This window comes from Coturnix japonica, chromosome 10 (assembly GCF_054131305.1).
Source record: "Coturnix japonica strain WE chromosome 10, WE-NBRP24, whole genome shotgun sequence".
NCBI classification, from domain to species: Eukaryota; Metazoa; Chordata; class Aves; order Galliformes; family Phasianidae; genus Coturnix; species Coturnix japonica.
Genome location: NC_140672.1, coordinates 10,303,001 through 10,373,125, shown reverse-complemented (window position 1 = coordinate 10,373,125; position 70,125 = coordinate 10,303,001). Strand labels below are relative to the sequence as shown.

Genomic DNA, 70,125 nt, shown 5'->3' with positions numbered 1-70,125 from the left:
CCAAAGCATTCCATTGCTTTTTATCATCATTTTATTTAGCAGAAGGAGAGTTACAGGAGCAATTTCTTTTACTGCTTCAGTAACATGCAGTGTCAATGCTGTTGTCTCCAAGGATTTATGACTGAAGGAGAGATCATTCAGTGTGTGTTTTGCCTCTGGGATGACTAATGACCAGGCTGTGAGCAACCTGATCTAGCTGTGAATGTCCCTTTTTATTGCAGGGGAGCTGGGCTAGATGGCCTTTAAGGGTCTCTTCCAATTCTAAGGAACTCGTGCCTGAAGTGCAGAAGTGGATGAATTATACCACTTCTTCATATCCTCCCCATGATTACAGAGGAAATACAACAAAACAACATGCATGGTCTTAATGTTGTCATTTGCTTGAATACGAAGACGTCTCTTTTTTATGGTTGAGATTTTTGTTGATATGGGTCAGGAGGAACTCACACTTTTTAGCTTTCTCAATAGGCGATCGTGGGAATCCTGGTCTCCATCATCTGGTACCACCGTGGATTCATCTACATCAGGCACGAGTGAAAGAATTAAAACACAAAACAACCACCAAGGTGAACTCTTCCAAAAGGGGGAAAGTTCTAGTTCTTGCAAGCCACCGAGGTAACCAATAGAGGGACCCTGATCCCCCTCGTGCCATCGGGATGCTCTGGCACGGGATGTGCCTCAAACTCAAAGCTCCTTCCCACCTCCCAAGGAAAAGCAAAGCAACTCAAGCATCTCCAGCAAAGCTGCCCAGCAGACAGCAGGGAATGCAAACAGCTTCTGGCTGCTCCCCTGCACTCCTGTCCTAAGTAAGTGACCCCTCGAGGACTGGATGGGAAATCAGTGCATGACACACGTGAGTGTGCACAGCATTGTGCAAAGCAGTGGGGATCCATGTGTGTGTGTGTGTGTATTTGTGCATGGATGGTGTTGTACACACATTTGTGTCCATGAGTGTACAAACCAGTGGTGTTGCTCAGGTGTGTGTAGGTCTGTGGGTATGTGTGCAAGGACGAGCATGCACATATATGTACGTGCACAGGGGTGTGCAGAGTGTTGGAGCTGCACAAGGACATTGTGGTACCGGTGTGTGCGTGCACTTTGGGAGTGAAAGGAAGGGGTTACACATGTGTGAGTGTGTGTGCGCACAGGGCTGCACTAAGGGATGTGGTTGTGTGAGTGTGTGTGAGCACATAGATAGTGCGTGGATGCGGTGGCACAAATGTGTGCTTGCACAGGGCTGTGCTGAGGAGTTGGGCTGCACACAGGTGCACACAAAGGGATGTTTGAACCCTTTGCCCCTAAGAACAGTTTTCCAGTGTCCCTCGTCCAAGAATTCTTTGAACAGCCTGCAGCTGACTCTCCTGAAGCTCAGGGTCCTGACTTTGCTTTTTGCCAGGCCCGCATTCCTTGAGATGAGGAACTCTAGGAGGGCATGGTCACTACAGCCCTGACCACCTCCAGTCTTAACCCCTGCTGTGCAGCATGTCCAGTAATGCTTCCCTTCTGCTTGGTGTGCTTAATGCTTGGCCCACAAAGTTATTCCCAGTGCACTCCAGCAGTCTCTCAGACAGCTTGCAGCCAGCCATGCTGATTTCCCAGTCTGACTGGAATCCCCCATCAAGTTGATAGTCAGCGCGGTGCTTCTGGTAGCTGCAGTAAGCAGGGCCCATCAACAGGCTCCCTTGACCAGGCGGCCTGGAGCAGACCCTCACCTCCAGAAGCCCATTATTGGTTCAGTCCCGAATTTTACCCGCAAGTTCTCAACGTGATCATGGCTGTTCTTAGTCCTTTGCAGTCAGCTTCTTCAGAGAGAGGGCAAATCCCTTGCCCCCCAGAACTGTATAGTAACAATCACGTCTGCTTTATGTCAGGTTAGGGGTTTTTTGTTTGTTTGTTTTTGTTGTTGTTGTTTTTTGTTTGTTTGTTTTCCATTTTCTAGGTAGAAAATTTAATTTCTGAGCCAGGAGAAGAAGAAGTGCAACATGTAACAATCTTCCTGGCACTGTGCAGTTTGCATGAGTAGCCAAGTGCTCCTCAGGTAACGTGTGCTGCAGAGCTGACCTTGGTGGCAGGGGTTGGGTCTTCATTTTCTACCTGTCACGTGGGAACATAAGAAGACTCTTCAGAGCAGGAGCTGCAGAGCAAGATGAACGGCATGAGAAGGTAAGGCTAGGAACCAAGGACACCTCCAGAAAGAACAGAAAAACTAAGTCATTTAAGATGCATGATGGCCGTGTGATACTGTCCGTGACTGGAGGAGAAGCACATGGCTAGGAATGACTGATGGCTCTGGTGGGATGAGTGCCTACGTGCGCTGTGAAGGAGAGTTTGTGGGATGTTCTGTGGACATGTGAAGGCTGTGGGAAAGTTAAGAGAGAAAACGTGTGAATGCACAAAAGTGATATTAGAACCTGGAATAAAGCATTTGGATCACTCACATCTGAGTCCGTGCCAGATTGTTGCACTATCAGAACCTGAGGCCTGGGATTTTCCTTTAGTAGTGCCAACTGCCTGTTGTAAATGAGAAAAGATATTACTAAACATAGCTTCCCTCCTTGTAGGTTTGATATTTCTGTCTTTGCATTCCTTTAGCACCCAGGGTATTGATGCAGCTGCACAAATCCGCTGTATTGTCTTCCTGTTTTGCATGGAAGAATGGTAAAATAGCAATCTTTGGGTGAAATTTTGTTCAAGCGTTTTACTTTCTGTGCCCCTAGGAAGCAATGGCTTGGAAATGGCAGTGCCGCCTGGGAACCCACACAGCAACCCAGTATCTCATTGTCTGGGTCTGTGAAAAACCACAATGATGACAAAAGATGTTTCAATTCTGTCTGTGCTGTCAGTGCAGCCCTGAGGAGCGGTGTGGGCACGGCATGGCAGGGAGAAGGGATTTCCCTTCCGATGGGAAAGTACCTGTTCATGTGTTGGTATGTAACCGCTCCATGCCCTGCCCCACGTGCTTCTGAATGGGCAGCTCAACTTTTGTGTCACTCAGCCACCTGTGGCAGAGGTCAGGATTAGTGCCTTTCAAGGAGCTGAGAAGCATTTCTTGCTCAAGTCCTGCTTCCAAGCTTAACCACCTACAATGAAGTAGATGTCGTTTTTCTGGTGTCCTTCAATTCCGTGTCCGCATTTTCCCAAAAGCAAAAGAATTTGGAGGTAACCAGCTGCAGTGAAGTGAGTGATTTCAGTGCCTATTTCTGATGGTGGCAATGACTGCAGAGGTCACACTGAATTGACGGTGCCTGTCTCCATTCTGACAAAGGCTGTAGTTGCAGCTGACTTCCCGAGGCTGCCATACGTGGTGGTGACACAGCCTTGGGCTTGTGCGTTTGCATGACTCCCACCTTTCCTTTCTGTGTCTTGCAGGTCAGCTGGTGCTGGAAGCGGCCGGTATCTGAGTAGGAATGAAGGTGAGTGCAGGAGCAGCTGCTGAGGGGAGGAAGGAAGTCCATGCTAATGAGCTCTGTAGCATCTGCGGGTCCGGTACCAGAATAGGCAGCAGTGATGCAGGGGGCTCCCCAGCAGGAAGCTGGCTGATCCAAATGCTTGCTGAGAGTTTGGAAGCCCAAACCCTTATGGTCTCTGTAAGGGTGGCTAATAAAAAGATATTAACCAAGATGGTGGTAAATAACCTAAGGTTATTAGCAAAGGGAAACTCACCAATATCGATACCTTGACCAGAAAGCTGAGGCAGCCTCAACTAGGGAGCAATCTCTAAGAGATGCTGTCTCAGTGGTGGTCAGCGTTTAAATGAGGTCTCAGAGGAGGTTGAGTCGAGGTCCACCCCTTCTGGGAGCACAGCTAGATTACTCTCACCTGTGCTCCCGCAGCTGACCCAACACTTGCCTCAGCTGATTAATCAGAGGTTCAAGCTGTGATTTCCCATACAATCTCTAAGCTGAAGGCAGCCTCTCCTTGATCTGATGGTGGTGTGCCTGAGTGAGGGAGTGATCCAAGCTGGATGCAGAAGAGTCATCTTGATTTCTCTCCTATTTTACTTCAGATGACACCTATTGGGTGTTGGTTTCTTAAAATTTGAATCTAGGAGGTGGCCTCTCCCTTTGCTTCTGGTGAAAGCTGCAGCAGGAGTAGAAGACAAAGAGGTTTTCTTGGTGGCAGCAACACCAATTATTTGATTCAAATGTAGAACTGTGATGAAAATGCTGAAGAACAGATCTGCCTCAAAGACATGCTTGATCATATAAGGAATGAGCATGTGATCCAAGACAGTCAGCGTGGCTTTAGCAGGGGAAGGCCATGCCTAACCAATCTGGTGCTCTTCTATGATGGAGTGACGGCATTTGTGGACAAAAGGAAGGTAACAGATTTCATTGACCTGGACTTGAGCAAGATCTTTGACATGGCCCTCCACCACATCCTTATCTCTAAACTGGAGGGATGTGGATTTGACAGGTGGACCACCTGGTGGATAAGGGATTGGTTGAAAGGCCACAGACAGAGGGTGGTGATTCATGGTTCGATGTCCAGGTGAAGGCTGATAACAAGTGGTGTCATCCAGGAGTCTGTCTTGGGACCAGTGCTTTTTAACATGGTTATCAGTGACACCGATGATGCAATGGAGTGCACCCTCTGCTGTTTGCTGAGTGGTGGGGCTGGTGCAGTGGAAGGAAGGGATGCCATTCAGAGGGAGCTCAACCGAGAGGTTGGCCTAGGTGAATCTAATGAGGTTGAACACAGCAAAGTGCAAGGTTTTGCACTTGGGCTGGAGGAATCCCAGGCATCTGTACAGCCTGGGAGGAGCAGTCCTTAAGAGAAGCCCCGCAGAGAAGGACCTGGGGGTCCTGGTGGATGAAAAACAGAACGTGAGCCATCAGCGTGCTCTTGCAGCTCAGAGAGCAAATGGTCCCCTGGGCTCCATCAGAAGAGGGGATGGCCAGCAGGGACAGGGAGGCGATTGATCTTCATGATCCTTGAGGTCCCTTCCAACCCGGGCCATTCTATGATTCTGTGATTACACTCACTGACAGAAATAACGGCAGCTGTACAGAAGCTGGATATATTTTGGGACAGTTCTTGTAACCAGCTGATTTTAAGACCTTGCCCAAGTCGTGAGTCTTAATTGCATGTCAGAAGAAAGCTGGGAAAGTGGTTATTGCTCATTCTTTCTCATTTGCTGATTCTTTCTTTAGTGTTCCTTTTCCAAAGGAGATTCTGGTGATGGAAGCAGTTGAAGAAAGAACCAAAGCAGCTCTTGCCAAGAGTGCTTGAAGTCCCTGTGGAGAGAAGCAAAGAACTTGGGCTTCCTCTGGGATGCTCCCCACCATGTCTCAGGAAGGAGACCAACTGCTGTTCCACTTTCTGCTCTGTGTGGAAAGGTACGTCTGGGTTTCTTCTGCTTGTTTTTTCTTTCTTTTTCTGGCTTTGAAGGAGAATGGGTGGAGCAAGGGGAGACCCACTGGTCATTTGTTACCTCAAGAACAGGATGGATTTTACATTCACTGTGAAAAACCTGGGCTAGTAGCATGGGCATGTTTCAGGCTGGACTCTTCTTTTGCTGCTTGGTTTCCTTTTGGCTACAGGGAGACAGCTGTCTAAAGGTGTGTTTTCAAACCCACTCTCCAAAACCATGTTTCATTGTTGCAGGTGGTTCAGTGTGCTCTTGCAGGGTAGATGCTGTAGTTTGCTGTAGAATCTGAATGGTTTCTGTTCCTAGGGAAGGACTGGGAGGAGGTAGTGAGAAGAGAATTCAATGCCTGAGGTGTATCTTAGTGAGAAGTGTTGTCATGAGATGATGAAAGTCTTGAGTTGTCAAAGGCCAGTGAGGCTCAGACTCCTTAACCTGCTGGAGCAGGGTGGAAGCAAGGAGTGGGCACTGCCGTCCCACAAGCGGCACTTGGTTCTGGTCTGCCAGGTCTGTGCTGGCCTGGATTTCTTCTGAGAAGTTTGTTGGAGCTGCTTGGAGTAGTGAAGGGTGGGGAGGAAGTGCTTCTCCAGAGCTATGGCTCTGCATGATCATCTTGGATGGTTTTAACCATGATATCTGAAGACATAGTTTCCGTCAGAATGATCCCAGCATTGTGCAAGTGTCTCAGATGTCTGAGAGCACCCGCCTCCTCCAGCTGAGCCATAGGAAAGCTCACTGTGTCCAGTAATTACAGCTTCTGCAGATTGAATATGCTTCCAAGTGTTTTCCTTAGTGATCAATCATGTCCCAGCACTGTGATATTTCATCTCTGGCACAGTCTGGAGCATCTCTGCAATCCTTGGGTGCTGGAGGGCACGTGGTGAGTGCATGGACAGTGTGGCACAAACGTGTGTGTGTGCTGAGGAGTTGGGTTGCACACAGGTGCACACAAAGGGGTGTTTGTGGAAGGTGTAGGCACGTAGGTGTTCCCAGGGATGGTTTGCACACGTCTGTGAATGCAAAGGAGGGCACACGATGCAGAGTGTGCATGGGGGTGTGCAAAGCAGGCAGGGTGACACATGGGTGTGCGTGTGCACATGGATAGGGGAAGGTTGGGGTTACAGGTTGACCTGTGCTGAGGTGAGTGGGGACTCACGGTGTTGCTCAGTGGTAGATTGGTTCACACTGAGTGCTAACAGGAAACTCGCACACCCTTTTTGTTTCAGCTGTGCCAGTGCTGTGATCCCTTGCTGCTGGGATGGGGTGTTGGAAGGATAGTGTGCATGCCAAGCTCCCATCTCTTGCATGAATCAAGTGTAGAGCAAAAGGGATGTTTGGGCCAGGTGACTGTAAGAAGGCTGGCTGCTTTGGATGGTGGTAGCTGATGGAAACAGGTGCTCTGGGGACCGTTCAGCTTTTAACAGAAGACAGGGGTCCTGCTGCAAGAACGACTAGGTTCTCAAATGGCTTCAGACGTGCACACCGAGTACATCCCCGCAGACATTTACCGGTAGTCGGCTCTTGCAGAAGAAGATTCAAGCAGCAGAACCTTTTGCTCAGCTACAGCACACAAATGCTACAAAAGCAGGAACAACCCGCAAGCTCTGGGTCTGTTTGTCTTGCAAAGGCATGCACTAACTGCGTTTGATGGTACCCCCCCATCCTTGATTTCCTTCCCTGCTTCTTGTCTGATGGCACTGCTGAGCCAGGAACAAGCTGCCCAGTGTGGCAGAGCATGGTGCAGAGCTGTGCTGGGACCTCCTCCCCTTCATCTGCTGCAGATCAGTGCCCCACACGTGCCATTGGGATGCTCTGGCACGGGATGTGCCTTCAACCCAAAGCTCCTTCCCACCTCCCAAGGAAAAACAAAGTAACCCAAGCATCTCCAGCAAAGCTGCCCAGCAGACAGCAGGGAATGCAAACAGCTTCTGGCTGCTCCCCTGCACTCCTGTCCTAAGTAATAGACCCTACGAGGACTGGCTGGGAAATCAGTGCATGACACACGTGAGTGTGCACAGGATTGTGCAAAGCAGTGGGGTTCCACGAGTTTGTGTGTGTGTGTATCTCTGCTGTTATGAAAGCATGGGAAGACTTACTGAGTCCCAGATAATTACTTATCCTTAAATGATTTTTCCTGGCCAAATTTAGAGCCTCTCACAGGTAATCGAGACCAACAGGCTGTTGTTGCACAATCAACAGGCACAATCTAGATGATCAGCTGAGGAAAATAAAGCATCATGCCAAGGGTACTAGATAAGTGAGCAGCTTGAGATCTGCACATTTATGTGATACTCATGGTGTTAGACAATATTTGCCTAGAGAGGTCACATTGAATGAAAGCAAAATATAAGATGAATGAAAATATACACAGGAGAAGAAGCCTCTGAGGCTTCTGAAGTGTTATGATCAGAAGACATAAACTCTGTTAAAGCAAACATTTCTCTCTATTTTTTGTGTTATTCCAGGCAGGCCTTGATTACCGCCTGAACACATGCTGTGGAAGCCCAGCTTATGCAGCACCAGAGCTAATCCAGGGCAAAGTGTCTATTGGCTCAGAGGGATGTAGAGCGGTGTTTGTTTTCCCCTCTTTCCCTTCCCTCTCCACAGAGCATTTAAAGGCAGTGGAGCTCAGGTAGGCTCTCTTGGTTTCCCTTCTGAATTCTGCTAGGTTGCATTGCTTGGTAGCTCTCAGAAGCTGTCAGTGGCCACAGACTAGAAAAGTGCAATTGGTCTCAGTTCACACAGCTGGCTGGTTTGTCTCAGGCTAATCCTGAACTGCCTCAAGCGACTGCTTTGGGGCTCTACAGAACAGCAACTTCAGAGATCTCTTTCTATTACTAAGTGTTTGAAAGAGCAATTTGCTCTGTTCATTATCCATCATTTCTGTGCAGTCTGTTTTGTCAGACTTGTCTTTAGCTTCCAAGTTGTATGTGAAGACTTGTTTGCACTGTAATGCACAATGTACTAAAAATTGAGAGATGTAAATGCAAAGAGTTTTTCCAGCTTTGATTTCATGTCTGGAATTTTGGAACCCACTACTTGCAGTTGTTAATCTGTCCAAACTGGTCTGGTTTGGAATGCCCTCATCCTTCTTGAATCGCTGTTAAAGGCGGAGCAATTCCTACAAGTGCCATGGCCCCACTGTTGTTCTAATTCTTGTTTCTTTGTTTTCCACACACTGCTTTTCAAGCCTCCTTTTTCTTTACAGTCCAAGTGAGAATTGCACTGTGAGGTGTCTGAACCTTGTTGTGCCTCTACATAAATAGAACAGCAGCAAAGCCAGACAGGTGACTGTGCTGACAGCTCTCGTAGCCAGTAACACGTAACTGTGCTAAATCCCTTGTGACGGCTTTGATTTCATTTTTGCCAGTGAGATCCTTGTAAAAGGAACTGCAGCAGTGTGATGAGCTAAGGTGAAGATGCTGGTTTTAGTAGTGCTCTAAGCTGAGTGGAAGGGCAATTGAATGAGGGTTATATGCTTTCTCTGGGACAATAAGGTTTTATTTCCTGAGGGAAAGAGCCAGCTTTTCATGGGCTATATGTGGGCTTTGGCAAGGGCAGACAATCCAGTCTGTCAGGAAGCCATTTGAGGTGCTTCAGGTTTGTAAGCTTGTCTTTTTGTTTTTCAGGCGGATATTTGGAGCATGGGTGTAGTGCTGTATGCTCTGCTGTGTGGGTTTTCCCTTTGGATGATGACAATATGATGGCACTCTACAGGAGGATACCAGTGGGTATCAGTGGTGCTAGAATACACTGAGAAGGGAAATAGCAGAGCTTGACAAGAGGCCTTGCTTTTCGGATGGCAGAACATGCTGAGCTGTGGGTAGAAAGGCCTGTCTGCTGAATATTGTCCCTGTTTTTGCTGCTTTGTATACCAGTATTTTGTGGATTTGGTTCTACGCTTGGTTGGCCTATGTGGCACTGTAGCCTAATTCTGTACCATGATAGCATACAGAATTTAAGGAGAAGTATTTTCTTGCCAATGGGCTGGATTTTTTGTATCTGGTTCTTCAACTGGCTGCTCCCTATACTATCTGTAGTAAAAATATAGACACATCATTTGATTTCCCTGAAATGAATGTTCCTAAATGCCAGCTCTTCTCATGTCTACAAAGATCAAAGTTCTGCATTTGCTATTAGAATTTCCTCTTCCAGAATCAGGAGGTAATGTAGGACCCCACAGATTGCCTTCAGAATCCAACAGTTAGTTCTGTTTCCTTTCGGAGTGCATAACAACCTGAGCACATGAATTGAATGACGTGGCTTTTTAGTCTGGTACAAACTCTGCTGTACACTGAAACTTGGTCCATTTGTAAGCAGGACTTTGTCCATTTCTGCAGGACAGCAGAAAACCCTTCGTGCTAATCATGATGCCAAGAAGCAGAATGCGGCAAATGGCAGATGATCCAACTGCTTCAGGTGTTCATTTCCTTAAAACTGAGAATAGTTTTGGACTGAGAGTTTGTAAGCAGAACGGAGCTCTTAAAGCTGTCAGAGATTATTTCTGCACTGTTCAATTCTATCTGCATAACATACATAGGATCTCAGAACTGCATTGCTTGAACTTGTTGAAGTGATCTAGGATGAGAAAGTTTTAGAACTCAATCAGAATGCACTATAACATGGATAATCCTGTAGGTATTAAGGTACAAGCTTGCTATTTCTGCACTGAATTTGTTTTTATTTTACATGGCCGTGATCTGAAAGTTGCTTGAAACGCAGGCACCTAGGCACTGTTGTGTAACTGAATTTCACACGTGATAGGTCCTGAAATATCCTGGAATCTAAAACTCTGACTTGTTTTAAGTCTGCTGCTTGAGTCTAATCAGGGTCATAGTGTCTGTGTGCAGTGGAGTGTGTGGGGAGATTGTTGCTGCAGATCCTGGGAAGTTGCTGTGTATTTGCAGACAATGGCTGCTGTTGGTCACTGGGTGCCACTGTTGCTCTGAAGAACAGCTGTGCTGTGCATGCAGCACAGCATGCTGTGCACGCCATGGAACTAGGAATCAAGAAGAGATAGAAGCGTCACTTCTGCTCTAGTAAAAGGTCTCATCTGCTGACAGGCTTTTGTACTTGAATTCAGAACTCAGGACCTGTTGCCACAGAGGGACTAGTTGCTGAAGTTGGACGACTCTTTCTGTTTACTCCTTGTAATATGTAGCCATAACACTGTTTAAAAAAGAATCTGAAATCATGGCTAATTATTGACTGCTGCACAGCAGAACACTACCACGGTGAGATTGGGCTGTGAGATGACTTGAAAGCTGTTTCCTCAGTATAGGTCTTATTCGTGCAGCTGGGACACCTTGATGAAGACTGTGTAACAGCTTTCTGTGTTTCACAACAAGAGAAGAGAGAGTAGATCAGCATTAACATCAGAGGTAATAAACGTATGTCAGTAATTCTCTGTATTTAAGCCCACTCCTACAGTAAATAACCTTACTGTATTAACAGACTCTAACACTCACTTATTCTCAAACATGAAATATTTCACACCTTTCAGAGGTAAGTTACCACTGCAGAACTTCATAGTCTACCTAATAACTGCATTTCTGAAGTTCACATTTATTCCTTTTTTCTCCTTTAATTGTGTTTTCTCAGCCTTTTTGTTATTTTTTTACCATGCTGAAATCCTTTTGAATCTCTGGAAGTCCAGGCAGACTCAAAACAGAAACTGATGGATGAACAGCAGATGTCACATGCTGGCTTAACTCCCTGCTTTGAAATGATTCACTGATAGGTGGAAAATATCAACACATCAGGTAGGACAACCAAGCAAATTTGGAATTACAGTTCACAAATACTTCAGGAAATAAATTAATTCCAGTAACTTTAGAAAATAAATGAGAAAAGCTGAACTGAGTGCTGCTAGAGATGCTGTATAAATGTCAATAATGACATTCCAAGCTGTAGAAGAGATTTAAAACATGATGGGTACTCTGGCTTTAACCTGAATCTGAAAGTTGTCTCTTGAAATTGAGTTGTCTTTCTGTTAAATAGAAAGTGGTAGAATTTGAAGGATTGTTAAGATTTCCATATAAACTTAGTAAGACTAGATGTAAAATGTAAGTTTTATCTAGGCAAGATCAATTGTGGAGTCACTGTTACTTCTTTTTTAGGTACAGGGAATAAAGAGAACGATCGACCTACAAGGGGAAAAAGTTCTTCAGTTCAAGTCTGTGATATTATCACAGTCTTAATTCAAAGGACTTCTAATGCCTGATAAGTAATTCAAGCTTATTATACTACACTGAGTCTGTCAAGCATTGTACCCACGGTTCTCATAGTAGTCCAAAAGCTGCTGAAAATCCAGCTGAATGTCGATGCTCCTTGGAGCTGGGCTGAAACTTGGCCCCAGAAATGGGAGTCCAGCTGAAATGCTGTACAAACTGAATTAGTAGGAGCTTTGCCATTCACTTCAGTAGAGAGATTCTGGCAACAGCTTTAGATTTCACTTCCAGCAATTGTACAATACACTAACTTTCAAGCAAAAACGAGAATAGTCTGCTTCTTTATCTCAGACATATTGTGTGAATCAGCTGAGGCCTGAAACTACCCTAATGTGATCAGACGTGAAGGTTGCACATCAAGGGGAAAATATGGCAGACATGCAGAAATTTTCTTTGTACTGACAATGTTTCTGAAGAGATCTACATCCTCTTGTTTTCTAGCAGAATTACGACCAGTTGTGGCAACCTATCTCTTGCTTCAGTCTAAGAAGGCTCGTGGCAAGCACATTCCCTTGAGAATTCCATCCCAAACAGGACGTGCCAGTACCACACAGTCAGGAAGCCTGGGGGTAAGTTTTAGAGTTCAGCGCAAGGTTCTGGTCAAAATGCCTCTGTGTGCTGAAGCTCTGCCCGGGTAAACAGTCTGGTGGCCTAAACATCGGTGAGGGAGCGTGTGTGCAACCAGTCTTGGTCATCAAATCTTGTTCTATGATAAGGCCACCGACTCAGTGTATGAAGGAAAAGGATGTAATCTTTCTAGATTTCAGGGAGGCCTTTGATCCTGTCCCTTTGGCTGCATGTGCCCAACCTTCCATCAGGAAGCCAGGAGTACTGTTCTGTGTCATGAAAAGGCAGCCAGTGGTTTGACTATCACATGTTTATGTGTTTTGATGTTTCACAGTGGGTCTTAAGTAAAAGGAACTCAGGTTTTGGTTGCCTGCAGGACAGATGTTCTTTTGGGTTCAATATGTTTGCATAGTGACTTGCAACCATGGGACTGGTGTTCAAGGACCCTCTTGGTTCCTTCAGTTCCTAGGTTCTTTCTTGCCTAGATTTGACACTTTGTTTCAACAGAAGAGCTGATATTCGCTTTGGGAACAATAAGCAGCTGTTTATGTGGCTTAGAGGAAGACTGTCTGTCTTCTACACTGTGGGCATGGAACAGCCACAATTCCCCCTGGAACAACATCAATGACCCACACCACTAATTGGATTCTCCTTTTTAATGTAGTGGTAGTGAGGTGAAAATGTGGCTGTGGAATATTTTTGACTAAGGAACTTCTATATAGATTTTGTTCATCTTTGCATGCCTCATCACCTGATCTGTGTCAGTGAGCAGAAGCTGAAAGCAGGCATGGGATGTTCTGAAGAGCAGAGAAAGAGATAAGGAGGAAGGTGATTAAGACAATCCTCTCTGCTGCTGTGTGTCCCAGAACTGCCCAGTTCTGTGGCAAAGTGTTGTACAAGATGAAGAGGCCAAGAGATTGGGAGTAGAATGAATAGAAAATATGCCTTACTTAGGCCATACTCAGCGTATTAATACTTCTCAGTTAGTTTTAGAATTCTAAAAGTGAAAGGTAAGGAGGTAGAAGCCTGCAAGTTGTGTCCTTTTTTTACAGCTGCTCTTTTCTTATGGGAGGATGAAGTGAAGAAGATTGGTCTATTCTACAAGCTGTTCCAACCTTTACTCTTGATTTGCTGTTGCAGCTGCTGTAGCATCCCCAGCATAGACCAGAAAAGACCTTCTTGCCTCCAGAGATCCAAGTTTGTCCTCTGCTGGCCACTTGAGAGCTCAGGGACTATGATGGGTTCTTTTCTGGTGTTTGCTTTTCACTGTCATCACCCAGTTTCTATCTCTTCCTAAAGCAGCTGGTAGGTTGTGTTCAGAGCCTCAGCTCTTCCTGACTCTGCTAAGCATGTCAGAGCTGATGAGGAGGATGTAGAATGGGGTTTGTGTCCCTTCAGACACCCACACTGGAGAAATCTGCAGCTGGCATGCACCCCACCAGCTCCCTTTGGCTGTTACTGCATGGGAGTGGTTGCTAGCAGGTCATGTCAACAGGTTGAATGTGTCACATTCCCAGATCTCTGATTCCATTGGCTGTGTCTCCAGTGACATGAAATACAACTGTGGCTGCTGGGGTTCTTCCATCTGTACAGATTTGTAATGGTAGTCAGGCAAATTAGACTCTGATGCTAAAAAACAGAACAATAAAACCAGCAATAAGAGACAATCCCAACCAACCGACAATAGCAGCAAAAAACCACCACACATCTCATTAGGTAGAAGATTAGAGACACTGGAAGGTAGTCTTTAAGTCTCTTTAAGGCGCTGTTCTTACATTGCAGAAATAGAATGATAATATAATTCCATGCTGATAATATCTATCTTTTGGATTTCTTTCAGCCTGCCATGATCCCCGAGTGTGTCTGTTCATGGGGTTTTTCATTTGGTTTTGTAGAACACGTTTGTTAACTTGTGCATTCTCATAGTTCTTTTCTTTCCTCTGCATCTTAGAAATCCCAGTGAAGTTCACCAAGAAGCTCGAAGCTGTTAATGCTGAGATTGGAGGCAGTGTCACTTTAAGCTGTGAAGTGAGCCATGCCAAAGGGAAGGTGGTGTGGCGCAGGAATGCAGTTGAGATCAAACCCAGCAAACGTTTCCAGGTTGATGAGGAAGGGGTCAGAAGAACCCTGACAATAACAGGGATCCGGGCTGAGGATGAGGGAGAGTACTTCTGTGAGTCCAGAGATGACAAGAGCAGCATTAGCATCACCCCCAAAGGTATGTCTCTGGAAATGAAGGCTGACAGTGTGGAAGGATCCTTGGCTTCCCTCATCAGCCATTACAACACTGCAAAGCTGAGTTCATTTGTGTGTTTATGCTGTTCTTTGTGTTAACAACCAAGTACAAAACTTGTCTTTCTCTCTAAATAACTGTGGAACAACTGCTTCTGAAGAGCACAGCTGTTAAGTGGGCAAATCAGCCTTCAAGGCTGGAATTAAGCATCCCAAATGTAAGATGGGATTTATTTTACCCCTTCTTTGCCTCTTTTCTTCTTGCATCTTTGTAGATGCAAGGAGGATCTCCTCTACAGGCAGGAGATGTGAGTGTGAGTTATGGTGATCACTTCCTGCGAGTCATAAAATCTGATGCTTCCAATGAAATCATTGACTCTGTTGGCTCTTTGAAGGTGCTCATATATAATATGATAGCAGGCTTTGAGTACATAAAAGGCTCTTAGAAAGTGGAAGCAAACAATCTGTTCTCTGTGCAGAAATAAGGGACTTCAATTGCAATGACAAAGATGCAAGTTCTACAACAGAAAAGCTTTTTAATGGTTGGATGACTGGATAAGTCATTTGGAGGGGCTTTGAAGCCTTCACGGTGGGTTTCAGAAAAGGTTAGTGAAATATCTGGAGCACAAAGAGCTGAGCATGTCCTGGAGCAATGGAGAAGGGCTGGATGATTTTTGCGGGTATTTTCAGCCATAGAATTTTGTGTTCTGGTGGTGTCAGTACATTCTTTTGTACAACATGGACGGGTTGGTTTGTTGCATTGGTTCAGACTTTTGTACTAGGAGCTCAGCAGTGGTTAAAGCTCACACTTCTGCAAAGTAAAAAAGCTCCTGCAATTCGTCTCTACTCTGTTTTAGCTGTGGATTAGCTTGACAGTTCCCTTCCATAAGCTTTATGGTTCCCTTCTATAAGTCTACTTACATAGAGTGAGTTGCTTAACTTTAAGTCTTGCTCCAGGACTTTAAGCATATTATTAGCAAAAAATATCACAAATAATTTCACCAACAATTCTCCCCACCCATCTGTAGCTTTCTTTTTTTTCACTGGAAGGTTTTACACTGGCAGATAGGGTGAGCATGTAGAAACAACCCCATTAATTCTGACGAAGCTCTGATTTCTCTGACTGGCCTTTGTTTTGTGATTCTGCATGCATGCCCTGTAGCTAAAGCCTGGATGTCTTCCCCAACACCTTCAGTCTCCCATCCTTACTTAAGTTACTCCATTGTAAATCTCTCTGCTAGTCCAAGAGAGTTTTTATTTTACCCCTTCTGTGAGGCAGCAGCTGGATGGGAAGGATGAGATGAGGACAAGGTTGTTTGGGTGGCTTTTTTTTTTTTTTGCCTAAGAGCCAACTCGGAATCAAAGATCCCAAAAATTGAAGACAAACTGTGTCATACCCAGCAGGGTTTGTCAAATCACTGGCATGCACTGTTAGGACAACTTCATCATCAACATATTCCGGGCTGACTGTTGTCACAAAATTCTGCTTCTGTGTCCCAAAATGTGCACTTATCACTTCTATTGGTAGTTGCTCATCTTTTCTCCAAACTGAATGGTTGTAGGAAATAAAACAGACAAGCAAACAAACCAAACAACCCGCAGATATTAACTTGCAACTGATTGTCAGTGCTGATCGTCGAGCCATGTGCAGCACTTCACATCCTTCTGCGGCCAACAGAGATTGGAAAATACATAGACCTTCAGAGACTACTTTAATATCTAGATGCACTGAATAACCCTCTAGAGTGTCTTTCTGAATATAGAAGGAACCACGGGTGACTATGATCCTGATTTATATCTAGGTTCAGGCTGACTGTTTCAGTTAGGTTAGATGAATAATAGTTCCAGAGAAGATAGGGAAATACAGCAGTTCATTGATACCAAGTGTCGGAAAAATGCAGCTCAGTGCTGTGCAGTTTGCTGCTTCATTCCCTCTTACAAGTTGCACCCAAGGCTGGAAAAGACCACTGAGATAGCTGAGTCCAACCCAGCCCACCCTCACTGGACTTACTAACCACGTCCCCAGTGCCACATACCCGTGGCTCTTGAGCACCTCCAGTGACTGTGGTATACCAGCGTGGTTGCTTCAGTTGTGGGAGTTTTCAGACACTGGCTGTTGTTCTAGCGAGGCAAAAAACCCAAACTGATGGAACAGTGTCTATACAGGAAGCAACTGGCTGTCCTGATGGCTGCCAACAGTTTTGCACAAGGTGTGTCATGCAAGCTTGCATGAGTCTGGTTTAAAAACTTGCTGTTCTGATGGAAGGAGAGGATGTTGGTGCAGGATAACTGCGGGATTTGTGCTCTCCCGACATCTAGTTGCAATCACAGCTTATTGTTGCTATAGAAAACAGCTTCTCTGTAGACAAATTGAGTTAGTTCCATTACGTGGCTGAAGCCCTAAGTGATCCAAGGTGAAGCATGATCCAAACTGGAATTTAGCTAATTGTAGTAGGGAATCCAAGCCTTAATGAGATGAGTTGTTTAAAATATGAGTCCTCCATCTAAAACGGCAATGAACTGTTACCCTGGTTTATGATAGAAGTGAGAGTTTAACAGCAGAAGTCTGAAGTTATGCTCCATATTTCACAGAATCACAGAATCACAGAATTGTAGGGGTTGGAAGGGACCTCTAGAGATCATTGAGTCCAACCCCCCTGCCAAAGCAGGTTCCCTACACCATGTCACACAGGAAGGCGTCCAGGCGGGTCTTAAATATCTCCAGAGAAGGAGACTCCACCACCTCCCTGGGCAGCCTGTTCCAGTGCTCCGTCACCCTCACTGTAAAGAAGTTCTTCCACACATTTGTGCGGAACTTCCTATGCTGTACTTTCATCCCATTACCCCTAGTCCTATCCCCACGCACTACTGAAAAGAGACCAGACTCACCACTATGGCTCCCACACCTCAGGTATTTATAAACCTGGATCAAGTCCCCTCTCAGCCTTCTTTTCTCAAGCCTAAACAGACCCAGTTCCCTAAGTCTCTCCTCATAGGGGAGATGCTCCAGGCCCTTCACCATCTTAGTGGCCCTCCGCTGGACTTTTTCCAAGAGATCCCTGTCTTTTTTGTACTGGGGAGCCCAGAACTGGACACAATATTCCAGATGAGGCCTCACCAGGGCAGAGTAGAGGGGGAGGATCACCTCCTTCGACCTGCTGGACACGCTCTTTTTAATACACCCCAGTATGCCATTGGCTTTTTTGGCTACAAGGGCACACTGCTGGCTCATGGTCAATCTGTCGTCCACCAGGACACCCAGGTCCCTCTCAGCAGAGCTCCTCTCCAGCAGGTCTACCCCCAGCCTGTACTGGTGCATGCAATTATTTCTACGCAGGTGCAAGACTCTACACTTGCTTTTGTTAAACCTCATCCGGTTTCTTACTGCCCAGCTCTCCAGCCTGTCCAGGTCTCACTGAATGGCAGCACAGCCTTCAGGTGTATCAGCCAATCCTCCCAACTTCGTGTCATCAGCAAACTTGCTGAGGGTGGTCACTATCCCTTCATCAAGGTCGTTGATGAAGATGTTGAACAAGACCGGACCCAGTACAGACCCCTGGGGGACACCGCTAGTTATAGGCCTCCAGCCAGACACCGCACCGCCAACGACAACCCTCTGCACTCTGCCAGTCAGCCAATTCTCGACCCACTTCACCGTCCACTCATCTATCCCATACTTCCTCAGCTTTGTTATAAGGATGTCATGGGGGACAGTATCAAAAGCCTTACTGAAATCAAGGTAGACTACATCTACCGCCCTCCCCCTGTCCACCCAGCTAGTGACATCTTCATAAAAGGCCACCAGGTTGGTCGAGCACAACCTACCCTTGGTGAACCCATGCTGAGTACTCATGATAACCTCCTTATCACCCAGTTATCTGGAGATGGCATCCAGCACAAGCTGTTCCATCACCTTCCCTGGGACAGAGGTGAGGCTGACTGGCCTATAGTTACCCGGGTCTTCCTTCTTGCCCTTTTTGAAGACTGGACTGACACTGGCTGTCCTCCAGTCTTCAGGCACCTCCACAGTTCTCCAGTACCTCTGAAAGATTACAGAGAGCGGCTCAGCAATGACTTCCGCCAGCTCTCTCAGCACCTGCGGATGCACCCCATCAGGTCCCATGGATTTATGGACCTTAATGTTTCCTAGGCACTCACAGACCACCTCTTCCCTGACTAAAGGGAAATTTCCCATTCCCCAGACTCTCTCATCAACCTCCAGGGTCCGGGATTCCTGAGGGAGAGCCCTTTCACTAAAGACAGAAGCAAAGAAGGCATTCAGTATTTCCACCTTCTCAGCATCCCCTGTTACCAGAGCGCCCCCCTCACCTAGTATGGGGCCCACATTCTCCCTAGCCTTCCTTTTGCTGTTAACGTATTTAAAAAAGCCTTTTTTATTATTCTTTATCTCCTTAGCTAGATTCAACTCCAGGTGGGCTTTGGCCTTCCTGGTTGCATCTCTGCAGTCCCTGACAACATTCTTGTATTGTTCCCAAGTGGTCAGACCCTTCTTCCACATATCATGTACTATTTCTCATCACTCAAGAGAATATTTGAATATATGAATTCCTTTGGCTATGTTAGAGCTCATAATGAGGTAAGCTGATGTTCTTTAAATGCTCGGAGTCTAGCAATGTGGGGAAGTGGACTGCTATTTGCTATTGAGCTTTAGGCTAAGAAGCCTGATTTTAGAGGACAGTGGACTTCCCCTTTCCCTTCCCCTCTCCTCCCCTTCTCCCTGGACTGATCCCGCATGGTTTGAGAATGATTTCAGAGCAAGGTAAACGAGGAATAGCCATGTGAAAACCTGTTGTTTTACTGCACTGTAAAAGACACTTATTCAAAAGACAAGTGTGTGTTCCAAGCTTGAGATTGCAGGAGATCCTAGAAACAACCCAGCTGCTCAAACCTGTAGTCTGGCTGAATATTTTATTGTCAGTTTTGGTCAGGAGGAGATGCTTGAGTAAGACAAATAAAAGGTCATGGGTAAGTTGGTCCTTCTTGTGATATACTTCTAGGCTTTCATCGGGGAAAAGCTTAATTAGTCCAAATAATTATAGCAGAAACACCACACCAAGAACATGTGAGTGACATTTCAACTTTCTTGATGTGACGGTAAATTTTAATTTCAGAATTTCTGAATTTTCTATAGCCATTCCTACATGTTGAAAACACTGCACTGTGCTTAAGCTTCAGCATATGTTCCAGTAAGCACAGTTCCATTAATTCTAGGGGAGTGGGTGAATTAAGCATAGATCTGAAGGCTGCCTTTGCTCAGTGCAGAGATGGAAGGACTCATGGAGATCTGACTTGATATTTTCCCTTCTAGGATAGGAAAGAGCTCCATCAAAGTAAAAAAGGGGGCATTACTTCCCAGGGAAATAAGAGAAGTCTAATTATTCACAAGTGGTGAACTCCCATTTTCTCTCTCAGTCTGCAACCAGGTTGGGTTGCTGTTTCAGTACTGGCTGTTTTATGCAGGAACTCTGCTCCTGAAGTTAATCCAAGTTGTATCCGAGCCCTTCAGAATAAAAGGGAAATAGCAGCACAGAAATATGGTCTGATTCTGACATAAATAAGTGCAGACCTGGAGATTTAAAAGGGATTGTGTGATGTTCAAGGGATTTTGAAGCAAAGACGTCCCCTAGGTAAGATTTGTGGCTGACATTCCCCATACATTGTGGGCACACAAGCTAAGGAGAGACTAATGATGAACATGCAGAGAAGCCAATGGTTCAGACAGGTTTGTTGTTTGGAAAATAAAGATGAGGTGATTGGTGGTAAGCAATATGGCTTCATCGAGGTCAAGCCATGCCTGACAAACTTGGTGGCCTTTCATGATGGAGTAACAGCATCAGTGGATAATGGGAGAGCAACTGACATCATCTACTTGGACTTGTGCAGAGCATTTGATCCCATCCTGCATGACATCCTGGTCACCAAACTGGAGAAAAATGGCTTTGATGGATGGACCAGTTGCAGGATAGGGAACTGTCTGGATGGTCACACTCAGAGAGCTGCAGTCAATAGCTCAGTGTCCAGGTGGAGGGTGGTGTTGGGACCAGTGTTATTTAACATTTTTGTAGGCAACATGGACAGTGGAATCAAATGCAGCCTCAGCAAGTTTGCAGATGACACCAAGCTGAGCGGTGCTGTTGATGTGCTAGAGGGAAGGGATGCTACCCAGAGGGACCTGGACAGGCTGGAGAGGTGGGCCCTTGGCAGCCTCATGAACTTGAGTGTGGCCAAGTACAAGGCCCTGCACCTGGGTCAGGGCAATCCCAAGCACAGGCACAGGCTTAGAGGAGAATGATTTGAGAGAAGCCTTGATCCTGTTAAGAAGAGTTTGTGTGGAGGGAGGTGTCCCTGCCTATAGCAGGGGGACTGGAACTAAATGACCTTAAAGATTCATTCCATCCTATTGTTTTTCTAACCTTAATTTTGCTTGAAGAGTTTTAGAATAAATGAGATTCTGGTTTCCGTGAAAAGTGTTTGCAGGGAGCTCCATTGTAGCTAGTAAGTCTAACTTTAAGTTCAAGGGCAATAATGCATTGACTGTGTTGAAGAGAGAAATGACTCAGGAATGGATGATGGTTTAGAATAAAACATAATCCTACTCATTTTCTATGCAAATATGTGTAAGGAAAAGATGCTGCACTCAGTTCTGGAAATATCCTGACAAATAAATCTCTACTGTTTCACACCTAGAGATATCAAGATTGTTAAACCACTGGAAGATGTGGAAGTGAATGAATATGGGAGTGCATCTTTTGTCTGTGAGATTTTACACGATGAGGTTCAGAGCCAGTGGTACAAAGATGACAACAAGCTGAAGGCTGATGACAACATCAGAATGCGGCAAGATGGTAGGGTGTAAGAGGGAGATCTTTCTCCTGAGTGGGTTGTGGGTTGGAGATCAAGCAGAAAGGACATCTGAAATGAAGTGAAGAAAGTTCAGAAGTGAGTTCCCCTTTTGTTTTGGGACTGAGGTTAGGGTGGAACAAGTGACATGGTGGGATGCTTAGTGTGGGAAGTGTGATGCTATCCCACCATCCCACACTGCCAGGAGCAGGTAGGAAATGAGTGCAGTTCTTTCCAAAGTGGGGTTGACCAGGGCAGTCAGTTCACCTCTCCAAAGAGGTTTTGTCTGACAGTGAGTGTGATCCTTCTGTATCAGGTACTTTGAAGGTGACAGCGGCCGCATTCGGTCAGTCCTTGTAGAAGCCATGTGTAGATTACACTTTGGTGGGGATGTGGACGTGGGGGAATGGGTGGTTTCATTGACATGAGAGAACAGGCAGTGATGCTGTGAAACCAGATGGGTGATGCTCAGCCTGGCCATGTGCCTCAGAGCTCTTTGCTCAAGGAAGCCAAGTATAGTTGTGGGTTTGCTCTCAAGAGCACAGTTTGGTAGGGATGAGTTGGCGGTTGGACTAGATGACCTTAGTGGTCTTTTCCAGCCTTAGTGACTCTGTGGTTCTCTGCTTCAGGAAAGAGCTACTTGCTGACTTACACACGTGTCCAAGTCAATGATGCAGCAGAAATCGAATTTGTAGCATAAAGGGCAGAATCTCTTGCCCATCTTACAGTTAAAGGTAACTATGCTTCTGATGATGATTTTGCTTAAATTATGTTATAAACCAGCTAACATCCTTTGCTTTAATGTCAGAGAAGTTAAACACCACCAGGACCTTTGACAGAAATAAAAACTCCTACCTACCTACCTTTGTGCCCACAAAATATCCAGCTTGTCTTTTGGGATTTACTTTTGCTAAGTAAAACAGATTATTTTCTTAGGAGGTTGATTTTCTACCTTTAGTCTTCAGATCTGTGTTTGAACGTTGAGGGATAAAAAACATAGCTTGACTTTTTCTTCATTTTCTCTGTCTGTTTCAGAAGAGCACAGGTTTTGGGTTTTTTTTAATATATACAATGTTAGGGTATATATATGATGTTAAGTGTGATAAAGAAAAGGGAGACATTTGAGTTAGCACACTACTCAAGAGTTCAGTCCCCAGCTTTGCCACTGTTAGAATGATAAGGGCAAGAACATCCTGGAAAAGGAATTTCTCCTAAGTTGAGTCATTACATTTGAGCTACAGAGACCTTTACTAGGAGAAAACTTGTTGTTCAGAGCTAAGTTGATGTATTTAACCAAAGTATTTATCAATGTTCGTGTTTCATTGAACCTCTTTTCCATTTTGTAATGCGAGGAGTTTGATATCGGGATGGGAAGGTCATGGTTTGATTTGGATGTTGAACTGGGAATCAGAAGATCTGGGCTCTCTTCAGGTTGTCAGTCTTATTGTCTGACTTCTTAACAACATTCCTTTCTTTCTATTATTTTTTAATGATTTTTTAAGGCATTTTGAGGTGATAGGTGTAGTGTTCATGTGCAGTAATGCTGACGTGAGTAAGTAGGGTGATAATGTAAGAGTTTTTTACATTCTTTCTAAATATCTGCTTTCTCTTGTTCCATCCTTCTTAAAGAGCAATCCATTAATCTAGTAAAGGAGCTGTGTGATGAGGATGTGACTGAGCCTGAAGAAGCCAAATTTGAATGCGAGATATCCATTCCTTCTGTGAAACCTCCCAAGTGGTATTCCTACGTGGGGAAGTCTTACAGGCTGGCAGAAACTTGATTATGCAGCAAGAAGGACAGCCCTCCCGCCCACGTGACCGCTACTATCCAATCACTGTCTCCGCCGCCCCCGCCCCTCGTGGTGCTGTGCTGTCCTGTGGTGCATTGCGCGGTGTCGGTAAGATGGCGGCCGTGAGTCTGAGGCTCGGAGACCTGGTGTGGTGAGTTCAGTGCGCTGTGCTGCGGGCGGAGCGCGGTCCGATCCGATCCGATGGAGTAGAAGGACGCTAAAGCCAAACATGGGGCAAAGCAATGGCAATGGCACCTGCAGCACGGACACCCCGCAGCCCTGCCCGGCCTCGCACCTTCATTGATGATCCCGCATCCTCCCCGCTGGGTGGGCGGGGAGGAACGAAAAGGGACGGGATGGGGATGGGATGGGATGGGATGGGATGGGATGGGATGGGATGGGATGGGATGGGATGGGATGGGATGGGATGGGATGGGATGGATGGGGTGGGATGGGATGGGGATGGGGATGGGATGGGATGGGATAGAGATGGGATGGGATGGGATGGGGAACGGGAGGGAATGGAAAGGAACGTAAGGGCTGTGCCAGCAATGCCGCCGCCAGAGGCCGCCCAGGCCCCGACCACCAGGGTACCACGAAGCCACGGCGGCTGCTGGGGCCGCTCCCTGCACAGCGGCTTTGCCCCCAGCTCCTGAATCCCCCATCGTTGTGTTCCCCCATGAGCCCTGTTCCCCCATGAACCCCTGCCCTGAGTGCTGTGCTTCAGCCTCAGTTATTGAGCCCACTGTTACTGCCTTCTCAAAGGGTTGCCCAAGGAATCAGAACAGCAGAGCTCCCATTGGGCCCAAGGCAGAGTTTTGCTGAGGGTGAAGGAAGGAGGAAGTTTCAGCCCTGGATGGACGCCGTTCTGTGCCCATAGAGGAGCTTTGTGCCCTCGATGCTGAAGCAGCACCCAGAGCTGGCGGCGGGTGCAGGACCTGAACTCAGAGCCACAAGGAAATCAGAACAGGATGCAGTCAGTGCTGATTGTCACTGCTTTGACTCGGCTTTAAGACTCTGTGCAGTCTCAGAAATACCCACAGAGTAACAACAAAAAGGAGCAGGGCTGGAAAGGAACAGGGCTGGTTTTAATTGTTGTTGTTTTAAACTGTCCAATCAGGCGATGGTGTTAAGCCGTCATGTCGGACAGGTCCAGAAGGAGCTCATCCACATCCTCAACGTCACATCAGTTTCTCCTTCCAGTTCTTCTGTGAGCTCCATCAGAAGCTCCTCAAGGTTGTTGTCTTCAGTGATGGCTGCTTCCCCCGCCCCTGTGCAGCTCAGCTGCTAATTTTCTGCCCCTTGTGAGGAACATGATGTAGTGTTGGATTCCTCTGGCTGTGCCATGGGGTCTGCGTGGCTTCCTGGGAGCAGCTCCAGACTTGTGGGAAGGAAAAGAACAATCTACGTGACATTTCTGAGATGTGCTTTCAGCTCTGAGGTCTGTAGTTGACCCTCCCGCCCCTCACACCCACATAGGGATGGTGATTCGATTAACCTGCGGCTGCCTTTGGAGTTAAGGAAACCAGCAGGTGCCTTTTTCATCTGTTCAAGTAGAGCAGTTTGAGTCTGGCAATCAGGGGCTGGGCTTTGTAGCAGAAACACATTGCCACCCTCAATGCTTTGTCTGTAAACATGTCAAGAAATCTTCCTCTGCAAAATCCTGCTTGCTGGCTGAGGTACTTTTCCCCATGAACTCAGCAGAGGTTTTGACAAAGCAGTTTCAATGATCTCAGATGACCTCTTTGCTGCATTAACCCCTTTGTTGCATTATGCCATGACACATCTCAAACACCCCATTTTCCCCCAGTGTGAAAGAACTTCTGTCTGATGGGAAAAGGGCATTAAGGAAGAACAAGTTGTGGTCATCACCTGCTTGGAAGCTTTATGACTTCGGTGCTGAGCACGGTGTATTCGGGCGGGACTGAAGCAAGAGTCTCCTAGGAAGAAACAAGACAGAGTATGAAGCACGGGTCAGAGTTTCCACAAGTACCTTGTGAGACATCTGCTGCCTTCAAGGGAAACAGAAGAGCTGTAGAACACTTGGAATTTCTTCCTTTTCTTCAAGGGCAATGTAAACCTTTCATATCCACTACTGCTTTTGCCACTGCTCTTACCATTGGTAGTTTTTTAGCTGGGGGCTCATCTGCGTCCTCAGCAGCAGATGGATGAATTTCTGCTGCTTTTCGTTTCTGTCTCCGCGTTGGGGGGAAGGTGTTTTTCCAATCAATGGGCCTCACAGAGACCCTGCGCCCACCTAAAGTAAAAGGAAGAGAGAGCTGGTACTGTCTTGCTGCGCCTCAAGAGAGATCAAGTTCTCTTATCAGTCCCACCACCCTTCCACAAAGTTAAATACATTTGGCCAGTGGAATTGCATTGCCCTGTCCGGGATTCTCAGCCATGTTTTGTACACGGTCATCTCTGTGTACCAACAACGCATACAAAGGAACAAAGAAACCCAATAGCTGCACTCAGTAATAATCCAGGGCAAGGAAAAGTCTGACAGAGAGCAATGCAAAATGACAGCACTGCTTTTCTGAGGCACCGTAACGAGCTCCTCGTGCTCACCTTTAACTCTTTTCTTGCAGGGCGATTCCCCCGCTTTTCCCTTCTCCTCCTCCGACCGTTTGCGTTTTAGTCCAGCTGGGCCATGGGAGGAAACTGGGATGTCAACTGCAAAGAGTCCCGGGAAAGAACAGTCAGATCTCAGTAGAAAAACAGTGCATCAAACCCAGGAGCCTGTTGAGTATCTGTACCTCTCTCTGGTGCCTTCTCAACCTCTGTCTGGTTCCCCAGACTTTTTGCAAGGCCGCTCTTTGGAGGAAGGCCACTGGTGTCAACTTCTGGCAGAAAAGAAACAAGGAATGATTGATGAGCGTCTCTTTGGGGGCAGGTTTGAGCACAGTCAACCACAAGCTTCACATTTTCAAGCACTGTTTGTTACATTTGCCTTCCGCTGCCCAAATGCTGTGCAGTCAGCACAGACCTGCAGTGCATCTTCCTCACTCCAGAAAAAGCCCAGCGCTGCTCTGACAGCCAAAGCACAGACGGATATTTCACTATCACGACTCTCCCCTGCCTCCCCAATGAATGGTGACATGCATCCTGCACCTGCTCAGAACTGACATTCAGAATTGAGCCTTTCATGCTTCACGCCATCGGACACTCACTGTGGCTCAGCAGCGCAGTCGGTCTGTTCCCACCGCGTTCCTTCAGGTGGCGAAAGGCGCAGTGTGGTTTCTGGCAGCCTCCGGGCTGATTCTCCCAGAAGCAGGGAATCAAACTGCGCTGCTTCTGCAGAGAGAAGGAAAGGAAGGGCCATGGAAACAGGCACATCAGGTCTGCAGGGAGATGCCGCGCTCCAACAGCCATCAGAAACCATTGTGTGGAGCCTTAGCTCTGTACCCTCATTTCATGCCCCTCCTTTCACTACTCCAAGCAGCCAGAATGAACTGCTCTGAAGAAATCCAGGATGGAGAAGGCCCGATAGGGCACAACCGAGCCCTGCTGGCAGGAGGGCAGTGCCACTCTCTCCTACCACCCAGCTCCAGCAGCTTTAGGAGGCTGAGCAATGCGAGCTTTTTGCATCTGGGGAGAAAATGCTTTTGGCTCCTAATGCAAACATCTCCCGCTGTGATATACCTAAGGCACTGAATTCTCTGCCTTCTTTACCTCCTCCCAGTCCCCTCTAGAAACAGAAACCAGTAAGATTTTCACAGCAAACATATCCAGCCTGCAGAAGTGCATTCAGCCCAACCACAGCCATGAAAAGTGGTGTTGTAGACTAAGCTGGAAAGCACATCTTTAGGCAAACACTCACATCAATCCTCATGTGACGGAACTTGCAGTTACTCCTCGAGCAGCCGCCCTCCATCCACAGTCTGCAGACTCGTTCGCTCCCCAGAGCCGCTTCACAGTGGCGGAAGGGGCAGCTGTCTCCCTGCAAGCACAAGGAAACCACAGGAAAATAAGAGCACAGCCTGAAACGTGTCCATGCCATTAGCCCAGGCTGTTAGCAGCGCTATGAGGGTAACATCACCAGCAGGTCTCCCCTGCTCCACCCCTTTCTCTTCAACATAAGGAAATGGAAGAAAACCCAGGCAGAAGAAAGTCAACCGTACCTTAGTGCAGGTGGAGTAGAAGTAGAAGTAGCAGTCGCCTCTTTGCTGAGACATGGTGAAATTCTTAGAGCCCGTCTGGGTTATCTCCAGAGGAATTCCCTGCTCTTGCAAAGAGACGGTTGTGCTCGGACTGCTTGGATCCCCAAAGAGTCCTCTCGGACCGGAACCCTACAGGAAGTGCCTACAAGGGAAGAATCATGAGGAATAAGCATTTTCCCAGCTTTCTTTTGATGCAGTTTGGGCTCTCGAGGAGGGCAATGCCTTGGAAGCAGCTGGTTGCAAGAACTGTGCCAGCTCTGGAACCAATGTGTGTCTAAGTGCCATGACTTCCCCAGCAAGTGCTGTTCTCCATCCCACCAGCAGTTATATACCTTGCAGCATACATTTTGTGTTCCTGCCATGAGAAGGACTCCATCATCTACCCTTGCTGCAGCTGCAGTGGATGCAGTGCTACCACTCACACGTTTGAGAAACCTCCAGTTCTGGCTTACCCGGGCACAGCTGCAGTTCTCCTCCCTTCCAGCTAACACACCAGTGCAATGGCTGGGCAACACCGTCAGTGAGAGCAGGTAGCACCAGCAGCCACCACCACCGTCACTGCCAGCCGGGATGAGGGCTGACACAGCGTGTCCACACTCCGTGCAGCACTCACGGCTCTGGCACTCACTGGTGGCAGCCGCGGCCCCAGGCAGCGCTTGTGAGCTCACTGTGCTTGTGATGTCACTGCACAGCCCACGGCCCAGCTCAGCACCTGGATCTCACCAGGACTTCAGGGGGTTCTGTTAAAAATGTGCTGGATCCGGGGGTCAATAAAGCACAAGTTGCACTCCATGAAGTCTGTGCTCTCCTTCCCTTCTAATGTCTAAAACAAAGGCTGGGGACCAGCAGCAGTTCTGCAGGGCTGTAGCAGCGATGCTCAGTCACGGCTTGAAGCAGAGATTGAGCACCTGGTGGGATGGCAGGGCCAACCCAGGGCAGCTCAGGCACATGCAAACCCCTCCCAGACATCACTGAAGGGTTGGCAGTGCAGGTGAGGGTGTCTGACTGGAGATCACTGCCTGCCTGAGCCCTTCCAATGGCCAGCAGTTTTTTCCTTCCTTTCTGTGCCCACAGCTGCTGCACTCGGGCTTATCCTCACCTGCTGCAGCCCAGGACTTTGATACCCCATTATCACTGCTGTGCTTTCCATTGCACTGCAGCATCACACAGGGCAGTAATGGCAGTTCATCATCCTCACCAAAACGTGTGACAGAATCTCACAAGGAATCAATTTCCCCTGCAAACAGCCACTCGGAAGGGCCTCCATTGAGCTGGGAGCTCCTCCCCAGCCCAGCTGTTCTGCTCAGACTCCTTCCAGCAGCCGCCCAGCACCAAACCCAGCTCACCTTATTGGCCTGGTCAGTCCGGGCTGTGCCCAGCTCACACACACGCCGCAGCGGTGCCTGCAGTGGGCTCCCAAAGGATGATCTCCAACAAGGAACGCTCACAGCTCAGTGTCTGTGTGCAGCACGCTCACCAGAGCACCAGCTCTGCTCGACAGCTGGGGGCCAAACCCTCCCAACCCAGCAATGACTGTGACCTCACACAGACCCACATCACTGCTGCTCTTTCATCATAAACACAGGCAGCCAGCACCTCCTAGATCCAATTGTAAGAGACCAACACAAGGGTCACCCAGTGGGGTTATCTGAAGTAAAGTAACAGAGAACTGAGGTGACTCTTGTCACAACACTGGGAATGGGGACCAAACCTTCAGGCCAGGTTTCTTGCAGTTAAGATTCCTCAGAGGGAGGTTTGCAGTCCCAGAGAAGCCCATGAGCTCCTCTGCACGATGCTTGGAGCAGAGCTGCCTCGTGATTCATCAGTGCTCCATTCCATAACTAAGTACATCTCAGATGAAATAATAATATTTCATGGTCACTTCTTCCTTTCTGTGAGACAAGCCTTAAATGTGTCTTTTTAAAGTCGTCGTGCACTGAATCTACAGCATGCTAGCAATATAGCTAGGTATAATGACATCACATAGAATGGAGTGTTTGCAGGGCTTAAGGCCGTGAATCACGGGTGAGATGTGATATTCCCACTGCAATGATGCTTTTAGGGCAGGTTTAATTGCCTTCCGCTTTGTGTAACGTGGAGTCTGTAGGATGACAATAATGATTGTGGAATCACACTCATCTTTGAGCTCTAACTCACATCCACGTCAGGAGCCTTCCCAAAGATCAGGCCCTGGTTTGCCTGCCCTGCTGGGCCCAGCTCAGTGCAGGACAGGAGATGGATTTCTGCTGTCCCTGTGCTCAGACTCCACAGCCCAAGATAAGCTGCAGCTGAGATCTCACAGAGCACTCTGAGGTTTCTCTGCAGCTGTTTTCTGCTGCTGTTACACAGCACGGAATAGCTGGGATCCCCCAGGCACTGCCCTCGCACCAATAACTCCATTGTGCTCAGGATGTGCCAATGTGCTGAAGTCAAACTGTGCCATGTGGGTTTCACACAGATCGAACGCAGGCTGCAGATCTGCTGGCAGCCCTCAGGAGCTCCCCTGCCCTAATCCCACTCTTGCACTCCTTCCCTTCGTGCTCTTGTGGCCTTTAATAACACCGTGACACCTGACAGCCTCCTCCTGTCTGTAAGCTGTCATTTTATGCAGCCGTTTCTCTTCCATTTACCCCCCAAACTGAAGATGTTTCCCTGCAGTGAATAAGCGATGAGGTTCTTTTCACCTCTCCTTGGACAACTTCCTTTATTGTTTTTTCGGAGCATTAGGGACTCTGAGACCCTGGAGTGTGTCCAGAGAGGAGCAATGGAGCTGAGAAGGGCCTGGAGCTCAGTGGGGTCCTATGGGGGTGACCAAGGGGACGGCAGGCAGCCAGTTTTCCCTGTTTTTCTCTCTGGATCCATCCCCGCCTCAATGGGGCCATCAAACCCTTTTGCAGCAGAACCCGCAGGCACTTCACCTTGAAGGATCATTACCTACATTGAAACTACTGTTACATGCAGGCGCACAGGAGTGCCCTGGTTTTCACAGGCTCTGGGCAGAGACGTTCTGGTCTGGAGGCATTTGGGGCATCACTAATTGAGCTGCAAAATGAGCTTATAGCTCCTGACTCCTCCCATCCAGAAATATCGCTCCTATATCGGCCCGCGCTGCCGGAGCTCACGGGACTCGGCTCCCCGCCGCCGGGATCGGGTGGTGCGTGTGGGGCTGGGGGTCGGGCTGTGTTGTGCTGTTGTGTTGTGTTGTTGTGTTGTGTTATGTTGTGTGTTCCCGGTGTTCCCCTGCCGCTCTCCAGCTCGGCTCGTTCCGGCCCCGCATCGTTCTGTGACTCCCCCCCCCCCGCCCCTTGGCGGCTCCATACACGCACACGGCGGCAGCGCAGCCCGCGTGGCGCACACGGGGATGCCGCAGCTCCGCCCCGCCCCGCCCGGCCGCAGCTCCGTCCGCTCAGCGCCGCGTCTCGGTGTCGGGGTGGCGCCAAGGGCCGGGGATGTGATGCAATGTGATGCGATGATATGATGCGATGCGATGTGATGATGTGATACGATGTGATGTGATGTGCTGCGGCGGTACCCGCATCGCAGGCCGCGCTCCCGGCCCCGCTCCATCCGCTCCGCGCAGCCCGTGCGGAGGGGAAGGGGAATGGCTGGGAATGGCTGGGAATAGCTGGGAATGGCTGGGAATAGCTGGGAATGGCTCCGCGTTGCTGCGCTGCCCCGAGCTCGAACACTGGCTGCACGGGGATGACTGGAGGATTCCTGCCGGTTTCGGGTTTAAACGCGGCCCTCAGATGGTTGATGTCTTCCCTGTACTTCCCCTGCCCTGGAGATGGTTCCCTGTCTGATCTCAGCGGCCTTTCCCCGGGCGCTGCGGGTCCCGGATCCCCGGGGCTGCGGCAGGTGCTGGGAGCGGGCGGCATCGGGGCACAGCGCCTCAGGCGGGGACAAAGGAGCCGAGCTGAGCACGCTGCTCCGCACTGAGCGCTCGAGTCCGCCGACACCACCGGCATCTTTCTGGCCATAGGTGCAGCCGGGCGGCTCCGGCCTCCAGCAGGGCCGGTCTGCGACGTGCCGGACACATTGGTACCGCTAGAAGTTTAATGCTGCCGTGTCATCAGCATGTCTTTGCAAAGCTGCTGGGAAAGGAATGTATGCGTCTGTATTGGCTGTGTTTTAACACTGGGAGAGTAGAGGGTTTTTTCCGTCCCAGGAGTCTTGCTCAGAGTCGGGTTTTGATTTGCTTAGATGTGGTAAATGAAATCCCTTCATGACTCCAGAGTAAAGCGCCGTGCAGTATTTCAATGGAGGTGCTCTGGGTGCTGGATGGTGAGGTCGTGAGCCCAGGACATTTATCGCCCTGTACTAATGCTGGTCAATTTGGGTTGTAGCCTTAAGTTTTAAGTATGTGTTAATAAAACTTACAGCTGATCTTTTCAAATTCATATGAAGGCAGGGAGGGATTGAAAAGCAATTCCAAGTGTGGGACTTCATTCCACAAGCCGGTATTTTGTAGCTTCTGAGAATTAAATACTTGGAAATGTGCTGCTGCTGGGGAGGAGTGGGGCTCGGGGCGTGGAGTGGAACAGCCCCATGGATGGATCCTGCATCTTTGGACTCGTATCTTTCTGCTCTCAGTTTACCAGGTACAGGGGGTGCTGCTTCCTGCTGTGCCTGCTCCTGGAAGCAGATGTGGTGACAACATTTACGTCCTGCAGGGACGCTCGGACCCACAGCACGGTGCTGTTGGCAGATGTAAAAGCACTCTGTCATCCTCAGGCGCATCTGAGCTGAATGGGCAAAAAAGTATCTGCATAGGGCCTTGTTAGCAGAAAGGAATAGATAATGTGCTTCTATGAGAACAAATGGGTTTTGCCCCCTGTGTAGCCTCTGCTATCAGCTCACGTGTGTGAGATACAGCTGTCATTCCCTTTGTGTGTGACCAAAGCACACCATTACCTGCAGCAGTTTCCTGTGTGCCTCTTCCTGTGCAGTGGATTACGTGTTATGGAAGTGAAAATCTCTTATGCTACAGAGAATTCTGCTGTTCATCAGCTCATTGTAAGCAGAGAAATGCACCCCCCACCAGAGCACGCCTTGCACTTCTGTAGCAGGGGAAGCCCATCTCTGTCCCTGAGCAGCACTCGGCGCTGTGTGCTTTGCCTGTCCTGAGTCTGCAGCTTCCAGCCCCACCTTCAGTGGGGGTTCCACCTCCAGGAGCGATGTTCAATCCCTTGCTGTTGAGTTCTTTGCGTGTATCAATGATCATTTCAACAGCTGCAGCAATGCTGGGGAGCTGGGAGTCGGTGATCACAAAGTAATTTGTTCCTGTATTGCAATATCATGTCATGGGCGTCTGATTACATCGTTAGTTTATTGATGTTAAGTGAACTGAAACCAGCAGTGGATGTTGTTCTCTGGCATAAAAGTTGTGTCGTATCCTCCTGTTCCCGCTACTGCAGAACCACCAGATCTTGTTTTACATAAGCGTGCACCCAGCCATGTCCTGCTCCATTGGGGCAGCTTGCACAGCCTTCATTTCCCTTCCTCTGAAGCAGAGGTTTCTGTCTCCATGTTCTGCCACTCATTTCCCCAGGATGGTTGCATTCAGTATCTTTCAAAATACTCTCAGCCAAAAGCGAAGCTTTTCTGGACACTTTGACTGCAGAGTGACTCAATATTTTCCACTTGCTCTAAAATAGGGCAGCAGAAGCACCCGGACAAGAGCACTGAAGTCAGAAGTCCCTTGAAATGAAGCAGTGCAGTCAGTCTGTGATTGCAGGGCTCAGAATGTCACATTTCTTTTCCTTGACCTCCTAAACACTGAAGCTGTGGAACAGCGTCAGCTTTTCAGTATTGCCGTGTTCTTCCACCTGCTTTGCATTGTGTGAGCGCAGGGTAATGGCTGCACCTCTCCTAGAGCCCATTTAGGGGCTGACTGCTGCTGGCAAGGGTCTCTTTCTGGAGATCCTCCCTTGGTGCAGCTTTCCCATGTGAATCCGAGATCTTCTGCTCCAGGTGAGCGATCTTCTTCCCTTCCTTTATAGCACCTCTGTTGTGCCGCTCCTGTCATTGCACAGAGCTGGGGCTGCCCTGTCCCAGTGCAGAGTACAGCACTTCCCTTGTTAATCCTCATGTGGAGCCTAATGCACATCCCACTAACTCGTCAAGCTCTCACTGCAAGGCCTCCCTACACTCCAGGGAGCCAGCAGCTCCCACTATTTAGTGACATCTGCAGCTTATGCATAGGACCTTGCATAGGAATTTTCTTCCTGCTCTGTAGCGGGTGTTAGGATGGCACCCACTTGTAGGAGCACAGAACTGGGAGGGACCTGCTGACTCAGCAGCCCATTCCTCAGCACTGCAGGCAGTTGCATTACAGAAGCTGCTTCATAAATGTATCAGGCTTTGTCTTAAAGCCATTACTTAAACCTCTTGCGTCTGCTCTTCTAAAAGTGACCTCCTCCTGAATTCCACTTTCTTTTTTTTTTTAACTTGCAGCCTGTTTTTACTGGTTTGTTCTTGTGCCAGCATTGACTTTTACTCCAAGTAACTTCTGCCTCCATGAGATATCTGTGCCTCTGAAGTATTAATAGAAACCAGTCCTGCCTTTGGTCTCCATTGTGTTGGTGGCACGAGCCGAGCTCTGCTCGCTGCCTGCTGGAGGAGGGTCAGGTTGGAGTGCCCCATGGAGGGATCTGTGTGCAGCTGGTTTGGGTGACACTTGGCTGTGCCTGGTTTGATCCCTGGGCGTGTGGGGCTGCAATAGCAGGTGGCTTTCCTGGAAGGCTTCAGCATGAATTGGAGTGTTGCACTGTTCAAAATGACAATGGTAGGATTTATCTGGTGTGATCACCCTGCGTGTTCACCTGTGTGACATCCTGTTGGCTGGAGATGGCAGCACGTCTGTCTGTCTCCTCACACTGTGTTGCAGCTGACCTGGGGCTCATCTTTGCTGTGTGCTCAGCTCCCTTCTCTCAAGTCTTCTCATTGCAGTCACGATGTTTGCATGCCCTTGCCCAGTCCCAGCTCCTCTCTGACCATCAGCATCGCTTCGTTCCTCCTGTGTGATGTTTTGATTCTCTTCATGAGTGGCATCTCCCAGTCCGGTCTCATCTGCTGCACTTGAGTAGCACCTCCTGCCCTGTCGCCCTGTCAGCCCCACTTACCACAAGGCTGCCTTGAAGAGCTCTGTTAGCTGCCCGTGCTCCCTTTGTGCTCCTCTACAGTGATCCATCGTGTGCGGGGGCAGAGCTGTGTCAGGGCTGGGAAGAGCCCATCTGCCTGCCCTGGCTCTGCCATAGCACCAGGCCTGCTTCATGGAGAGCATTTAAAGGGCAGAGCATCTCATTCTTCAAAAAAAGGCTCAGATCCCTTGGAATAGGAATCCAGGAGATGGTTTTATTGATATATGCCAAAATAACAGCATTTGATTTCACAGAAGCATTTGAAGACCAATCTACAACTATAAAGTAGCTAACACATAAAAGATGTGCTTGTGAATCCTTGAAATTAGCAAGAGAAGCAAAAGCCCTTAAGGGCTGCAGTTGTCAAGGGGATGTTATTTCACTGAGGCTGTGTGCTCCTGTGCAGGTGGAGGTGTTCCTTCAGAGGAGTGTTTCTCTTTGGGGAGGATAGCAAAGATTTGAGCGTGGGGTGTAGCTCAAAGCATCTGCCCACCAGGCAGTACTGCGTCCTGCCACCAGTGGGTTCTGCCCTATTTCTTTGTCTTGGCCTCCTAAGACAGAATACTGTCAATGTAACTTCCCTAATTGCCAGTTAATTACTGCCCCAAATTGTGAGTTGGAGGCTGCACAGCCTGCATTGGCTCCCTGGCTGACAGCCTTCCTGCAGGTGGGGAGTGGAATGCGGTGTGAGTCCTTCCTGCCCTGCAGACAGCCCCCTCCTCACAGGCAGCTGTGCGTCCAGCTGTGCGTCCAGCTGTGCGTCCAGCTGTGTGTCCAGCTGTGTGTCCAGCTGTGCATCCAGCTGTGCATCCTCCCTGTTCTCCCGGGCAGTGCATCCCAGCGCTACTCTCTGCCCAGCCGCAGGGTAAGGTGACGGCTGAGCTGCTGCTGTTCCCGTCAGCATGTAATACGTGCTGCCAGCCAGCCCAGATTAAGACCTTATAATAAGATTTCTGCATATATGCACATCTAGCTCACTCTGCCTGATTTATTGTTAATATGATATGATGGTTTCTGACCGCATGCTACTATTTTTAGTCATTTTCTTCCTCTGAAAGCCAGTAATGCAGGAAGCTCAGCCATCTCCAGTGTACCGCTGCTTTGCAGAGGAATACTCGTTCTTTCACTTAAGATGATTTTGTGCTCGTTGTTTTCCATTTAACGATGAGCGTGTGAACCATGGTGCTGGTTGTAACCTTATCCTGAGATGTTAGAGACCAGCGATCCTGCTTGAAATCCAGGGAGAGGCTCCAGCAAGACTAATTTGTATGTGTACAGCAGCGTCATGTTCCATCATTACTAACTGTTTAAAATATATCTGGCTCCTATAACTGCTGGAAAATTATCCTTTGAAAGCAAGTATGAAGGGATTGGAAAAAATAGTAATGCTGTGCTCGGCTTTGCTCTCCCAGGACAAGTGGGAGTGGGCTCTTTGTTCTTCCAGTTCACCCATTGATTTCATTGTAGTGGGGTAGAAAAGAAAGGAAGATTTTCCCTTCAACATCATTTGAATTACCTGTTCCTGAGGCCTCACTTCTTGAGCCTGTCCAGGCTCCATGGCATCCCTTCCTTCTGTTCTGGTGCAGTTTGTAAACATATGTGTGGAAAATAGATAGCTGTGTGTTACTGGCAGTTAACATCTGCAATGTTGAAGTCACCCATAAGGACCAGGGCAGCTGGATTTCAGGTCTCTCTCAGTTCCTTAGAGAACAGTGCCTCCATGTCCCCATGCTTGCTGGGTGGCCACTCCCACGGCACCCACTTTATTTGCTTGTCTTGACTTTCTGATGCAGGGGGAGACACTGGCTGGGAGATTCTGATGGAGGAACAGCCAAGAAGCGTTTTGGAGCCAGACAGAGTGAGGAGCCGTTGGGTCCCTGTGCCCAGAGCTGGTGTTCGATCTCCGTAGGAGATGGAGCAGGATATTGCTGCAGTGCACTCACCTGAGATGCTCTTCTTCCCTGAGAACACTTAGAGTGGCATTAATTTTTAATGCTGCTGTCTCTGTTTCTTCTCCACGTGGTCGGCTCATTGCTAGTTTGCAGTTTGTTTGAGTACTTTGAGGCTGCAAGACAGACAGGACTAAGAAGAGCCTTAGTGTGGAATGTTTAATCTTCCAATCGGTTTCACTAAACTAAACCAAAGCAACGGTAGCAAATCCAGGAATCCTATTAAAGTTGACCTACATAGTGGGAATAAAATTGGTCTCCTGCTTTCTTTTGCTTCCTGTTTTACTGTTGAGAGTTCTGTGAATGTTTTCCTTAGAGTCAGTTAAAGTTTATTGCTACTCCAAGCACAATTCCTGCCTGGCTGGGTGGCACACGCCTGGGTGGGGAGCTGGGAAGAGATGGGCACCTTGTGCCAGGAGAGCTGCACAAGAGTGAAAGCCAAGCAAGTGAGAAGGGAGAGGGATTTAGCGCTGGGCTGTAATTGGAAGTTTGTCAACAGAGCATTAGCATGGAGTGCTTCCAGCAAACCCTGAGAGGGGGCAGAGGGAAATACTGCTTTTCTTAGCATAGCTCCAACCAGTCCAAACCAAGTGAAATGGCTTCTTTAGGCCTGTTGCTCAGTGTGGCTGTCTTGGTTAGAACTTTTTCTTTTTTACTGATGCCCAGAGAAGACTGGCCGGGATTTTCTTGCTGTGAGGTCTCATCACTCACTGCTTCCATTCTGCACCAATTGAGGCATAACTCAACTTACAGAACTGAAAAAGTAAGACTCAAGTTTTTCTTAGCAGCTCTGGAGCTGAATGTGCCATCCTTATAGAATCACCTGTCAAAGTTGCTCTGGTTTTTACTGTGTAACTCTCTACCCCTTCTCTGATGTGTGCCTGAAAAAACCTCTGGTCTGAGATCTGGGAAGTGGATTGCAAAGGAGACTGTGAGGTGTGACGGTTGTGGGTTGGTTTTCCACAAGGCTTGTATGTTTCCTGCAAAATTTAGATGCAACATCATTAATAGTGGGAACTTTCTGATGTCTGAAGGAGATTTCTGACGTAGGCACTTCTAAATGCATGACCGTAGACACAGAATTTGGCTTTTCTGACATAAAACTAACAGGAATCCAAATTCAGCCTAGCATGATAAAGGTGTTGTTGAAGATGATGGAACCGTGTTGGTTTACATAACTTGCATTGGCCAGCAGATTATATCTTAATGATACACAAAGTACATCTTTTACTTTATTTTAGAAGATAAGTATTTCTAGCTTGAGTAAATGCTGTTTTAACTTAAAGCACATAGAAATTCTTATCTCTTGCTTTTTTTGTGTGTGTACATATATATATGTATATATACGCACACATAGTATAGGAGGAGAGAAGAGGAAAAGTCAAATACGTTTAGGTCTGTTCCTCATCCTTGCTTCCTTCTCTGGTTTTTCCCTGTACAGAAGTTCATAGAGTTTGAAGATGCACTGGAACAGGAGAAGAAAGAGCTACAAATCCAAGTGGAACACCTTGAATTTCAGACTCGACAGTTGGAGCTGAAGACCAAAAACTATGCAGATCAGAGTAAGCAAAGCTGTGCACCAGATACGATTATGTAGTTTGCTTTCCATGAGCATATACTTGCAGATATTCTTCATGTGCTGTTTTTTCTTGTTTGTTTTAATGTAGTTTGTGGAAAGCCTGAAATCTGTGGCTGTCCCTTTCTTTGGTATAAAAATCAGAGCAATCTACAGGGTGCGACATATCCACACTAGTGTAGTGCAGGTTTCATTGCTTCTCTTGCATGGAGCATGTCTAGATCTGTATGTTAGCTGATGGGTGGAATCTTTTCTTGGCAGTTTCATGACTGGAGGAGCGTGAATCAGAAATGAGGAAAGAGTATAATGCTTTACATCAGCGTCACACAGAGGTAAGCTGTTGCCTGATTCCTTCCAAATAAACAAACTCTTAGCTTACCCATAAAACCACATCAGAGAATTGGGTTTTTCATCCTGACAGTGACTAGAGCTTCAGAAACTTGAGAGCATCAACATTATCTGAAGGGAGGGTGCAAGGAGGATGAAGCCATGCTCTTTTCAGTGGTGCCCAGTGCCAGAACAAGAATCAGAGGGTGCAAACCGGAACACGGGAGGTTCTGTCTGAAAATCAGAGAGCACTTTTTAAAAGAAATTTTAAGGAATTGGAAGTAAATGCTGGAAAACAATATTCAAAAAACAGAAATCACAGAATATCCCAAGTTGGAAGGGACCCATAATGATCATGGAGTCCAATGGAGTCTTTTGTTTTATTCTGTTTGCCTCACGTATTTTTTCCTCTTCTCAGATGATCCAGACCTATGTGGAACACATCGAACGATCCAAGATGCAGCAGGTTGTGGGAAATAATCAAACTGAGGGCAGTGTACCTGGGAGAAGGTAGGGCCATAACCTCTCCATATAATGTTTGCCATCCAGGAACTTATCAATTGAGTGCATATTTGCAAGAGAAAGAAACCAAAGGATCTTTCCCTGTGGGCATGGATTGTACCTGAAGCTTTTTGTAATGGGTTGAGGGTGAGTTGTGGATAAGTTCTCTAAGGTTTGACAGAGAAGAGTTTTTGTGTTCTGTTACAAAGCTTAGACTTCATTGTGCTGCTGCAGATGGATGTCTTCTGGAAAGCAACGTTTACGTTCTCAGGTATCATGTAAAAGACTGATCCATAAAATGGATGGGGATGGAAGAGAGTGTTCATTTGTGTGTGTCTGAGTGCATGTGTGATAGCCAGCGAAACTGGAGTAGTTAAACGCATTAGCCTTTATGTAACTTCTTCCCCAGTTTCTTAAGGGAAGATTTATCTGAGTCAGTCACTCAATAGATCTAGTTATGCCCATGAAAGTGCTTTGTTTTTTTCCCCTCTGTTTTCATAGCACCAAAGTGATCAGAGCCAGCCTCTGTTTAAAGGAATGGCAGTAGCAGGAAATGAAGTGCAGTATATAAAACCACTATATTAAAACCGCATATAAAAAGATAATTTCAAATGAAGAAAAGAAGAAATATTCTTCCTATTTTCTAAACGTAAGGTTATTTTAGTACCTTCTGTTTAGATCCGTAACATTTAAATACTAGTGTGTCCATTAGGTTTGGGATAAAGAAAGTGGAAGGAAGTGTCAGGTCTTGAAATAAACAATATAAGCTCTCTGGAAGCTGTGGCTTCCTTTTGCTGGGTTGGAGTGCCTGGGAAGGAATTCAGATCATCAAGGTTTTGGTTGTGTATTGTAAAACAGCAGAGGAGAGAGCAAGAGAGACACAAACTGCTCCCCGATTCCTTGCAGACGTGATGTTCCTTCCCCAGCCAGTGCTTGGCCTCCTGCCCGAGCATCGTGCTGTGAGGGGAAGGTTTGGGGGTCAGCCTCTGGTTCTGTACTGGTGCCTTACTGGTGTGCACACAGGGCTGCTGGGGGGAACGGGAGTTTTGTTCAAAGCTGTTGGTAACGTAACATTGTGTTAGAAGGAAGGGAGGATGCTGAAGGAAAATGGGCTCTGTAACTGCAGAACATCCATGTTTGAGACTTCTGCTGGGCTGTGTGCCTCTGCTGTCAGATGTCTCTGTACAAGCTCTTAGGCACACCCATGGTGAAGGAGAAACAGGGTGGATTAGGTCTTTGTTCAGTCCAACTCACCTCTCCCACCTACCTGAAAGGTATGAATGTTTGTAGGATGAACAGCTGTGCTGATGTGTGCGTTTCTGTCTTGTTGCCATCTCCATGTCTCAGCTGGGAACAGGGGGAGCTGGGAATTGCTGAGCTGGCAGGGTGCAGCATTGCAGGAAGCCAAGTGTCAGTGTGTGGTCCTGTTTCTTTTGTTCTGCAGAGAGCAGCTCATCTCTCCTGCCATGGAGAATATCCAGCAGTGTTTCAGGGGCAGCAATATAGCAGTTTGAAGCAGTTATACCCTAAACTCCAGAGGCAGAGAGACTTATCTAGGCTTTCTCCTGCACAAACTCTGAAGGACAGCACAAATCTGTAGCGGATCTAAAAGGAACTGGAATAGGAACATTCTGATCTGGCTGAGTTCTTTCCATATAGTAAGTTCTCAGTGCTGTGTTTTCTGCAGTGCAGTAAATTGGTGTCATGTCAGAGAGTGGCTTAGAAAAATAAAACTGATTACAGAATACAGTGTAACCCTTTCCCATCTGAAGGTAACGCTTTTCTAGCAGACCAGTGGAAAAATATAGAAATCTATACAAGGAAAGAAGAGCAGAAGCTGGATGGTGGCCTCTGTAGGTGAATGGAGGCAGGCATGATGGGTATGGAAAGAGAAGATATGGGGTGAAAAGAACCAGTAGGTTCTTTTCTTGCAACAAGCAAGCACTAAAGCAAGATAAATAAGACTAGGGAGAAGATGTGTAATGTTCAGTCTAGAAGCTCCTTACACAGGAAGTAGGGAAAAAGCATTATTACAGAGCATAGGAAACAAGACCTAAAAGCTCAGAGAATGGTGTAAATACCCTGAACTTGAAGCTGAGATAACCTAGCATCGCCTAAAACACTTTTGCTCGTGCTACTTATATAACTAATTCTACAAAAGAACCAGCACAACATACCTGTGCTCATTGTTCTACTGTGTATATTTAACATAGCTAAAGAATATATATTAAGCGGTTTTTGAAATTGGACGCTATTAATACTCACAAATAGAAGAAAATTTTAACATGATTGAATACTCAGTACTTCTTAACAGAAAACTTCATGCTGACATTGTGACTATCAGCTACCCATTTTAATTCCTATGTGGAGCATTGCTGTCATTAGTTTTTAAATGAGAGCTTTGGTCATATGATTAGAACAAACCCACTACTATTTGGAGTATGGAGGAGTCCACATCCCTCCCTCAGTCTCTGGTAAGATGCTTATATGTGATGCCATTCAGTGGTCACATTAGGATTCAATATTTATGCCAAATAAAGGCAGCAGGGACAAATCATCCAAGAACAGCATCTCATCCAAAGAAGGCCTTGACTTTCTCCCTTGCACATATTTTGCAAGAGGAATACAAGAAAGGAAGGGAATACAGCTAAGTTTTAGATTTTCCCTTCTACATTGTATATGCCTTCCGTAATTCTAGGAACACTGATGCTCAGCTGTGCCCAGAAGTGAAGTTAAATGCATCAGAGCTTATCCAAACCATTTTGCTCAAATATTGCCCATGAGCGAGCAATTAGCAGGTCGTCAACAATTTTGATAGTTGCTTCAGGAAAAACAAAACAAACAAACAAAAAAAAGCACTTGAGCAGCTGATGCTACTCAGAAGATCAGCAACAGCAGTTGAAACAATCCTAAAGAAACTGCTTTAAAACTATTACCAAATCTGCAAGTGCATCAACAGATGAGGAAAAAGCAGCAAAAAGGAAAAAAATAGTGCAAAAAACTTTTATTCTTAAGCATTCAAAAATGAACAGCATAGGACCTTCTGAAAAAGGGATATTTACATAACAGTTACTTCTATTTACAGTTTAACACAGTGGCTTTTCTCCTTATACCATAAGGTAACGTGCTTCACAGCCTTTTGCTTCCTATCCGGAATAGGAAGCAATTTATTGTTTTGGAAGACACCCTGTTCAACGATGGAAGAAACTGTACCTTTCTTTGGAGGTGGCTCTTCCACAGTAGGCTTATCCTCATCAGTACTGCGCTTTCTTCCCACTTCCAACTCAGTTTTCTCTTGTTTCAGTGCTTTAACTGAAAGCTCTGAAAATTGGCTGCTTTCAGTTCCTTTATTAGTGTTCTCTTCTGCCGGTTCTGCTTTAATGGTAGTTAAATGGTAGGTAGTCTTTTCCTGTATTGATATAAGATCAGTTACATTGAAGCTTAACAAAAGGAGCACTTAAGTCTCAGTAATCTTCTGTAGGCAAATATTTACACAAAACCATACAGCTAAAATATTTACCCGGTGACTCTATAGACATCAGTTACAAATCTCAATAGAAGACAGAACAAGTACACCTTCAGATAATGACAAGTGCAATACTCGGTAGAGTATACAAGGGAAAGCAAGAGCCTAGCAGGTTACAAAGTAAAAGACTTGCACACAATCAAGAGTTTAGCAGTTTATCAAAGAATTTCCTGTTTCCAAGAAGTCAACAAAATTACAAACATGGTCAAAGAGCAAATGGTCAGCTCTCATACAAGTTCATCACATCACACTTCTGCTAAGCTGCTAAAATCACTTTCATCGTGACAGATATAATCCAACCTTAAAGCTTAGTCAGCTCTGTCACGCATATTTTAGATTGTGTCCTTGACCACAAGTGAAGCTTCCTTACTTACAAGATGACGATTGTTAAGCCATGCTGGCACTGCCAAGGACTGATTATTCATCTTTAGTAACTTATGAAAAGAAAAGCCTCAGAAGTGTTCAGGCCACACAATCTCACAGATAGAGTTGGAGCCTTGTTCTTGGAAGAAGTAATAGGTGAGGACATGACTACTCATCACAGTCAGCTTTAATACCATGGAAATACTAAGTTGCAGTGATGCAGACAGTCAAAGACTAAGAAGGGTCAAGTGGCTAAGCTTACAAGGTTAGAGATCTGAGTGACAGAATTAACTATAAATGTTTTCAGAGCTACTTCAGGCTACCAAACATCAAAAAATGAACAAAAACCACCAGAAGTGGTATGCACACATACTTAATCAAGCTAGTCTTCACATATTCAGTAGCTCGCAGTACATTAGTCAGGATAAAGTTTTATGGACTGCATAGAACGTGGAGATATCCTGACCATTCCTACTCGTACTTCCAACTCTACTCAACATACTTTTACTGTTGCTCTTCCTCTGATGTAGGAGTGTGAGGCAGGAGTTAGTGGAACACACTGATATTTTTGTTGTTTGTGTTAACAACAACTACCTTCAGATAAATTTGAATTGTTTACAATTTCAAGCGAGTACCAGCTACATACAGAAAATCACTTTTCCAAAAATGTGTTGATTACAAGCATAGAATTAGTGTTTTCCTTTTTTTGTATAAGGATACGGAGATGTGTAAAACTCACATAATCTTTTACTTTTTCTTCTAAATGAGATTTTAAGTCTTGTAGCTCTGTAATAATGTCATCTTTCTGCACCACGATGTCCATTAGCTCTCGAATCCTTTCATTTTGTGCATTCATTTTCTTAGAAAAAAAAATAAAAAAAATTCAGTCATCAGTTTCTAATGTAGTGTTAAGTAGCTGAATTACACAATGCATTAAAGGCAAATTCAGTTAATCTAAGCTCGGTAAGAAATCTATTAATGGAGCCTACTGGAATAGCATTTTAAGCTACCACAAGTTGGTATTAAAACAATTTTACACAACATCTTCTTGATAAAGTTACCTCAGTTGCTTCTTTAAGTTGCTCAACAGACTCATCCAATTTAATCACCTGCATTTCAAAGTCTGTAACACACAGAAAAGGTTGTATTACATAAGTAGCCAATAGATAGTTTATTAAGTAATCATTTTTTCCAGATATTCTAATGTTTAGGTAGCTTTTGAACAGATTAATTAATTTGCATGTGGTCTTCACTTATTGGGAGTGATTCAAAAGTTTTCTATATTTCTTGGAACGAAAACATTGCATCAACAAGACATAAAGAAGAGTAGAGATTACAATATAAAAGTAAAAATCAAGATATAGACATTTAACCCCATACTTACGAAAGCGTAAAGCTGCTAGTTGCAGTTTAAAGGAGAGGGAGGAAAAAAGAAAAGAAATAACCAAAAACCGTGGAATTGCTGAACCTGAATATACACAAGGAACAAACTATCACTTATCTACAGGCTATGGTTCCAAAGGTAGAACATCTCCTCTAATTCCTACTCAAACTGGTTATTTCTCTTTTAGATTAATGAACTATTTCTGTCTTCTACCTTTCACATTGCATAACTCACCTTTGTTCTTCTGCATTAGCTCTTCTTCAGTTTTAAGTAGTTTGGTGTTTCTCTCTGTTAGCTCTTCTTTGGTCTCCATCAGTTCAAAGTTAGTTTTCTCCAGCTGCTTTTCAAACCAGCCAGTATCTTCCTTCGGGTCCCCCAGGGATACAATGGAACTATGTGCTGCCTCAGCTTGCTCTTTAATATCCATGACATCATAATGCACAGAATCAAGAATGCCCTCAGGATCAACACAGGTGTCAGGCACTATGCTATGTTCTCCACCCTGAAACGTAATTTATAATCAGTTAAAACTGGTGAATAGCTGACTACATAATAGCTGTTATTTCTACAGATAGTCTGGATAGCCACTATGAAGACAGCCATACAAGAAGTTTTTAATTTCAGCTTCAAAACCCACCTCACAAATTTACATACAACATGACAGTGATTCGTATGGGGGGAAGATAAGTGGCATTCTAGTAACAGCTAATATATTTTATAGTATTTGATGACCACACTCCCCCTTTTTTTTTTTTTTTTTTTTTTTTTTAAATATTACCCCAGATTGATCTCCTTCAAATTTAACGTACAAGTTCGGACTCCCCTTTTCTTTGTATACAGCGTAAATTTTCATTTTGTGTTGCAGAAACAAGGAAAACGCCCAAATTCCCAAAGCTTTCTGAAACTGTTCTTAAGGCTCAGCAACTATTCTAGCTAGATGAAGAATAGATGTATCTTGCTCATCATACAGCAACACAGCATGCACTTCTTTGTAAACAGCCTTGTGTTTCTATAAGATGTGCCCATAACATTTAAATAGTAAAAAGGAAAATATTTAAGAAAAAAAAAAAGAAAAATACCAGGGTGTCATGGTTTAATAATTTTGTAATTTTGCTATCAGTATTCCACATCATAACATCATATAAAGCATGAATAATTTTACTGCTCCCGAACACTTGCAGTATATTGATGATATTGTCGTGTGGGGCCATACAGCAGCAGAGATTTTCAAGAAAAGAAAACAGATAATCCTAATTCTTTTGCAAGCTGGTTTTGCCATTAAGCGCAGCAAGGTGAAGGGGTCTGCCCAGGAAATCCAGTTCTTAGGTGTAAAATGGCAAGATGGGCATTGACACATCCCAGCAGATGTGATTGAAAAAATCACTGCTATGTCTCCGCCCACAAATAAAACAGAGACCCAATCTTTTCTGGGAGTAGTGGGCTTCTGGAGAATGCATGTCCCAAACTACAGCCACATAGTGAGCCCCCTCTATCAGGTAACACGGAAGAAGAATAATTTCTCATGGGGTCCTGAGCAGCAGCAGGCTTTTGAGCAAAGAAAACAAGAGATAGCCCGTGCCGTGGCCTTGGGGCCAGTACGGACGGGACAGGATGTAAAGAACATCCTCTACACTGCTGCTGGAGAGAAAGGTCCCACTTGGAGTTTGTGGCAAAGAGCTTTAGGAGAAACCCAAGGCCAACCCCCGGGACTTTGGAGTCGAGCATATAAAGGGTCTGAGGAGTGCTACACTCCAACTGAGAAGGAGATCTTAGCCATGTACGAGGGGGTTTGGGCTGCTTCTGAAGTAGTTGGGACAGAGGTTCAGCTCCTTCTAACACCTCGCTTGTCTGTGGCCCCCCTGTCACGGACACAGGTAGATTTTTGTTTAAACCGTGACAACTACCCAGAATGCAGCATAAGGGAATTTTTGCCTAGAACTCTGGAGGACTATTTGTAACTCAGAAAGGTCAGAGATAGAAAGTTCACACTGATTTCTGGGTCACCAGCCTCACCGTACATCAGCATTTTTGGTTTTTAAATGATACATAAAGTTCTCAATGGCACTGCTCTGGTCGGTAGCTGCCTTTCCGTGCAGCTTGCTCTGTGCATGGCTTGTGAACCGCTATTCAGGCCAGACAGCTGCAGCCCCAAAGACCTGCCATAAATGTACAAATTCTACCAGGATAATGTCTTGGTAGTGGAGAAACAGGATGCGCAGTCATATGGCTCTCACACATACCTTGTACAACCAGCTTGGCTCTGGACTGGGCATCACCAATGTCACAGGTGTACACGTCACTGTCACTTTTCTCCAGATTTTTTATGCTCAGCTGCAGGTCTCGTCCTTTCTGTGCCCTCCTGTATTTCCTGCCAGGCCTGAGCTCAGCAATGCCTTTCCTCCATATGACGAAGGATGCAGCTTTCTCGCTCTGACATGTAAAAAGTGCACTTCCACTTTCTTCAGTTTTCACATCTGAAAGTTCCTTGATAAAGTAATTAGGTTTTTCTGGAAGGAAAAAAAAAAGGATGAGGGTGTAGGACAAAGGGATTTGTTACCCCAACAAGTCCCAAGCATACAGAGGTGTCCTGAATCTCCTTTGCCCTCATTTCAGAATATCACATAGAGATGCAAAGAGTCTAAGAAGACCACAGAGTCCACCCATTTACATAGGTTTGATAATTCCAGTAGATATCTGGAAAGTTCAATACCATTATACATGCGCTGTTAGGATCTCATCTGATAAACTGCATATAGTTTTGATTACACATATTCAATATAGACTAATTCAGATTGCCATCTTTTCTTGGCTCACTAACACCCAAGGTCATAGAATCATAGAATGATCACAGAATCATAGAGTGGCCTGAGTAGAAAAGGACCTCAAAGATCATCTAGTTTCAAACCCCCTCCAAGGGGTCACCAACCACCAGACCAGGCTGCCCAGATCCACATCACACTGGAGAATCATTCAGTTTCCAGATTATTTTAAGGAAAAGATTTTAATCCATCATATTTTCTGAAAACTAAGAATTGATCCTGCTCAAGGAAACAGAAGAGAAAAACATCACCCACAGGCTGCAGATATTTACCTCGACTTCTCTACATGCCATCCCCATGTGCTTTTCAACTCACCTTGCACAGTGACCTTGGCTTTTGTTATGGAGTCCTCTGTCTCACAGGGGTACTCCCCACTGTCCTTGGCAGTAGAGTCATGGATGATCAGAATGGCCCCAGTTCCCTCCTGCTGCAAGTCGTACTTCTGGCTTTTTCTGATTGCTTTGCCATCCTTGTACCACCTGATGTTCAAATCCGGTTTTGACAGCTCACAGCTCAGGCTGATGTCCTGCCCTTCTGCTGCTGTCTTATCCTCCAGCTGTTTTGAAACCTCAGTAGGTTTTCCTGGAAGAAAACATTGCTTTTTGAGTAACATACACTTAGGGTAGGATGCCTCTCTCAAAATACATACATCTACATGCTGGAGATAAGTTAGAGAGGCACTTGCAACAGACGCCATCCTACAGCCAGCAGTAATCTGCAAAGTACAGACAATAGAATTCCAGGCAGCATTTATTCTCTCTTAAATCTACCCCATTGAGGATGATGAACCATGTCTGAAAACTGCCTCTTTCTTCTCTCCACTCATCACACTGGGAGCCTCGGATGATGCTCTCAGATGCACATGCTCTAGATAGGAATTTGTTGTACAGCTAGATGATGTGAAGGCCATCCCTTCAGCTTATACTTAGAGGATATTTGCTCCCACAGTTCCCTCAACAGATCATTCCTGATTTACTGTTAATGGAACAAGCTGTAGTGAGATGCCCATTTCCAACACTACCCCAGTGCTTTGGGTAGTTCTCACATTTGTGTCAAATGTTTCCTCCTTTTACTTATTTTTAAGAGAAATTCTCAGTGCTTTGAGGTTCAAGTAGAAGGTTGCTATTCACTTTAACCATATTATGAGTTAGCTCTCACGACAATCTTATCAGAAGACAGTTGAAGGAATCAGGCCCCAGAATCTCTCCCATCTCATTACCTTTCACAGACAGAGAGGCTTTGGAGGTTAGACCACGGGCAGTGAAAACGACTTCCTCAGTGTCCGTAGGAGTCACACTTTTGATAATGAGAGTATATTTCCGACTCACGTTAGAAGCTTTAAATCGCCCACCACTTTCCACTCTGCTTCCAGTCAGTGTCCAGTTGAACTCATCAATGCTTTCATGGGACAGAATGCATTCAAAAGTACAATCTTCTCCCTCCTGGATTTCAGTGTTTTTCAGCCATTTGGTAATGCCACTATTCAGCTCTGGAAGGTAAGAGATAGGTTAGTATGAGGTTTATATGGAGAAAAGGCATTTGTGACTGACATGAGTAGCAGTACTGGTGTTTTAACTCAGGATTTGCAGAACATGGCTGTGTTCCTTACTGATGTATTCTCTAAGACATTCTCCACTCAGAATTACCAGAAAGCTATAAAAAAAAAAGAGACGTAAATCTCTTGTCTTTGCTCTGGAAGAACTACAATTAGAGCAGCTCAGTCCATGGAGCAGAATGAAGATTCAATGAGCTACAGAGGGAACAACCTAACAGAGAGGACAACTCTAGGATGCTGCGTGAGAAAAAGGGTTTTGCCTATGACAAGAAATTAAATGTTTCTATTAGCTCTTTTGTTACCATCCTACCCCTACTGGTGTTCAAACGATTTCTCCATTTTAGGGATGTTTAGAAAGGAAATATTTCCAGGACATTCTTGACATGTTTGGTGATTTTCATGGCAAAATGAGATACATTTACATCAAAAGCAATGGGAATTTTCCAGACATCACTGTGCTAAATTGCAGTAATACACTTCTATTGTAGAAACTAGTAAGGCTCGTGGGGGAATAGGTGTAAGACATAGTGACCATACTGAATGTGCTTTTAGCACTCCTTTACTTTCCACAGTACTTACCCTGAATGCCGACCTTTGATTTGGCAACATCACTGCCAATATCACAGGTATAGAAACCTGCATCTGACTTCTCAAGGTCATGGATAAGGGGACATAGGGTCTTCCCAGACTGTACCAGCTCATACTTGTTGCCAGAAGTGAGCACAACACCGTCCTTCTTCCACACTGGTTTGACCTTCTCTTTAGAGACTTCGCATTCCAATTTAATCACACCCCGCTCCTCACCAAAAACATCATCCAAGGACTTCATGAAGACAGCAGGGTTCTCTGCAATTAAAAAGGCAAAACAGAACAATGTGATACAGAAGTTGAGACATTTCCAGTCGCTTTCAGATTTTTAAAGAGGGATAAATAAATCTTTACCAGTACTGATGACATCAATATAGAACCTAAAGTGGTTTCATGTCTGTTGACTGAATGCACTTTATGGAATTCTGAACTAATCAGTAGGAGAATACAGGGAACAGGAGGGACAGCCTGCATTGCCGGTGGGTGGGACTGATATCATATGAAGTAATTGGGATGCAGCTCTTCTAAAGCTGGAGAGCTGGCATTGCCCTCACATGGAGCAGAGCTCATACAGCAGGCCACAGGATTAAGAGGATAAGCTGCTGAACAATTTTGATTTTCCTGTTTTATTGACTCCTTTTATCTATCTTCTATTTCACACATCAGATGTTTATACTGGGGAAAAAACTTCCACCAAATGCAAAAGAAAGGAGAAAGAGGAAATCCTTCAAACTCTGAGCGCATAGAGTAAAAGAGCTTAATTGCTGGGGAGAGCAGATTAGAATCACAGTACCCTTAGAATTGGAGGAGACCCTTAAAGGCCATCTAGCCCAGCTCCCCTGCAATAAACAGGGACATTCACAGCTAGATCGGGTTGCTCACAGCCTGGTCATTAGTCATCCCAGAGGCAAAACACACATTGAATGATCTCTCCTTCAGTCATAAATCCTTGGAGACAACAGCATTGACACTGCATGTTACTGAAGCAGTAAAAGAAATTGCTCTTGTAACTCTCCTTGTGCTAAATAAAATGATGATAAAAAGCAATGGAATGCTTTGGCAGGACACCAAAACCATCCTCCTTCCTTGATATCTGCTGCAATGGAACCTTCCACTGGAAGAAAGCCTCTGATGACTTGTCACCCCAGAGAGGTCAGCTTTAGAAGCAGGACTGCTGCACAATAGAATGAACTGGAGCTCCTTAGCATCTCTTACATCCAGGAGGGGTGTGATCAGACCCACCTATCACCTTCAGGCGCGCTTTCTGACACCTTGTCTGACTTCACTGTCACTGTGCCAGCATCCTCAGGCTTAACCTGCTTCATTGTCAGTGTGCAGCAATTGCCAACGTTCTTGATGTCATTGTAATTGTTGGTGTAAAGGAGGTTGCCATTCAGGAACCATTCCACGTCCTCGTCATCATGGGACAGCTCGCAGGAGAAGACAGCAGAGCTCTCTTCTTCAATTTCTACATCCTGCAGGTGCTTCGTTACTTCTACATTGCAGGCTGTGGGGAAACAAGGTGAACTGTTACCACTGTTACTATAAATCATACTGGGATGTGGTAGAATGGTTGGACTAGATGATCTTTGTGTAATCTTCTCAGTGAACATTATACGTTTATAAATTTAGCAGGAGAGAATGGCAGAAATCAACCCCAAGAAGAGAAATCTGAGGTGAAATAGGACATGGAAGAGGTCACCCTCCCTGCTCATACCTTCAGCTGTCAGCGTGGCCTCAGTCTCTGCAATTCCTGCCTTGCACTTGTACACACCAGCATCATCGGGCTTCAGCTTCAGAATCTTGAGCTCTGCTGAATGCTTATCCCTCTTGATCTTGTACTTCTCAGAGGGCTCGATGGGTGTGCGGCCCTTGAACCATTTCACAACCTTTGGAGAAGGCCTGAAGTCACAGGACAGGATGACAGAATGACGTTCCAAAGCTGTCTTGTCCTCCAACTTCCTGGTGATTTCTATATGGTAATCTGCAAAGCAGGGGTGGAAGAGAAGAAAGGATGAGGACAATTGGAAGAAGAGGAAAGTCTCTTGCGTGTATTCCATTCCAATTAATGTCATGTTCACAATGGTTCTTTGAACCACTCTAAAGATAAAACAAACGATTGTCTATAGGGAATGCCATTGACTACATTTCTATAAAGTAATACTGTATATTATCTACCAAATGCAAGGTCCAGCTCTTGTTCTGTGCTCCCACAAAACAAATTGCTCCCAATTGTTGAGGCTTTTATTCAAATAAGAGTGAGTTGAGTTGAATAAGAGTGAGTTGAAAATATAACAAGTACTTTAGGATGTGAATGGAGACTCTTACGCTGGGGACAACAGCAGATAAAAAGCCTGCAAGTTTCTTTCAGATGAAATCAATGACAAACTGCTTCAAATTTAGGTGCTACCAAACTTAAACTTGTCTAGTTCAGAAATACAATTAATTTCACCTGATCTGACTTCTTTGGTATAGCCAAGGACAAAACCTCAGCTCTGTAGATCTGAATAGTAAGCACATCACAGCTATTCAAACAGATCTTTTACTGAGATGCAGCTGTCTCATTGATTGTCCAACGGCTTTGAACTGGAAATGGAGCAGACCCTCCAGACACACACACAATATTTCAAAGACCCCAGTGAAGGAAGGCTGTACGTTAATTAATTCTTCATCTTCATGATGTAAACCAAGCCTGGATATGTTACCTCTGACAAGCAGATTGGCTGTGGATTTTGATTTGCCAATTGAGAACTGAATGGTGCTTGTCATATCAGTGGTGGTTTTCGGTATGGTCAGCTGGTGGATGGTGCCTTCTTGCTGCATAATCAAGTTTCTGCCAGCCTGTAAGACTTCCCCACGTAGGAATACCACTTGGGAGGTTTCACAGAAGGAATGGATATCTCGCATTCAAATTTGGCTTCTTCAGGCTCAGTCACATAGTCATCACACAGCTCCTTCACTAGATTAATGGATTGCTCTTTAAGAAGGATGGAACAAGAGAAAGCAGAGATTTAGAAGGAATGTAAAAAACCCTTACATTATCACCCCACTTACTCACGTCAGCATTACTGCACATGAACACTACACCTATCAGCTCAGAATGCCTTAAAACATCATTAAAAAATAATAGAAAGAAAAGAATGTTGTTAAGAAGTCAGAGAATAAGACTGACAACCTGAAAAGAGCCCAGATCTTCTGATTCCCAGTCCAACATCCAAATCAAACCATGACCTTCCCATCCTGATATCAAACTCCTCGCATTACGAAATGGAAAAGAGGTTCAATGAAACACGGACATTGATAATTACTTTGGTTAAATACAGCAACTTAGCTCTGAACAACAAGTTTTCACCTAGTAAAGGTCTCTGTAGCTCAAATGTAATGACTCTACTTAGGAGAAATTCATTTTCCAGGAAGTTCTTGCCCTTATAATGTTAACAGTGGCAAAGGTGGGGACTGAACTCTTGAGTAGTGTGCTAACTCAAATGTCTCCGTTTTCTTTATCACACTTAACATCATATATATACCCTAACATTGTATATATTAAAAAAAAAAAAAAACAACCCTGTGCTCTTTTTAAACAGCAAGAGAAAATGAAGAAAAGGTCAAGCTATGTTTTTTATCCCTCAACGTTCAAACACAAATCTGAAGTCTAAACGTAAAAAATCAACCTCCTAAGAAAATAATCTGTTTTACTTAGCGAAAGTAAATTGCAAAAGAGAAGCTGGATATTTTGTGGGCAGAAAGGTAGGTAGGTAGAAGTTTTTATTTCTGTGAAAGGTCCTGGTGGTGTTTAACTTCCTTGACATTAAAGCAAAGGATGTTAGCTCGTTTATAACATAATTTAATCAAAATTGTCATGAGAAGCATAATTACCTTTAACTGAAAGATGGGCACGAGATTCTGCCTTTTCTGCTACAGATTTTATTTCTGCTGCATCCTTGACTTGGACACGTGTGTAAGTCAGCGAGTAGCTCTTTCCTGAAGCAGAGAACCACAGAGTCACTAAGGCTGGAAAAGACCACTAAGGTCATCTAGTCCAACCGCCAGCTCATCCCTACCAAACTGTGCTCTTGAGAGCAAACCCACAACTACACTTGGCTTCCTTGAGCAAAGAGCTCTGAGGCACGTGGCCAGGCTGAGCATCATCCATCTGGTTTCACAGCATCACTGCCTGTTCTCTCATGTCAATGAAACCACCCATTCCCCCACGTCCACATCCCCACCAAAGCGTAATCTAAACATGGCTTCTACAAGGACTGACCAAATGTGGCCACCGTCACCTTCAAAGTACCTGATACAGAAGGATCACACTCACTGTCAGACAAAACCTCTTTGGAGAGGTGAACTGACTGCCCTGTTCACCCCCACTTTCGAAATAACTGCACTCATTTCCTACCTGCTCCCGGCAGTGTGGGATGGTGGGATAGCATCACACTTCCCACACTAAGCATCCCACCATGTCACTTGTTCCACCCTAACCTCAGTCCCAAAACAAAAGGGGAACTCCCTTCTGAACCTTCTTCATTTCAGATGTCTTATATGCTTGATCTCCAACCCACCCCCCACTCAGGAGAAAGATCCCCCTCTTACACCCTACCATCTTGCCGCATACTGATGTTGTCATCAGCCTTCAGCTTGTTGTCATCTTTGTACCACTGGCTCTGAACCTCATCGTGTGAAATCTCACAGACAAAAGATGCACTCCCATATTCATTTACTTCCACATCTTCCAGTGGTTTAACAATCTTGATATCTCCAGCTGTGAAACACTAGAGATATATTTGTCAGGGTATTTCCAGAACTGAGTGCAGCATCTTTTCCTTACACATATTTGCATAGAAAATAAGTAGGATTATGTTTTATTCTAAACCATCATCCATTCCTGAGTCATTTCTCTCTTCAACACAGTCAATGCATTATTGCCATTGAACTAAAAGATAGACTTACTAGCTACAATGGAGCTCCCTGCAAACAGTTTTCATGGAAACCAGAATCTCATTTATTCTAAAACCTTTCAAGCAAAATTAAGGGTAGAAAAACAATAGAACTGAATGAATCTTTAAGGTCATTTAGTTTCAGTCCCCCTGCTATAGGCAGGGACACCTCCCTCCAGACCAACTCTTCTCCTCAGGGTCAAGGCTTCTCTCAAATCATTCTCCTCTAAGCCTGTGCCTGTGCTTGGGATTGCCCTGACCCAGGTGCAGGGCCTTGTACTTGGCCACACTCAAGTTCATGAGGCTGCCAAGGGCCCACCTCTCCAGCCTGTCCAGGTCCCTCTGAGTAGCATCCCTTCCCTCTAGCACATCAACAGTACCGCTCAGCTTGGTGTCATCTGCAAACTTGCTGAGGCTGCATTTGATTCCACTGTCCATGTTGCCTACAAAAATGTTAAATAACACTGGTCCCAACACCACCCTCCACCTGGACACTGAACTATTGACTGCAGCTCTCTAAGTCTGACCATCCAGACAGTTCCCTATCCTGCAACTGGTCCATCCATCAAAACCATTTTTCTCCAGTTTGGTGACCAGGATGTCATGCAGGACAGGATCAAATGCTCTGCACAGGTCCAAGTAGATGATGTCAGTTGCTCTCCCATTATCCACTGATGCTGATACTCCATCATGAAAGGCCACCAAGTTTGTCAGGCATGGCTTGACTTTGAGGAACCCATATTGGTTACCACCAATCTCCTCATCTTCATTTTCCAAACTATGCCAAGGAGAACTAGACAGAACTCTACAATGTCGTGTCACTACAAACCTGTCTGAATCATTGGCTTCTCTGCATGCTCATCACTAGTCTCTCCTTAGCTTGTGTGCCCACAGTGTATAGGGAATGTCAGCCACAAATCTTACCTAGGGGACATCTTTGCTTCAAAATCCCTTGAACATCACACAATCCCTTTTAACTCTCCAGGTCTGCACTTATTTGTGTCAGAATCAGACCATATTTCTGTGCTGCTATTTCCCTTTCCTTCTGAAGGGCCTGGATACAACTTGGATTAACCAGAGGAGCAGAGTTCCTGCATAAAACAGCCTGTACTGAAACAGCAACCCAACCTGGTTGCAGACTGAGAGAGAAAATGAGAGTTCACCACCTGTGAATAATGAGACTTCTCTTATTTCCCTGGGAAATAATGCCCACTTTTTTACTTTGACGGAGCTCCTTCCCATCATAGAAGGGAAAATATCAAGTCAAATCTACATTAGTCCTTCCATCTCTGCACTCAGCAAAGGGAGCCTTCAGATCTATGCTTAATTCACCCAATTCCCTAGAATTAATGGAACTGTACTTACTGGAACATATGCTGAAGCTTAAGCACAGTGCAGTGTTTTCAACATGTAGGAATGGCTATAGAACATGCATAAATTCTGGCTGACCTATGACAGCTTAAAGCACTGCGGAGGACTGTTAACAAGCCCGTTTGGACATCACCTTGAATAAATGACGTTATCCCCAAGTAAGGGAAGGAACAGCTGAGCACCGGGGAGGTGCACAAAGGGCCAGAGCAAACTCTCACACTGTCAGGTGCAAAGAAAACTGAGATTTCACCCTAAAACCCAGTTCACAACAAGGCTACAAAATCCTGGCTGAGAATTTCTGAATGCTCACCAGTTGTTTCCAGCTCGAAGGTCATCTTCTGGCCAGCAGCCTCGCAGATGTATTCTCCAGCATCTTTCTTCTCCAGCTGCTCCACAACCAGACGCCGTGTTTTGCCCACACATTCCAGTTTGAACCTTCTGGAGGAGGCAAGCAGTCTTCCATCCTTGTACCATTTTACTTTGGTTGTATCCTGTGCTACTTCACAGCTGAGGGAGGCACTTGCTGCCAGGGCAGCACTCACCTCTTTCTGCACCTGCTCCTGGTTTATAAACACAGGTTTTGGCTCTGAGGGAAGAAAAGAAAAACAGAAGGACTGAAATGAGACCATCTTGCAGGTCTGTATGTACAGGTTGGAACAGGTTTAGGTTACCACTTGTGCCCAAACTAATAGCCTTCACTAGAGAATATCAGCTCTTCTGTTGAAACAAAGTGTCAAATCTAGGCAAGAAAGAACCTAGGAACTGAAGGAACCAAGAGGGTCCTTGAACACCAGTCCCATGGTTGCAAGTCACTATGCAAACATATTGAACCCAAAAGAACATCTGTCCTGCAGGCAACCAAAACCTGAGTTCCTTTTGCTTAAGACCCACTGTGAAACATCAAAACACATAAACATGTGATAGTCAAACCACTGGCTGCCTTTTCATGACCCAGAACAGTACTCCTGGCTTCCTGAACAGACTCCTCATGGCCTCTACCACTGCCACAACTGTGACTGTCAAAGGCACAAAGGAAATATGCTCACCAACGCAGTCCTTTCTTCTTTGTGTGTGATTTGCAGATATCTATCTTACTTTGAGCTCTGGGAATAGTCAGCTCTACCAGGTCTCTTACTGTGAGTAGCAGACTCACCTATCCAGATGCAGCCTCCAACATAAAGGCATAGTAAAAAGGCAGTGTACTACTAGGAGAAGTTCCTGCTTCTCCTGCCATGAAAGGCTGCACGTAGAACATGCACTCCAGCCTCACTGCACATACTTATCTTAGTCAAATGTTTCGGTGAACAAGAATTACAGTTTGGGATCTCAGGCACAGGAGAGATTTGAATAATATCTTGAACACTGCTTCCATTGTACATATATCAGTAATTATTATTCTACAGACAGACTGAAACAGGTCTTTGTGCCATACTAAAACCAAATACTTGCTACAAACCCAGGCAATCAAGTATAGGGGAAAAACCTCAGCACAGACTACTGCACCTGGAGCACTGTATAATAGAAACTAGATTTTACTTTACTGTTCTCTGCTGTATTTCAGACAACACCTGTCTTACCTGTGACATGAATCTTGAAGGTGAGTTTCTGGCCAGCAGCCTCGCAGCTGTACTCCCCTGCATCTTTCTTCTCCACCTGGCTCACCACCAGCCGACGCTGTTTGCCCTCTGACTCAGCCTTGAACTTCTTGCTCCAGGTGATCAGTTTCCCCTCCTTGTACCACTTCACCTCCGTCTTCTCCTGGGTCACCTCGCAGCTCAGCGTGGCATTTTCTGTTGGTGCAGCCTTCACCTCCTTCTGCACCTTCTCCTTGTTGATAAAGCATCTTCTGCTTCTGGAATTTAAGGCAAACGGGCACATTTAAGACATGAATCTTTTCTACACAGCCTTCCCCAAATGCCCAAATTAGTCTTTGGACTGTACCGTTGAGGACAGCTTTCCCACTCACATTTCCTGACAGTGCTATGAACTGAATGCCAACATCTGAACTATATCAATTGCCAGTGAAGAACTTCCTCCCTGCCAGACCAAAACAGCTTAGATAGCCCTAAACTTGTTTTCATTTCCACCAGTATCATGTTCCAAAATCTTCAAAAATTAAAAAACACCCCTTTCCCCACTGTCCAGCAGCACACCAGCATACGCAGTCATTGAAAAGTCTGTTTCATACAAGGGGACAGGCATTAAATTGTCCAAACAAGCTGACAGCTGTAAGTTGCTTTGCCAGCAAAAGCCAGGTGAGGGTCAAGGTTAAATTCTGTTTGTAATTAAGTCATAGTGAGGAAATGTATTTTTCTCACCTACATATTTCTGAAAACAATTCTAATATCTCCTGAGTTTTCAGAGGCAGTAATAAAATGGTTTCCCCTATGGAATCATAGAACGATTTGGGTATAGAAGGAAGCTTTAAAGATCATCCAGTCCAACCTCTTGCCGTGGTCAGGGACATCATTCACTAAATGAGGCTGCCCAGGGTCCCCATCCAGCCTGGCCTTGGACACTCCAATGATGAGTCACCCACAACCTTCACCGGACAATCTGTTCCAGTGTATCACCACCCTCATCATAAAGAACTTTTCTCATGTCCAAACTGAGTCTACCCTCTTCACTTTTGAAACTATTGCCCTTTGTTATGTTGCTACAGACCCTGGTAAAAAGCCTTTTTCCACTTTCCTATCAGACTCTCCTAATAAATAGAACGCCTGTCTTCCTCCATTTTGGAAAGAAAAGCACCAGCTTGAAGCCTTTCTATTTTTAAGCATTTCTTTTGTACCTGCTATAGAGAAGAAAACAAAAGAAAATACAGGAAAACCTTTTTAGTTGCAGGTTTCTTTAATTTAATAGAAACCACCAGTGCCGCCTTCTAGCATTGTGACCAAATGCTGTCTCTGAGACTACTTAGGAAGAAGCATTTTCAGGGGTGTGCTTGTGCCCTGAAGATATCTTTCATATTCTTTAATTTCCCCTGAAATTATTGACTTCTCATTTTGCTATCATTGCATCTACTTGAGATCCCCAGGGAAATTCCCCAGTTATTTCCAGTCTGTCTTAAGCTGAGGCTACCCAAGTCCTAAGTGTTCATAGCTTCAGAAGGCAAACAAAACAGTGCATGAAATAAACAGAATTTAAGCACCGTCTACATCACTGAATGCTGGGGCTGAATGTGTCAAACCACTTAACTTTCCCCTCCTTCTTTGTTGGGGGATTCAATACAGTCGAAACAATTTCTCTCACCTGTGACATGAATCTTGGTGAGTCTTCTCCTGGGCAAGCTCAGCGTGGCATTTTGAGTCAGTACAGCCTTCACTTCCTTTTGTACCTTGTCCTTGCTTGTAAACACGTCTTCTTTCTCTGCAGGGACATCAGAACAGTCAAACCGTTTTGCTGTAGTCTGCTGTAGAGCTTACTCCAGTTCCCCGTTTTCACTATACTTGCCCTTCACAGGGAGCATCGTGATGCCTCATTAAGACAGGAAAACACTTTCCTCTCTATTTTGCCTTCATGCGGGGGGGGCACAGCGTAAGGCAGCGGCTTTGAGGGGGGTGTTGGGGCTGTTTGGCACTGGGGGGGGGGGTTATTGGGTTATTGGGTGCCCCACCCCCACACACAATGGGGTGTTAATGTGGGGGGGGGGCTTAAATCAGTTGCGTTCCCTATAGCGCCGCCCCCCCCCCCCCATTAACCCCCCCCTTTATCCTCACGGCTGAGCCCCCCCCCCCTCAGCGCCCCATTCATCTTGATGGAGGGGGGGGGGGGTTTGGCACACGACCCCGGCGCGGCTTAAGGCACATCGTCGACAACACCCCCCCCACCAACCCCACCCGGGGGGGGGGAGGGGGGCGATGTGGGGAGGGGGGGGGGTTGCGGGGTTGGGGGAGGGGGTGGGCAAAGCGCAATATGGGGGGGGGGGTCACAAATTGGGGCGTGGTCTTTACCTGGAGGGCAGCGGCTGCACAAAGAGCCCGCGGGGGTCGGAGAGCAGCACTTTGGCTGGGGGGGGGGTCCACGGGGTCCGGGGGTAATGCTGCCCCACCCCCTCCCCTACCCCACCCCCCACTGCCGACCCCCCCCCCGCGTTGCCCCCCCGCCCCAACGTCAGCTCCTGCGGCAGCTCCTCGTCGCTCTCCTCCTCCTCTTCCTCGTCTGGGGGGTCAATACGTTGGGGGGGGGGTCCCATCGGGCAGCGGCAGCTCCGCCGGCTCCGATTGGCTGAGCCGCAGTGCGCGGGAGCGGCTGTTGTGTGCCGGTCGGTGGAGGGGCGGCTCTTCATGGAGCTGCCCCGCAGCCAACAACAGCCTGAATGAGATCCTGGAGTCCCAGACGCTGGAGGATGAGCTGGGAAAGAGCAGAGGCTCCCCACAGAAGGGCAAATCACGTCTGATAACGTGAGTGTGGAGCACAGCCAGCCCCTTCCTCACATGTGTGGGGCTTCCACGTTCCTCTGTGCCCATTGCAGTGTGCCACCCCAATCCTGCTGCCCAGCCAGGAGTGGATGGGATGAGCAGGTTGGGATGCACAGAGCAGTGCTCAGACATTGCTGGGACATTTGTGCACTGCTGTTGAGCTTCCCTTTGTGCAGCAGGGGAGAGGATGGAGGTTTACAGGTGGATGGTTGTTCTTTCTATGGCATTGCACAGGTGGTAGAACCTTGTCCATTCCCAAACTTATTCCAGGGCATGCGGGAATTTGTGCAGTTGTAGTTCCTGAATTGTGCTATTTAAAACCCTCCTGTAAATGGGGATGTTTTGTAATGCCTGCTGGGGCTGCAGGCAGCATTGCCTTCCTCCTTAGGGGGCAGGTTTAATCACAAACCTCCCTATTTCCTATCACAAACGTCCTACAAACCATGTCTGGGCATTGCTGTCTCGGCCTGGATCTCAGCTCCTGAGACTGTCAGATGTGAAGCAGCAGCAGCTGGGACAGGGCTGGCTCTGTGTGCCCTCTCTGGGTCTGTGGGCACAGAGTGGGGCAGAGGGATGACTGTGAGAGGGAGGAATTGCCCAGCCACAAGAAAGAGGAAATCAGCTGAAAAGGGGAGATTTGAGAAGCACTGAGGCTGTGGCTGCTTTGACAGTAAGAAGAAACCAAGCTGTCACTGTGCAGATGGGAACTCCAGTAGGAGAGCTGTGGTGGCTTTACAGATGGCAGACAGCAGCTGGAGTGTAGAGCCAAGGGTAGGGGGGGGATCTTCCTCTTAGCAATGCCATGCAAAGAATGATGCAGACTCCTGCAGGGTCGGCTTTGCTGTGTGACCCTGGGTGGAAGCAGCTGGAAGGTCTCAGCCCTTCTGCGTTATCCCAGGAGCTGGGGCAGTGCTCGGTCTCATCCCACCTCTGCTAATAGCAAATGCAGAATCCCTTATCTGAGTGCCCTTTTCTCTCATGTAGAGTCACCGACCCTGGGAAGTTCACAAAAAGTTTGGGTGTTGTGTTGAGGGATGTGATTTAACTGGGAAGTATTGGTGATGGTTGGACTGGATGATCATAAGATCATCCAGATCATAAGATCTGAGATCATAAGATCATAAGATCATCCAGGTCTTTTCCAACCTTGAAAATTCTATGGAGTTGTAGCAGATTGTGGGGGTGTAGGTGTGGTATATATATGTACACAGATGGGAATATCCGTATGGAAAAGATAGATCCATGTGTGTTCTGGGCTGCACTGAAAAAGGGGTGGCCAGCAGGAGAGGGAGGTGATTGTCCCCTCCTGCTCAGCTCTTGTGAGGCCATATTTGCAGCACTGTGTCCAGGCCTGGGAAGGATGTGGAGCTGTTGGGGGGGGTCCAGAGGAGGGCCACTGTGATGATCAGAGGGCTGGAGCAGCTCTCCTATGAGGAAAGGTGGAGGGATCTGGGCTTGTTTAGCCTGGAGAATGGAAGGCTGTGGGGAGACCTCATTGTGGCCTTTGAGTACTTGATTGGAGCGTATAAACAGGAGGGGGAATGGCTGTTTATGAGGGTGGACAGTGATAGAACAAGGGGGAATGGTTTTAAACTGAGACAGGGGAGGTTTAGGTTGGATCTTAGGAAGATGTTTTTCGCTCAGAGGGTGGTGACGCACTGGAACAGGTTGCCCAAGGAGGCTGTGGATGCCCCATCCCTGCAGGCATTCAAGGCCAGGCTGGATGTGGCTCTGGGCAGCCTGGTCTGGTGGTTGGCATCCCTGCACATAGCAGGGGGTTGGAACTGGATGATCTTTGGGATCCTTTTCAACCCAGGCCATTCTATGACTGTACAGTTCCATAGTGGAACAAATATAAAATGCTAACTATGTAAAACATGGAGTCAGACCTGTGTGATTTGTCCACACCAGGAGGTGATTAGAAAACAATTTGTAAGCTACAAAGCTGCTTGCTGGAAAGGAAAAGAAAATAAAACTACAAGAATAAGGGAAAACATTTCTTCCTGAAAATAGGAAGAATAATGGACCTGACATGAAATTTGGGTGAAGCTGCCTGATTTTATGAAGCTATTCCCATTGTTTTCTTGGTGCTGTGTTTCCCAGATGAGTGGTTTCTGGCTGTGCTGCAGCACCAGTCTGCATGTGAACATCAACTCTATTCACCATCTGGGAAGATTAGGACTTCCCTTCTCCCACCAGCACCACTGAATTACAGTTACTCAGTGGTTAAACAAAGGAATCCTTAAAGAAGGGTTTACAGCTGTCCTGTTATCTGAAGTGCTTGGGGCATTCTGATGCTATTAAGCTCTATGTATTAACAAGTTCAAAAAGAAAAGGTAGGCATCTGATTGTTGTGACAGTTTCTAAGTGATTTGGAAAGCTGTACCACCCAACCACTCCTTCTATTTGATGGAGGTGACAAAGCTCAGTTTAATTTCTGACTGCTGTTTAAATTCTGAAGCTGGAGCTGGTTCCTGGAGCAGAAAAAGCTCGGAAGCTGTCCCTCCTACAAGCAGGCACCTCTGAGCAAAATATGACATCTCAGTTTCTGATGGTAAGGTCAGGAGATCTGATTCCAGCGTCTAGCTTTCGGCTTCATGCTGTGTTAGTGGGACCTTTGGCATCTAGCACTGACTAACAGCAACTGACAGGCTGGTAACAGTGCACCCCAAAGCAGTTATGTGTCTGTTTATGTTATGAGGGAAAATGGTATCGCATTGAGATTTCATGTTTTTACACTTTGCAGATCTAACTAGCTGCTGGAAGAATCCTGTACGCCATGTTCACACCATTTTCAATGAGCTGGATGAGTCTGTTGTTGGCATTTTAATGCCATTTACCAGGCAGGCAATATGTATGGAGTATTTGGCTCTCTCTACAGTCATGAATATTTGAGTATCTTCAACATGTGGCTCATTGCTTCCATTTCAGGCTGCCCAGAGAAGCTGTGGGTGCCTGTCCTTGGTGTTGAAGGCGAGGTTGGAGTTGGATGGGTGATGGGCAGCCTGAGCTGGTTAGTGGGCAGCCAGCCCATGGCAGGGTGTTTAGAACTGAATGATCTTGATGTTTTCTTCCAACCCAAGCCCTCCTGTGATCCTATGATTCTGTGATTTCATTCAGGTTTATTGAGATGAGTTCTCCTAAATGCGCTGTTCTCCATATGATTATAATTGGAGTCTAGATGGCTGACTGAAACCAGACACCAAACTTTCTGATGGCCAAAATGAAATGAAATCAATCCTTGACTGTGTCAGTAGTCTGAAACTAGAGCCCATCAGGTAATTCCCAGCCTCCTGCCTGTATCAGTGGCTGCACACAGTGAAAAAGTCTGATGGGATTTTAACCTCTAAAATGTTCCAAAGCAACCAGAGGGTCAATATATTCACTATGCAAATACCTGCAGGAATAAGCTTGTCATGTATGTCCTCAGGTACCACAGTAGTTAATGGTGGGACTCAGTAGGTCATGCTGAAAGTTGAGTCTGCTGATCTTGAAGGTCTTTTCCAGCCTAAATGACCTTATGCTAATATTTCTGTATTTATTTCTGTTCAGCTCCCAGAAAACCTCCCACCCAGCCCCCAACTGACCCCGTGGTGAAAAATAAAACAGAAACGTCAGTGACGCTGGCATGGTCCCCTCCGAAGATGCACCTCCCCATTCCAATCCATGGCTACATTGTGGAACCCAATAAACTAACTGGCTTCACGTGGGTGAGTGCCACAAGTCTCATGTCCCCGTCCCAGAGTTCACGGTGAGCAATCTGTCTGAAGAGGCTGATGATCAGTTCCGAGTGTCTGCAGTCAATGCGCATGGACAGAGCCCGTCTCTGGAATTCCCAGGGAGCGTGCACCTTGGTAAGCACAAAAACCCCAATGGAAATGGGTCAGTGTGTGCTGAGCAGCTGTGTTGGTTCCCTAAAGATGCTTCCTTTGACTTTAAGGACAGTAGTGCATTAACACACCAAAGGATTTCCTTTATTCCCAGTTCTCCTATCTCCTATCAACCTCCAGATACCACTAAAGTGATACGAGTTATGTTTCTGTGACAGAGACATGAATATCCTTATCTTTTGATATGTCACATGTGCAAGAGGCAGAACTTTCTGTAGCAGATCTGAAGCATAGAAATGCTTCTTCAAGCACTCATGCAAAGGGAGAAGTAGAAATGCACCTATGATTTAATCTTCCATCTCTAAATGAGATACCAGACTTGCATCTAAAGAGCATTAAGACAAACGTTGTTCTTCCTCAGACCCAGTCCTGGCTGTGAAATCCCCCCTAACAACTGGTGAAGCTGTACCTGGAGGGGATGCCATGTTTACTATTGACCTTACAACAACGTGTTGCGGCACTTGATGCCTCAATGGTAAAGTCTTACAGGAAAGCGAGACCTGCATCATCAAGAGAACCCAAACTACTCCCAGCCTAATCATGGAGAACGTCCCCAAGAACGATGATGGAGCAGAAGTGAAATTTGTTGCCAAAAATGTTGATGTCAGCACCAAGATGAGAGTGAGAGGTATTTGCTTTGATCCTTCTCCTTTCCTCTTACAGTCAAGGCATAGTTGCTGTGATCTGATGATTAGAACTGGGGCTGCAGGCATTCACTGACTGTACCAAATACCTGAAATTGCATCACATGGACTGATGTGAGTCCTGGTAATGACCTAAACATGATAGCACTGACTGTAGGGTAAGCCAATCTACCCAGCTGCTTGGTATCTGAACCAGATTGCTTCATGCCAGCTGATGAATGTCTGCAGTTCACAGCTCTTGGCCAGTGCATTCAGTCACCATGTTTACCACTGCATCACCATAGAGCAGTACTTTCAGCTCCAGGTTCAGACAGCCTTTCTGATTGCGCTGGAATAGTTTAGAAGTAGGGGAGCAATCATTCCAATAATATCTCTATCAATCAGCTTAGCATGACAAAGTAGAACAAATAAAGATTCATTATGGGAGGAGCTGTTTGTCATTGGGTGGAAACCTCTGCAGAAGGATGTTTAGAGCATTATTAATCAGTAGAAGGAGATGTTTGGTTGATTTTTACTTACTAAATCCTGCAAGAAGACCAAATGAAATATCTTGAATTGCTCAGCACTGACACAATGATGAGTGCAGGAACAGAAGGTGATACTTTTTCAGAGATGTTGCAGCAAACATTGACCACGTTAGCCTGATATCAATTGAAATAACGAGGCCTTTGCTCCTGACAGGTGCTGCAGTGAGATTTACCAATAAGAGCAAAGATGTAGAAAAGATCTGCGCTCGGCTGCGTGAGGAAGCCAAACTGCAGGCTGAGCTTTCAGACACAGGTGCTACTGTGGAGTGGATGAAGGATGGGAAGGAGCTCAAGGCCAGTGAAAAATATGAACTGCACATTGAGGGGAAGAAACACACCCTGAAAATTCACAGCGTCTCTATGGATGATGCTGGAAGTTGTCAGTGCATCTGTGAGGGGGATAAAATGCTCTATCAGCTTTCAGTGAAAGGTATGTGACAGTCTGGGCTGTCCTCTTCCTGCCCAGGGCCAGCAGACTGCATTCACCTGACTCCCCGACAGTCCAGCTGTTGTAAGACAGCATCTGGGGTGTTTTCAGTGGCTGTTTTGACTTGAACTGGCCAATCTGCTTTGTAGAGCCATTTGATTTCTGTGTTCTGTCCTGTGATTCGTCCCTAAGATATAGAGGAAGTCAAGGGAAAGAGAGGAAAAAGAGCATCCCAGCCTTCCTGCTCTTCTCTCAGGGTGGCCACGAGAGATGATGTAAAATGCTCTTTTTGTAGCAGTGATCCCAAATGTAGAAGAGACCTGTGAAGAATCACAGGGATGTTTACTTAGCTGTCATTCCATGGTGGGCTTTTTCTTGCACAGATGTAGAGAGAAACTGAACTTTCCCACGCAGGTCTCTGTTTTGCTGCAGGGTGTAGGTCTGATCTCTGAGATCCACACGCTGGGCCTTGATTGCAATAAATGAGAGCCCTTTGTTTGCTCCAGTGGAAGACTTTCCATTTCTGCAGTACCCTCTGCAGATGACACAAATGCAAATGCACCTTCTTCCCAGCAACAATTGCCTTTTTTTTTTTTCACACTGAGTATGCATGAGGCTCTTCATCATCTTCTGCTGGCTTGTAACCCTTGTTGGTCCATGGAGAAACAACAAAGCCCTAGAGCAGTGTATGCACTTTGGCATTGGAGAGCTTACTTAATTGCTTCTTCTCAACGAACGAACTGCAGAGAGGCATGGAGACAGCTCCAAACAGAATTGAATAATGGGACTAAATTTATGGAGAAAAGAACTTCCTGCCAAGGCTTGTCAGCTAGTCTTAATTTTGCTTTTCTTCTCTCTCTTTGTCATGTTAGCATAATATTTCATACTGGCAGGTCTGCCCCCAGAATTAATTGAATTAGCTGATGGACTTTTCCATGTGCTTTGCACTGTAATGTGACTATCAAATGAGTAATCAATGCTGTTATTTTAAAACCTGTGTTGGCAAGCTGTAAGACAAACAACTGCTGTTGGTAGCTTGGTTACTGCAGAATCAGCTTTCGTGTATCTCATAGATAGGGAAGAGACCCTTAAGGGTCAGCTAGTTGGACTCCCCCCGCAATGAACAGGGGCACCGCAGCTCCATCAGGTGCTCTGAGCCCTGTCCAGCCTGACTTTGAACATCCTCAGGCTCACCAATCTTATACCCATGCCACACACTCGCAGTATTTCACCATTCAGCATCGCCACTTGTATCTTCTCTTGCTGTAAACCAGAGCTAGCTGGTAAATCATCTGCTGTGCGGGTCAGCTGTGTCTCTCCCATGGGCATCACGTGGCTGCTGGGAGGCTCTGAAGAGCTGCAGCCAGAGGTGTGTCACCCGCTGGGCCTCGTGCCCAAAGGAGCCCACAGGAAAGTGTTGTTGCAGTTTGTCATGCACTGCACTGCCATGAGACTTGACGTGCCAGACATCCTCTGACACGTGACCTCCTGCATCCAGGCAGGACATCTGAGACGTCTCCTTCAGCCTGACGTGGCTGCAGTTTCACACTGGTTTTACTAAGGAAGGAGAAGGCACGTGGATGAAACTCTTTTCCTGCTCTTCCTGGCATTAGCTCATAGTACAAGTAAAGCACTGTCAGGTCAAGCCTGGAGGAGTAATGCTTGTCACTGACATGTTCCTGTTCAGGGTGGAGCTGGAGGGTAAAATAACACAAGAAATTGTCATTGAAATTCAATATCTGTGAAATTCTGCTGGCTGCATTCACAGAACCTGGCGTTAAGATCTGTTTTCTGGTTTCTATCTTGAGCCTCTTTTCCATAACCCAGTTTTCATTTATGAACTGAAGCGCTACTGAAAGCCTTTCGCTGTGTATGCTCATGCTGCAGTACAGCGCTTGTGACCTCTAACAGCACATTCACATTCCTCTGATCACAGGATCCTTAAGGTTGATTAAGACCCTCTAGTCCGACTGCTCACCCATCACCACCATGATGCTCACCATCAGCTAGCTAAAAACTCAGCAGAGATGATAGATCAAGCCCAACACTGGATTTGGGATGGCTAGAGATTCCTAAGATATTGAAGGATTGCTTGCAGGTGGTGTTGGCTCAGGTATTCACCCTGCATCCCACCTGCTGTTCTGTTTGGTTGAGAATCATGCATTCTGCAATTTCACTTTGTAATTCAAAGACCCTGGCTTTATCTGTTGAAAAACTGATCTAAAACAAGCCAAGAAGACTCCGTTGGAACTGGTTGATGCAGAACAAAGGCATCCCCAAAGGACAAGTTGCACTGCTTGATGAACATTATTGGATGAGAGCTAAGCTAAGATTTTAAAAGTTCTGGGGCTGTCTCTGAGCATCAAATACAGAGGAAGCCTGCATGATTCCCTGAGAATGGATGCCTCCTACTTTGGTGTTGGGTTAAGGGAACACTAGCAGTAACTCCTATCACAAAATGTCACATGGCTCAGACAAAAAAGCCATCAAGAGGGCTTAATTAATAGCACCAAATGGTCACAAGATGGTTTAGGGCAGGGAAGTAATCTATCTATGTGATATTGGTCGGTGCTATTAGTTCTTCACAGCTTGACTCTAGAGGGACTGTTCTTCTTTGGTCATCTAGTTTTAAAAGAATACATGGCTCCTGTCTATTACAATTTTTAACGAATTATTTGTTCACTGATGCCATAAATGTGCCTGGCATAGCAATTGGCCTTGGTGTATTCAGTGACTGAAAGCGACAGTTGTTGCTCTAAGAAATGCAATACTAAGCTAGGTCTGCCTGTAGCTAACAGCCATCAGCTTGCTCCTCAGGCAGGTTCTGTGTGGATGGAATGAAGGGCATGAAATACTGATGTGCTCATCAAACGCTGCTTGTTAGCTTAGAGACAAGGTGTTGAATAGGTTTGTTCATGTATTGCAAACACGTTACTTAGCTGCCTTCATTTTAGCTTCAGAAGAACATGTGCAGAATACAGAATTGATTAAAAGAAATAAGAACTGTCTGCATAGAACTTACTCTTTCCTTACACAGGAGAATCAAGCAGATGTTTGTATGTGAGTACCTCCAGAGGTGAAACTCAATCACCCAAATGTAATGAGCAGAGACATTACAATCAGTTCTAACTGTATCTTCATGCTGTGCCGAATAAGCCTGAGTCAGGATGTAAACCACTTTCTCTTTTTTTTTCAGATGAAGCCATTAATTCTGTCAACAAGCCCAAAACGACTCCAGAAATATCAGTCAGTCCTTCTGAAGACCTGGAGCTGGTGTGTGAGGTGTCAGCTGCAAGCGGAGCTGTCGTATGGAAGAAAGATCAAACAGAGGTGAAGCAGGACCAGAGGACAACCATCATTTCCCAGGGGACGCACCTCAAGCTCATGGTCAAATATGTGACCCTGAAAGACCAAGGGAGCTACAGCTGTGAAACAAAAGATGACAAAGCAACATTCCAAGTGAAAGTCAGAGGTGAGAAAATGCTTGGAATCCCAGAGATAAAGGAACGCTTCATTTGGTGTGTCTTGCATTGGGAGGATCAACTGACAGCCTCTCTGGTGCAAAACATTTTGGCTATAGGACTTTCTTTGTCATCTAGTGTCATAGCAACTCTTTTCTACATGTGCTTTTCCATCGAGGAATGAATTACTGCAACAAACAATAGGCAAGGAGGGTAACTTGTGCAGCTCTTGTAGTCAGCTGGTGTCTGCAGGGTTACAGTGCAAGAGCACACCAGGCATGCAAGGAGTGAGAAAAGGGGAGGTGTTTGAAGAGATCTGGTTACAAAATTTTAATGACACAATTAGGTGGAAAATGCCACTAATCAGACTCATAAATGGCCTGGGTTGCAAAGCCCCACAGTGCTCATCCAGTTCCAACCCTCTTCTTCCTATGTGCAGGGTTGCCAAGCAGCAGCCCAGGCTGCCCAGAACCACATCCAGCCTGGCCTTGAATGCCTGCAGGGATGGAGCATCCACAGTCTCCTTGGGCAACCTGTTCTAGAGGGCCGTTCCCTTCTGATTTTCTGGAAATGTAGAGAGACATCAGAAGAAAAAAAGAGAAGGGAGGAGGTTCAGCAGTGCATGCAGGTGTTCTAAATCTCATGTCCAAATCTGCTATCAGACTGAGAAATGTTTAGCTTTGTGATATGATGTGATATGATGTGATATGAAATGATATGCTTATCATTTCCCAAGGCAAAATAGAGGGGAAAGTATTTTCCTGTCTTAATGAGGCATCACGATGCTCCCTGTGAAGGGCAAGTATAGTGAAAACGGGGAACTGGAGTTAGCTCTGCAGCAGACTACAGCAAAACGGTGTGACTGTTGTGATGTCCCTGCAGAGAAAGAAGATGTGTTTACAAACAAGGACAAGGTACAAAAAGAGGTGAAGGCTGTACTGACTCAAAATGCCACGCTGAGCTGCGAGGTGGCCCAGGAGAAGACAGAGGTGAAGTGGTACAAGGAGGGGAAACTGATCACCTCGAGCAAGAAGTTCAAGGCTGAGTCAGAGGGCAAACAGCGTCGGCTGGTGGTGAGCCAGGTGGAGAAGAAAGATGCAGGGGAGTACAGCTGCGAGGCTGCTGGCCAGAAACTCACCTTCAAGATTCATGTAACTGGTAGGAAACACATTTTGGTTGATATTCTTTGATTATTCCATAGTCTGGCTGTGGAAACGTCTGTGTGAATGTGTCCTCTTGATTCTGCCATGAAACTGTTTTTGGGAGGATGAAAAGAAATGCTTACAAACGTGCAGCTAAAATGATTATTTGTTTTTAACAGTGTTTCATCCAGCTCTTCCCCAACGACTACTTTTATAATGAGCTGTCCATAGATGTCCAACTGTGATTTATACAATGTGCAACACTGCTCTACCAGTTGATATTTCAACAGTAGTAGTTACAGTTCTCTACTGTGGGTGCACTGAGGTTTGGTTGTTGGTGTCCTAAGAACTTTTAGTCAGAGGCATT

At 46.0% G+C, this 70,125-nt stretch overlaps 4 protein-coding genes and 1 long non-coding RNA gene across 6 annotated transcripts; 1 reads left to right on the top strand and 4 right to left on the bottom strand.

The window, feature by feature from the left end:
* The first annotated feature begins 10,135 nt into the window (after positions 1 to 10,135).
* Positions 10,136 to 14,811, top strand: LOC146759296 (uncharacterized). 2 transcript variants are annotated; one of them, XR_014932251.1, is made up of 5 exons: positions 10,136 to 10,749; positions 11,025 to 11,130; positions 11,488 to 11,594; positions 12,043 to 12,167; positions 14,117 to 14,811. It is a non-coding gene; the product is annotated as an uncharacterized LOC146759296 (long non-coding RNA). The 2 variants fall into 2 exon arrangements; XR_014932252.1 differs by having other exon boundaries at positions 12,040 to 12,167.
* A 9,524-nt stretch (positions 14,812 to 24,335) lies between these two features.
* On the bottom strand, positions 24,336 to 25,737 carry LOC146759295 (zinc finger CCCH domain-containing protein 11A-like; the record flags this gene model as incomplete). Its single annotated transcript, XM_085510343.1, has 4 exons — positions 24,336 to 24,429; positions 24,921 to 24,988; positions 25,166 to 25,305; positions 25,617 to 25,737. Coding segments are annotated over 4 exons (423 nt in total), but the record flags the coding sequence as incomplete, so codon positions are not given.
* LOC146759294 (zinc finger CCCH domain-containing protein 11A-like) lies at positions 25,708 to 27,454 on the bottom strand. Its single transcript, XM_085510201.1, has 4 exons — positions 27,170 to 27,454; positions 26,869 to 26,988; positions 26,219 to 26,342; positions 25,708 to 25,891 (listed from the first exon to the last, which is right to left on the bottom strand). The coding sequence occupies exons 1-4, from the start codon at positions 27,221 to 27,223 to the stop codon at positions 25,755 to 25,757; spliced, it is 435 nt and encodes a 144-aa protein (XP_085366327.1). The 5' UTR covers positions 27,224 to 27,454; the 3' UTR covers positions 25,708 to 25,754.
* Positions 27,455 to 47,863: 20,409 nt separating this feature from the next.
* On the bottom strand, positions 47,864 to 50,702 carry LOC146759293 (obscurin-like). The gene is made up of 4 exons (XM_085510200.1): positions 50,656 to 50,702; positions 50,181 to 50,445; positions 48,930 to 49,196; positions 47,864 to 48,284 (listed from the first exon to the last, which is right to left on the bottom strand). The coding sequence occupies exons 3-4, from the start codon at positions 49,177 to 49,179 to the stop codon at positions 47,950 to 47,952; spliced, it is 585 nt and encodes a 194-aa protein (XP_085366326.1). The 5' UTR covers positions 49,180 to 49,196; positions 50,181 to 50,445; positions 50,656 to 50,702; the 3' UTR covers positions 47,864 to 47,949.
* A 688-nt stretch (positions 50,703 to 51,390) lies between these two features.
* LOC146759292 (myosin-binding protein C, fast-type-like) lies at positions 51,391 to 54,004 on the bottom strand. Its single transcript, XM_085510204.1, has 3 exons — positions 53,539 to 54,004; positions 52,815 to 52,919; positions 51,391 to 51,915 (listed from the first exon to the last, which is right to left on the bottom strand). Exons 1-3 carry the CDS (start codon positions 53,549 to 53,551, stop codon positions 51,764 to 51,766), a joined length of 270 nt encoding a protein of 89 aa, XP_085366330.1. The 5' UTR covers positions 53,552 to 54,004; the 3' UTR covers positions 51,391 to 51,763.
* Between the last annotated feature and the right edge of the window lie 16,121 nt (positions 54,005 to 70,125).

What these genes read in the sequence shown, in the direction of transcription:
- LOC146759294 (XM_085510201.1), bottom strand. Translation starts at nt 27,223, where the DNA reads ATGTCTCAGCAAAGAGGCGACTGCTACTTCTACTTCTACTCCACCTGC. An exon ending in TCTACTCCACCTGCACTAAG is followed by an intron (nt 26,989 to 27,169) that starts GTACGGTTGACT and finishes TTGTGCTTGCAG; the next exon opens with GGAGACAGCTGCCCCTTCCG. An exon ending in GACTGCGCTGCTGAGCCACA is followed by an intron (nt 25,892 to 26,218) that starts GTGAGTGTCCGA and finishes CTTTTCTGCCAG; the next exon opens with AAGTTGACACCAGTGGCCTT.
- LOC146759293 (XM_085510200.1), bottom strand. Translation starts at nt 49,179, where the DNA reads ATGAAGTCCTTGGATGATGTTTTTGGTGAGGAGCGGGGTGTGATTAAA. An exon ending in ATCAAAGGTCGGCATTCAGG is followed by an intron (nt 48,285 to 48,929) that starts GTAAGTACTGTG and finishes CTTACCTTCCAG; the next exon opens with AGCTGAATAGTGGCATTACC.
- LOC146759292 (XM_085510204.1), bottom strand. An exon ending in TGCCCATCTTTCAGTTAAAG is followed by an intron (nt 51,916 to 52,814) that starts GTAATTATGCTT and finishes TCCTTCTTAAAG; the next exon opens with AGCAATCCATTAATCTAGTG.